The 72,089-nt window shown below is 37.8% G+C and overlaps 1 long non-coding RNA gene across 7 annotated transcripts; it reads right to left on the reverse strand.

The window, feature by feature from the left end:
* Positions 1–28,950: 28,950 nt before the first annotated feature.
* LOC146715342 (uncharacterized) lies at positions 28,951–47,405 on the reverse strand. 7 transcript variants are annotated; one of them, XR_014918954.1, is made up of 5 exons: positions 47,338–47,405; positions 47,025–47,105; positions 45,318–45,499; positions 44,096–45,223; positions 28,951–31,317 (listed from the first exon to the last, which is right to left on the reverse strand). It is a non-coding gene; the product is annotated as an uncharacterized LOC146715342 (long non-coding RNA). The 7 variants fall into 7 exon arrangements; XR_014918956.1 differs by lacking the exon at positions 47,338–47,405 and having other exon boundaries at positions 44,096–44,967; positions 45,122–45,223; positions 47,025–47,324; XR_014918959.1 differs by lacking the exon at positions 47,338–47,405 and having other exon boundaries at positions 28,953–31,317; positions 44,096–44,247; positions 44,807–45,223; positions 47,025–47,319.
* Positions 47,406–72,089: the final 24,684 nt, after the last annotated feature.

Consider the following 72,089-nt stretch of genomic DNA (forward strand, 5'->3'; position numbering starts at 1 on the left):
AGCTCAAACAGTTGCAAAACCTGTTTTCCCAACACGGGGACCTTGAGTTCTACAAGTTAAAGCCATAAACATGTTTGTCTGAGTCTTCTATCAAAAGTTACAGCTATTCATATGAAGTTGTACAAAAACGCTTTCTTTCGGCAAGACAGTGCGTTTCTCACTGTTACATGCATTTGAATGGGGAACTCGCCCGAAACAAAGTATAGGTTTTCATTATGTGAATAAATTGAAAATCTTAGGTCAAACAGTTGCAAAACCCTTTTTCCCAGCACGGGAACCTTGAGTTCTATAAGATAAAGCCATAAACATGTGTATCCGAGTCTCCTATCAAAAGTTACATTGATTTATATGAAGTTGTACAAAAACGCTTTCTTTCGCCAAGACAGTGCGTTTCTCACTGTTACATGCATTTGAATGGGGAACTCGACCAACACAAAGTATAGGTTTTCATTATGTGAATAACTTGGAAATCTTAGCTCAAACAGTTGCAAAACCTGTGTTCCCAGCACGGGGACCTTGAGTTCTATAAGATAAAGCCATAAACATGTGTATCCGAGTCTCCTATCAAAAGTTACATTGATTTATATGAAGTTGTACAAAAACGCTTTCTTTCGCCAAGACAGTGCGTTTCTCACTGTTACATGCATTTGAATGGGGAACTCGACCGAAACAAAGTATAGGTTTTCATTATGTGAATAACTTGGAAATCTTAGCTCAAACAGCTGCAAAACCTGTTTGCCCAGCACGGGGACCTTGAGTTCTATAAGTTAAAGCCATAAACATGTGTATCCGAGTCTCCTATCAAAAGTTACATTGATTTATATGAAGTTGTACAAAAACGCTTTCTTTCGCCAAGACAGTGCGTTTCTCACTGTTACATGCATTTGAATGGGGAACTCGACCGACACAAAGTATAGGTTTTCATTATGTGAATAACTTGGAAATCTTAGCTCAAACAGCTGCAAAACCTATGTTCCCAGCACGGGGACCTTGAGTTCTATAAGATAAAGCCATAAACATGTGTATCCGAGTCTCCTATCAAAAGTTACATTGATTTATATGAAGTTGTACAAAAACGCTTTCTTTCGCCAAGACAGTGCGTTTCTCACTGTTACATGCATTTGAATGGGGAACTCGACCGAAACAAAGTATAGGTTTTCATTATGTGAATAACTTGGAAATCTTAGCTCAAACAGCTGCAAAACCTGTTTTCCCAACACGGGGACCTTGAGTTCTACAAGTTAAAGCCATAAACATGTTTGTCTGAGTCTTCTATCAAAAGTTACAGCTATTCATATGAAGTTGTACAAAAACGCTTTCTTTCGCCAAGACAGTGCGTTTCTCACTGTTACATGCATTTGAATGGGGAACTCGCCCGAAACAAAGTATAGGTTTTCATTATGTGAATAAATTGAAAATCTTAGGTCAAACAGTTGCAAAACCCTTTTTCCCAGCACGGGAACCTTGAGTTCTATAAGATAAAGCCATAAACATGTGTATCCGAGTCTCCTATCAAAAGTTACATTGATTTATATGAAGTTGTACAAAAACGCTTTCTTTCGCCAAGACAGTGCGTTTCTCACTGTTACATGCATTTGAATGGGGAACTCGACCAACACAAAGTATAGGTTTTCATTATGTGAATAACTTGGAAATCTTAGCTCAAACAGTTGCAAAACCTGTGTTCCCAGCACGGGGACCTTGAGTTCTATAAGATAAAGCCATAAACATGTGTATCCGAGTCTCCTATCAAAAGTTACATTGATTTATATGAAGTTGTACAAAAACGCTTTCTTTCGCCAAGACAGTGCGTTTCTCACTGTTACATGCATTTGAATGGGGAACTCGACCGAAACAAAGTATAGGTTTTCATTATGTGAATAACTTGGAAATCTTAGCTCAAACAGCTGCAAAACCTGTTTGCCCAGCACGGGGACCTTGAGTTCTATAAGTTAAAGCCATAAACATGTGTATCCGAGTCTCCTATCAAAAGTTACATTGATTTATATGAAGTTGTACAAAAACGCTTTCTTTCGCCAAGACAGTGCGTTTCTCACTGTTACATGCATTTGAATGGGGAACTCGACCGACACAAAGTATAGGTTTTCATTATGTGAATAACTTTGAAATCTTAGCTCAAACAGCTGCAAAACCTGTTTTCCCAGCACGGGGACCTTGAGTTCTATAAGTTAAAGCCATAAACATGTTTGTCTGAGTCTTCTATCAAAGGTTACAGCTATTCATATGAAGTTGTACAAAAACGCTTTCTTTCGCCAAGACAGTGCGTTTCTCACTGTTACATGCATTTGAATGGGGAACTCGCCCGAAACAAAGTATAGGTTTTCATTATGTGAATAAATTGAAAATCTTAGGTCAAACAGTTGCAAAACCCTTTTTCCCAGCACGGGAACCTTGAGTTCTATAAGATAAAGCCATAAACATGTGTATCCGAGTCTCCTATCAAAAGTTACATTGATTTATATGAAGTTGTACAAAAACGCTTTCTTTCGCCAAGACAGTGCGTTTCTCACTGTTACATGCATTTGAATGGGGAACTCGACCAACACAAAGTATAGGTTTTCATTATGTGAATAACTTGGAAATCTTAGCTCAAACAGTTGCAAAACCTGTTTGCCCAGCACGGGGACCTTGAGTTCTATAAGATAAAGCCATAAACATGTGTATCCGAGTCTCCTATCAAAAGTTACATTGATTTATATGAAGTTGTACAAAAACGCTTTCTTTCGCCAAGACAGTGCGTTTCTCACTGTTACATGCATTTGAATGGGGAACTCGACCGAAACAAAGTATAGGTTTTCATTATGTGAATAACTTGGAAATCTTAGCTCAAACAGTTGCAAAACCTGTGTTCCCAGCACGAGGACCTTGAGTTCTATAAGATAAAGCCACAAACATGTGTATCCGAGTCTCCTATCAAAAGTTACATTGATTTATATGAAGTTGTACAAAAACGCTTTCTTTCGCCAAGACAGTGCGTTTCTCACTGTTACATGCATTTGAATGGGGAACTCGACCGACACAAAGTATAGGTTTTCATTATGTGAATAACTTGAAAATCTTAGCTCAAACAGTTGCAAAACCTGTTTTCCCAACACGGGGACCTTGAGTTCTACAAGTTAAAGCCATAAACATGTTTGTCTGAGTCTTCTATCAAAAGTTACAGCTATTCATATGAAGTTGTACAAAAACGCTTTCTTTCGCCAAGACAGTGCGTTTCTCACTGTTACATGCATTTGAATGGGGAACTCGCCCGAAACAAAGTATAGGTTTTCATTATGTGAATAAATTGAAAATCTTAGGTCAAACAGTTGCAAAACCCTTTTTCCCAGCACGGGAACCTTGAGTTCTATAAGATAAAGCCATAAACATGTGTATCCGAGTCTCCTATCAAAAGTTACATTGATTTATATGAAGTTGTACAAAAACGCTTTCTTTCGCCAAGACAGTGCGTTTCTCACTGTTACATGCATTTGAATGGGGAACTCGACCAACACAAAGTATAGGTTTTCATTATGTGAATAACTTGGAAATCTTAGCTCAAACAGTTGCAAAACCTGTGTTCCCAGCACGGGGACCTTGAGTTCTATAAGATAAAGCCATAAACATGTGTATCCGAGTCTCCTATCAAAAGTTACATTGATTTATATGAAGTTGTACAAAAACGCTTTCTTTCGCCAAGACAGTGCGTTTCTCACTGTTACATGCATTTGAATGGGGAACTCGACCGAAACAAAGTATAGGTTTTCATTATGTGAATAACTTGGAAATCTTAGCTCAAACAGCTGCAAAACCTGTTTGCCCAGCACGGGGACCTTGAGTTCTATAAGTTAAAGCCATAAACATGTGTATCCGAGTCTCCTATCAAAAGTTACATTGATTTATATGAAGTTGTACAAAAACGCTTTCTTTCGCCAAGACAGTGCGTTTCTCACTGTTACATGCATTTGAATGGGGAACTCGACCGACACAAAGTATAGGTTTTCATTATGTGAATAACTTGGAAATCTTAGCTCAAACAGCTGCAAAACCTATGTTCCCAGCACGGGGACCTTGAGTTCTATAAGATAAAGCCATAAACATGTGTATCCGAGTCTCCTATCAAAAGTTACATTGATTTATATGAAGTTGTACAAAAACGCTTTCTTTCGCCAAGACAGTGCGTTTCTCACTGTTACATGCATTTGAATGGGGAACTCGACCGAAACAAAGTATAGGTTTTCATTATGTGAATAACTTGGAAATCTTAGCTCAAACAGCTGCAAAACCTGTTTTCCCAGCACGGGGACCTTGAGTTCTATAAGTTAAAGCCATAAACATGTTTGTCTGAGTCTTCTATCAAAGGTTACAGCTATTCATATGAAGTTGTACAAAAACGCTTTCTTTCGCCAAGACAGTGCATTTCTCACTGTTACATGCATTTGAATGGGGAACTCGACCGAAACAAAGTATAGGTTTTCATTATGTGAATAAATTGAAAATCTTAGCTCAAACAGTTGCAAAACCTGTGTTCCCAGCACGGGGACCTTGAGTTCTATAAGATAAAGCCATAAACATGTGTATCCGAGTCTCCTATCAAAAGTTACATTGATTTATATGAAGTTGTACAAAAACGCTTTCTTTCGCCAAGACAGTGCGTTTCTCACTGTTACATGCATTTGAATGGGGAACTCGACCGACACAAAGTATAGGTTTTCATTATGTGAATAACTTGGAAATCTTAGCTCAAACAGTTGCAAAACCCTTTTTCCCAGCACGGAGATATTGAGTTTTATAAGATAAAGCCATAAACATGTGTATCCGAGTCTTCTAGCAAAAGTTACAGCTATTTATATGAAGTTGTACAAAAACGCTTTCTTTCGCCAAGACAGTGCATTTCTCACTGTTACATGCATTTGAATGGGAAACTCGCCTGAAAAAAAGTATAGGTTTTCATTATGTGAATAATTTTAAAATCTTAGCTCAAATGGCTTCAAAACCTGTTTGCCCAGCACGGAGATATTGAGTTTTATAAGATAAAGCCATAAACATGTGTGTCTGAGTCCTCTATCAAAAGTTACAGCGATTTATATGAAGTTGTTCAAAAACGCTTTATTTCGCCAAGACAGTGTGTTTCTCACGGTTACATGCATTTGAATGGGAAACTCGCCTCAGACAAAGTATAGGTTTTCATTATGTGAATAATTTTAAAATCTTAGCTCAAATGGCTTCAAAACCTGTTTGCCCAGCACGGAGATATTGAGTTTTATAAGATAAAGCCATAAACATGTGTGTCTGAGTCCTCTATCAAAAGTTACAGCGATTTATATGAAGTTGTTCAAAAACGCTTTATTTCGCCAAGACAGTGTGTTTCTCACGGTTACATGCATTTGAATGGGAAACTCGCCTCAGACAAAGTATAGGTTTTCATTATGTGAATAATTTTAAAATCTTAGCTCAAACGGCTGCAAAACCTGTTTGCCCAGCACGGAGATATTGAGTTCTATAAGATAAAGCCATAAGCATGTTTGCCTGAGTCTTCTATCAAAAGTTACAGCGATTTATATGAAGTTGTTCAAAAACGCTTTATTTCGCCAAGACAATGCGTTTCTCACTGTTACATGCATTTGAATGGGAAACTCGCCCGAGACAAAGTATAGGTTTTCATTATGTGAATAATTTTAAAATCTTAGCTCAAACGGCTGCAAAACCTGTTTGCCCAGCACGGAGATATTGAGTTTTATAAGATAAAGCCATAAACATGTGTGTCTGAGTCTTCTATCAAAAGTTACAGCGATTTATATGAAGTTGTTCAAAAACGCTTTCTTTCGCCAAGACAATGCGTTTCTCACTGTTACATGCATTTGAATGGGAAACTCGCCCGAGCCAAAGTATAGGTTTTCATTATGTGAATAATTTTAAAATCTTAGCTTAAATGGCTGCAAAACCTGTTTGCCCAGCACGGAGATATTGAGTTTTATAAGATAAAGCCATGAACATGTGTGTCTGAGTCTTCTATCAAAAGTTACAGCGATTTATCTTAAGTTGTTCAAAAACGCTTTATTTCGCCAAGACAGTGTGTTTCTCACTGTTACATGCATTTGAATGGGAAACTCGCCCGAGACAAAGTATAGGTTTTCATTATGTGAATAATTTTAAAATCTTAGCTCAAACGGCTGCAAAACCTGTTTGCCCAGCACGGAGATATTGAGTTTTATAAGATAAAGCCATAAACATGTGTGTCTGAGTCTTCTATCAAAAGTTACAGCGATTTATATGAAGTTGTTCAAAAACGCTTTATTTCGCCAATACAATGCGTTTCTCACTGTTACATGCATTTGAATGGGAAACTCACCCGAGACAAAGTATAGGTTTTCATTATGTGAATAATTTTAAAATCTTAGCTCAAACGGCTGCAAAACCTGTTTGCCCAGCACGGAGATATTGAGTTTTATAAGATAAAGCCATAAACATGTGTGTCTGAGTCTTCTATCAAAAGTTACAGCGATTTATATGAAGTTGTTCAAAAACGCTTTCTTTCGCCAAGACAATGCGTTTCTCACTGTTACATGCATTTGAATGGGGAACTCAACCGAAACAAAGTATAGGTTTTCATTATGTGTATAACTTGAAAATCTTAGCTCAAACAGCTGCAAATCCTGTTTTCCCAGCACAGGAACCTTGAGTTCTATAAGATAAAGCCATAAACATGTGTTTTTGAGTCCTCTATCAAAAGTTACAGCGATTTATATGAAGTTGTTCAAAAACGCTTTCTTTCGCCAAGACAATGCGTTTCTCACGGTTACATGCATTTGAATGGGAAACTCGCCTCAGACAAAGTATAGGTTTTCATTATGTGAATAATTTTAAAATCTTAGCTCAAATGGCTGCAAAACCTGTTTGCCCAGCACGGAGATATTGAGTTTTATAAGATAAAGCCATAAACATGTGTTTCTGAGTCCTCTATCAAAAGTTACAGCGATTTATATGAAGTTGTACAAAAACGCTTTATTTCGCCAATACAATGCGTTTCTCACTGTTACATGCATTTGAATGGGAAACTCACCCGAGACAAAGTATAGGTTTTCATTATGTGAATAATTTTAAAATCTTAGCTCAAACGGCTGCAAAACCTGTTTGCCCAGCACGGAGATATTGAGTTCTATAAGATAAAGCCATAAACATGTTTGTCTGAGTCTTCTATCAAAAGTTACAGCGATTTATATGAAGTTGTTCAAAAACGCTTTCTTTCGCCAAGACAATGCGTTTCTCACGGTTACATGCATTTGAATGGGAAACTCACCCGAGACAAAGTATAGGTTTTCATTATGTGAATAATTTTAAAATCTTAGCTCAAACGGCTGCAAAACCTGTTTGCCCAGCACGGAGATATTGAGTTTTATAAGATAAAGCCATAAACATGTGTGTCTGAGTCTTCTATCAAAAGTTACAGCGATTTATATGAAGTTGTTCAAAAACGCTTTCTTTCTCCAAGACAATGCGTTTCTCACTGTTACATGCATTTGAATGGGAAACTCGCCCCAGACAAAGTATAGGTTTTCATTATGTGAATAATTTTAAAATCTTAGCTCAAACGGCTGCAAAACCTGTTTGCCCAGCACAGGAACCTTGAGTTTTATAAGATAAAGCCATGAACATGTTTGTCTGAGTCTTCTATCAAAAGTTACAGCGATTTATATGAAGTTGTTCAAAAACGCTTTATTTCGCCAAGACAATGCGTTTCTCACTGTTACATGCATTTGAATGGGGAACTCGACCGAAACAAAGTATAGGTTTTCATTATGTGTATAACTTGAAAATCTTAGCTCAAACAGCTGCAAATCCTGTTTTCCCAGCACAGGAACCTTGAGTTCTATAAGATAAAGCCATAAACATGTGTGTCTGAGTCTTCTATCAAAAGTTACAGCGATTTATATGAAGTTGTTCAAAAACGCTTTCTTTCGCCAAGACAATGCGTTTCTCACGGTTACATGCATTTGAATGGGAAACTCGCCTCAGACAAAGTATAGGTTTTCATTATGTGAATAATTTTAAAATCTTAGCTCAAACGGCTGCAAAACCTGTTTGCCTAGCACGGAGATATTGAGTTTTATAAGATAAAGCCATAAACATGTGTGTCTGAGTCTTCTATCAAAAGTTACAGCGATTTATATGAAGTTGTTCAAAAACGCTTTCTTTCGCCAAGACAATGCGTTTCTCACTGTTACATGCATTTGAATGGGAAACTCGCCCCAGACAAAGTATAGGTTTTCATTATGTGAATAATTTTAAAATCTTAGCTCAAACGGCTGCAAAACCTGTTTGCCCAGCACAGGAACCTTGAGTTTTATAAGATAAAGCCATGAACATGTTTGTCTGAGTCTTCTATCAAAAGTTACAGCGATTTATATGAAGTTGTTCAAAAACGCTTTATTTCGCCAAGACAATGCGTTTCTCACTGTTACATGCATTTGAATGGGGAACTCGACCGAAACAAAGTATAGGTTTTCATTATGTGTATAACTTGAAAATCTTAGCTCAAACAGCTGCAAATCCTGTTTTCCCAGCACAGGAACCTTGAGTTCTATAAGATAAAGCCATAAACATGTGTATCCGAGTCTTCTATCAAAAGTTACAGCTATTTATATGAAGTTGTACAAAAACGCTTTATTTCGCCAAGACAGTGCGTTTCTCACTGTTACATGCATTTGAATGGGGAACTCGACCGAAACAAAGTATAGGTTTTCATTATGTGTATAACTTGAAAATCTTAGCTCAAATGGCTGCAAATCCTGTTTTCCCAGCACAGGGACCTTGAGTTCTTTAAGATAAAGCCATAAACATGTGTATCCGAGTCTTCTATCAAAAGTTACAGCTATTTATATGAAGTTGTACAAAAACGCTTTCTTTCGCCAAGACAGTGCGTTTCTCACTGTTACATGCATTTGAATGGGGAACTCGCCCGAAACAAAGTATAGGTTTTCATTATGTGTATAACTTGAAAAGCTTAGCTCAAACAGCTGCAAAACCTTTTTGCCCAGCACGGGTACCTTGAGTTCTATAAGAAAAAGCCATAAACATGTGTATCCGAGTCTTCTATCAAAAGTTACAGCTATTTATATGAAGTTGTACAAAAACGCTTTATTTCGCCAAGACAGTGCGTTTCTCACTGTTACATGCATTTGAATGGGGAACTCGCCCGAAACAAAGTATAGGTTTTCATTATGTGTATAACTTGAAAATCTTATCTCAAACAGCTGCAAAACCTTTTTGCCCAGCACGGGGACCTTGAGTTCTATAAGAAAAAGCCATAAACATGTGTATCCGAGTCTTCTAGCAAAAGTTACAGCGATTTATATGAAGTTGTTCAAAAACGCTTTCTTTCGCCAAGACAATGCGTTTCTCACTGTTACATGCATTTTGAATGGGAAACTCGCCTGAAAAAAAGTATAGGTTTTCATTATGTGAATAATTTTAAAATCTTAGCTCAAACGGCTGCAAAACCTGTTTGCCCAGCACGGAGATATTGAGTTTTATAAGATAAAGCCATGAACATGTTTGTCTGAGTCTTCTATCAAAAGTTACAGCGATTTATATGAAGTTGTTCAAAAACGCTTTCTTTCGCCAAGACAATGCGTTTCTCACTGTTACATGCATTTGAATGGGAAACTCACCCGAGACAAAGTATAGGTTTTCATTATGTGAATAATTTTAAAATCTTAGCTCAAACGGCTGCAAAACCTCTTTCTTTCGCCAAGACAATGCGTTTCTCACGGTTACATGCATTTGAATGGGAAACTCGCCTCAGACAAAGTATAGGTTTTCATTATGTGAATAATTTTAAAATCTTAGCTCAAACGGCTGCAAAACCTGTTTGCCCAGCACGGAGATATTGAGTTTTATAAGATAAAGCCATAAACATGTTTGTCTGAGTCTTCTATCAAAAGTTACAGCGATTTATATGAAGTTGTTCAAAAACGCTTTCTTTCGCCAAGACAATGCGTTTCTCACTGTTACATGCATTTGAATGGGGAACTCGACCGAAACAAAGTATAGGTTTTCATTATGTGTATAACTTGAAAATCTTAGCTCAAACAGCTGCAAATCCTGTTTTCCCAGCACAGGAACCTTGAGTTCTATAAGATAAAGCCATAAACATGTGTATCCGAGTCTTCTATCAAAAGTTACAGCTATTTATATGAAGTTGTACAAAAACGCTTTATTTCGCCAAGACAGTGCGTTTCTCACTGTTACATGCATTTGAATGGGGAACTCGACCGAAACAAAGTATAGGTTTTCATTATGTGTATAACTTGAAAATCTTAGCTCAAATGGCTGCAAATCCTGTTTTCCCAGCACAGGGACCTTGAGTTCTTTAAGATAAAGCCATAAACATGTGTATCCGAGTCTTCTATCAAAAGTTACAGCTATTTATATGAAGTTGTACAAAAACGCTTTCTTTCGCCAAGACAGTGCGTTTCTCACTGTTACATGCATTTGAATGGGGAACTCGCCCGAAACAAAGTATAGGTTTTCATTATGTGTATAACTTGAAAAGCTTAGCTCAAACAGCTGCAAAACCTTTTTGCCCAGCACGGGGACCGTGAGTTCTATAAGATAAAGCCATAAACATGTGTATCCGAGTCTTCTAGCAAAAGTTACAGCGATTTATATGAAGTTGTTCAAAAACGCTTTCTTTCGCCAAGACAATGCGTTTCTCACTGTTACATGCATTTGAATGGGGAACTCGACCGAAACAAAGTATAGGTTTTCATTATGTGTATAACTTGAAAATCTTAGCTCAAACAGCTGCAAAACCTGTGTTCCCAGCACGGGGACCTTGAGTTCTATAAGATAAAGCCACAAACATGTGTATCCGAGTCTCCTATCAAAAGTTACATTGATTTATATGAAGTTGTACAAAAACGCTTTCTTTCGCCAAGACAGTGCGTTTCTCACTGTTACATGCATTTGAATGGGGAACTCGACCGACACAAAGTATAGGTTTTCATTATGTGAATAACTTGGAAATCTTAGCTCAAACAGCTGCAAAACCTATGTTCCCAGCACGGGGACCTTGAGTTCTATAAGATAAAGCCATAAACATGTGTATCCGAGTCTCCTATCAAAAGTTACATTGATTTATATGAAGTTGTACAAAAACGCTTTCTTTCGCCAAGACAGTGCGTTTCTCACTGTTACATGCATTTGAATGGGGAACTCGACCGAAACAAAGTATAGGTTTTCATTATGTGAATAACTTGGAAATCTTAGCTCAAACAGCTGCAAAACCTGTTTTCCCAGCACGGGGACCTTGAGTTCTATAAGTTAAAGCCATAAACATGTTTGTCTGAGTCTTCTATCAAAGGTTACAGCTATTCATATGAAGTTGTACAAAAACGCTTTCTTTCGCCAAGACAGTGCATTTCTCACTGTTACATGCATTTGAATGGGGAACTCGCCCGAAACAAAGTATAGGTTTTCATTATGTGAATAAATTGAAAATCTTAGCTCAAACAGTTGCAAAACCTGTGTTCCCAGCACGGGGACCTTGAGTTCTATAAGATAAAGCCATAAACATGTGTATCCGAGTCTCCTATCAAAAGTTACATTGATTTATATGAAGTTGTACAAAAACGCTTTCTTTCGCCAAGACAGTGCGTTTCTCACTGTTACATGCATTTGAATGGGGAACTCGACCAACACAAAGTATAGGTTTTCATTATGTGAATAACTTGGAAATCTTAGCTCAAACAGTTGCAAAACCTGTGTTCCCAGCACGAGGACCTTGAGTTCTATAAGATAAAGCCACAAACATGTGTATCCGAGTCTCCTATCAAAAGTTACATTGATTTATATGAAGTTGTACAAAAACGCTTTCTTTCGCCAAGACAGTGCGTTTCTCACTGTTACATGCATTTGAATGGGGAACTCGACCGTCACAAAGTATAGGTTTTCATTATGTGAATAACTTGAAAATCTTAGCTCAAACAGTTGCAAAACCTGTTTTCCCAACACGGGGACCTTGAGTTCTACAAGTTAAAGCCATAAACATGTTTGTCTGAGTCTTCTATCAAAAGTTACAGCTATTCATATGAAGTTGTACAAAAACGCTTTCTTTCGCCAAGACAGTGCGTTTCTCACTGTTACATGCATTTGAATGGGGAACTCGCCCGAAACAAAGTATAGGTTTTCATTATGTGAATAAATTGAAAATCTTAGGTCAAACAGTTGCAAAACCCTTTTTCCCAGCACGGGAACCTTGAGTTCTATAAGATAAAGCCATAAACATGTGTATCCGAGTCTCCTATCAAAAGTTACATTGATTTATATGAAGTTGTACAAAAACGCTTTCTTTCGCCAAGACAGTGCGTTTCTCACTGTTACATGCATTTGAATGGGGAACTCGACCAACACAAAGTATAGGTTTTCATTATGTGAATAACTTGGAAATCTTAGCTCAAACAGTTGCAAAACCTGTGTTCCCAGCACGGGGACCTTGAGTTCTATAAGATAAAGCCATAAACATGTGTATCCGAGTCTCCTATCAAAAGTTACATTGATTTATATGAAGTTGTACAAAAACGCTTTCTTTCGCCAAGACAGTGCGTTTCTCACTGTTACATGCATTTGAATGGGGAACTCGACCGAAACAAAGTATAGGTTTTCATTATGTGAATAACTTGGAAATCTTAGCTCAAACAGCTGCAAAACCTGTTTGCCCAGCACGGGGACCTTGAGTTCTATAAGTTAAAGCCATAAACATGTGTATCCGAGTCTCCTATCAAAAGTTACATTGATTTATATGAAGATGTACAAAAACGCTTTCTTTCGCCAAGACAGTGCGTTTCTCACTGTTACATGCATTTGAATGGGGAACTCGACCGACACAAAGTATAGGTTTTCATTATGTGAATAACTTGGAAATCTTAGCTCAAACAGCTGCAAAACCTATGTTCCCAGCACGGGGACCTTGAGTTCTATAAGATAAAGCCATAAACATGTGTATCCGAGTCTCCTATCAAAAGTTACATTGATTTATATGAAGTTGTACAAAAACGCTTTCTTTCGCCAAGACAGTGCGTTTCTCACTGTTACATGCATTTGAATGGGGAACTCGACCGACACAAAGTATAGGTTTTCATTATGTGAATAACTTGAAAATCTTAGCTCAAACAGTTGCAAAACCTGTTTTCCCAACACGGGGACCTTGAGTTCTACAAGTTAAAGCCATAAACATGTTTGTCTGAGTCTTCTATCAAAAGTTACAGCTATTCATATGAAGTTGTACAAAAACGCTTTCTTTCGCCAAGACAGTGCGTTTCTCACTGTTACATGCATTTGAATGGGGAACTCGCCCGAAACAAAGTATAGGTTTTCATTATGTGAATAAATTGAAAATCTTAGGTCAAACAGTTGCAAAACCCTTTTTCCCAGCACGGGAACCTTGAGTTCTATAAGATAAAGCCATAAACATGTGTATCCGAGTCTCCTATCAAAAGTTACATTGATTTATATGAAGTTGTACAAAAACGCTTTCTTTCGCCAAGACAGTGCGTTTCTCACTGTTACATGCATTTGAATGGGGAACTCGACCAACACAAAGTATAGGTTTTCATTATGTGAATAACTTGGAAATCTTAGCTCAAACAGTTGCAAAACCTGTGTTCCCAGCACGGGGACCTTGAGTTCTATAAGATAAAGCCATAAACATGTGTATCCGAGTCTCCTATCAAAAGTTACATTGATTTATATGAAGTTGTACAAAAACGCTTTCTTTCGCCAAGACAGTGCGTTTCTCACTGTTACATGCATTTGAATGGGGAACTCGACCGAAACAAAGTATAGGTTTTCATTATGTGAATAACTTGGAAATCTTAGCTCAAACAGCTGCAAAACCTGTTTGCCCAGCACGGGGACCTTGAGTTCTATAAGTTAAAGCCATAAACATGTGTATCCGAGTCTCCTATCAAAAGTTACATTGATTTATATGAAGTTGTACAAAAACGCTTTCTTTCGCCAAGACAGTGCGTTTCTCACTGTTACATGCATTTGAATGGGGAACTCGACCGACACAAAGTATAGGTTTTCATTATGTGAATAACTTGAAAATCTTAGCTCAAACAGTTGCAAAACCTGTTTTCCCAACACGGGGACCTTGAGTTCTACAAGTTAAAGCCATAAACATGTTTGTCTGAGTCTTCTATCAAAAGTTACAGCTATTCATATGAAGTTGTACAAAAACGCTTTCTTTCGCCAAGACAGTGCGTTTCTCACTGTTACATGCATTTGAATGGGGAACTCGCCCGAAACAAAGTATAGGTTTTCATTATGTGAATAAATTGAAAATCTTAGGTCAAACAGTTGCAAAACCCTTTTTCCCAGCACGGGAACCTTGAGTTCTATAAGATAAAGCCATAAACATGTGTATCCGAGTCTCCTATCAAAAGTTACATTGATTTATATGAAGTTGTACAAAAACGCTTTCTTTCGCCAAGACAGTGCGTTTCTCACTGTTACATGCATTTGAATGGGGAACTCGGCCAACACAAAGTATAGGTTTTCATTATGTGAATAACTTGGAAATCTTAGCTCACACAGCTGCAAATCCTGTTTTCCCAGCACAGGGACCTTGAGTTCTATAAGATAAAGCCATAAACATGTGTATCTGAGTCTTCTAGCAAAAGTTACAGCTATTTATATGAAGTTGTACAAAAACGCTTTCTTTCGCCAAGACAGTGCATTTCTCACTGTTACATGCATTTGAATGGGAAACTCGCCTGAAAAAAAGTATAGGTTTTCATTATGTGAATAATTTTAAAATCTTAGCTCAAATGGCTTCAAAACCTGTTTGCCCAGCACGGAGATATTGAGTTTTATAAGATAAAGCCATAAACATGTGTGTCTGAGTCCTCTATCAAAAGTTACAGCGATTTATATGAAGTTGTTCAAAAACGCTTTATTTCGCCAAGACAGTGTGTTTCTCACGGTTACATGCATTTGAATGGGAAACTCGCCTCAGACAAAGTATAGGTTTTCATTATGTGAATAATTTTAAAATCTTAGCTCAAACGGCTGCAAAACCTGTTTGCCCAGCACGGAGATATTGAGTTCTATAAGATAAAGCCATAAGCATGTTTGCCTGAGTCTTCTATCAAAAGTTACAGCGATTTATATGAAGTTGTTCAAAAACGCTTTATTTCGCCAAGACAATGCGTTTCTCACTGTTACATGCATTTGAATGGGAAACTCGCCCGAGACAAAGTATAGGTTTTCATTATGTGAATAATTTTAAAATCTTAGCTCAAACGGCTGCAAAACCTGTTTGCCCAGCACGGAGATATTGAGTTTTATAAGATAAAGCCATAAACATGTGTGTCTGAGTCTTCTATCAAAAGTTACAGCGATTTATATGAAGTTGTTCAAAAACGCTTTCTTTCGCCAAGACAATGCGTTTCTCACTGTTACATGCATTTGAATGGGAAACTCGCCCGAGCCAAAGTATAGGTTTTCATTATGTGAATAATTTTAAAATCTTAGCTTAAATGGCTGCAAAACCTGTTTGCCCAGCACGGAGATATTGAGTTTTATAAGATAAAGCCATGAACATGTGTGTCTGAGTCTTCTATCAAAAGTTACAGCGATTTATCTTAAGTTGTTCAAAAACGCTTTATTTCGCCAAGACAGTGTGTTTCTCACTGTTACATGCATTTGAATGGGAAACTCGCCCGAGACAAAGTATAGGTTTTCATTATGTGAATAATTTTAAAATCTTAGCTCAAACGGCTGCAAAACCTGTTTGCCCAGCACGGAGATATTGAGTTTTATAAGATAAAGCCATAAACATGTGTGTCTGAGTCTTCTATCAAAAGTTACAGCGATTTATATGAAGTTGTTCAAAAACGCTTTATTTCGCCAATACAATGCGTTTCTCACTGTTACATGCATTTGAATGGGAAACTCACCCGAGACAAAGTATAGGTTTTCATTATGTGAATAATTTTAAAATCTTAGCTCAAACGGCTGCAAAACCTGTTTGCCCAGCACGGAGATATTGAGTTTTATAAGATAAAGCCATAAACATGTGTGTCTGAGTCTTCTATCAAAAGTTACAGCGATTTATATGAAGTTGTTCAAAAACGCTTTATTTCGCCAAGACAATGCGTTTCTCACTGTTAAATGCATTTGAATGGGAAACTCGCCCCAGACAAAGTATAGGTTTTCATTATGTGAATAATTTTAAAATCTTAGCTCAAACGGCTGCAAAACCTGTTTGCCCAGCACAGGAACCTTGAGTTTTATAAGATAAAGCCATGAACATGTGTGTCTGAGTCTTCTATCAAAAGTTACAGCGATTTATATGAAGTTGTTCAAAAACGCTTTCTTTCGCCAAGACAATGCGTTTCTCACGGTTACATGCATTTGAATGGGAAACTCGCCTCAAAGTATAGGTTTTCATTATGTGAATAATTTTAAAATCTTAGCTCAAACGGCTGCAAAACCTGTTTGCCTAGCACGGAGATATTGAGTTTTATAAGATAAAGCCATAAACATGTGTGTCTGAGTCTTCTATCAAAAGTTACAGCGATTTATATGAAGTTGTTCAAAAACGCTTTCTTTCGCCAAGACAATGCGTTTCTCACTGTTACATGCATTTGAATGGGAAACTCGCCCGAGACAAAGTATAGGTTTTCATTATGTGAATAATTTTAAAATCTTAGCTCAAACGGCTACAAAACCTGTTTGCCCAGCACAGGAACCTTGAGTTTTATAAGATAAAGCCATGAACATGTTTGTCTGAGTCTTCTATCAAAAGTTACAGCGATTTATATGAAGTTGTTCAAAAACGCTTTATTTCGCCAAGACAATGCGTTTCTCACTGTTACATGCATTTGAATGGGGAACTCGACCGAAACAAAGTATAGGTTTTCATTATGTGTATAACTTGAAAATCTTAGCTCAAACAGCTGCAAATCCTATTTTCCCAGCACAGGGACCTTGAGTTCTATAAGATAAAGCCATAAACATGTTTGTCTGAGTCTTCTATCAAAAGTTACAGCTATTTATATGAAGTTGTACAAAAACGCTTTATTTCGCCAAGACAATGCGTTTCTCACTGTTACATGCATTTGAATGGGGAACTCGACCGAAACAAAGTATAGGTTTTCATTATGTGTATAACTTGGAAATCTTAGCTCAAACAGCTGCAAATCCTGTTTTCTCAGCACAGGGACCTTGAGTTCTATAAGATAAAGCCATAAACATGTGTATCTGAGTCTTCTAGCAAAAGTTACAGCTATTTATATGAAGTTGTACAAAAACGCTTTCTTTCGCCAAGACAGTGCATTTCTCACTGTTACATGCATTTGAATGGGAAACTCGCCTGAAAAAAAGTATAGGTTTTCATTATGTGAATAATTTTAAAATCTTAGCTCAAATGGCTTCAAAACCTGTTTGCCCAGCACGGAGATATTGAGTTTTATAAGATAAAGCCATAAACATGTGTGTCTGAGTCCTCTATCAAAAGTTACAGCGATTTATATGAAGTTGTTCAAAAACGCTTTATTTCGCCAAGACAGTGTGTTTCTCACGGTTACATGCATTTGAATGGGAAACTCGCCTCAGACAAAGTATAGGTTTTCATTATGTGAATAATTTTAAAATCTTAGCTCAAACGGCTGCAAAACCTGTTTGCCCAGCACGGAGATATTGAGTTCTATAAGATAAAGCCATAAGCATGTTTGCCTGAGTCTTCTATCAAAAGTTACAGCGATTTATATGAAGTTGTTCAAAAACGCTTTATTTCGCCAAGACAATGCGTTTCTCACTGTTACATGCATTTGAATGGGAAACTCGCCCGAGACAAAGTATAGGTTTTCATTATGTGAATAATTTTAAAATCTTAGCTCAAACGGCTGCAAAACCTGTTTGCCCAGCACGGAGATATTGAGTTTTATAAGATAAAGCCATAAACATGTGTGTCTGAGTCTTCTATCAAAAGTTACAGCGATTTATATGAAGTTGTTCAAAAACGCTTTCTTTCGCCAAGACAATGCGTTTCTCACTGTTACATGCATTTGAATGGGAAACTCGCCCGAGCCAAAGTATAGGTTTTCATTATGTGAATAATTTTAAAATCTTAGCTTAAATGGCTGCAAAACCTGTTTGCCCAGCACGGAGATATTGAGTTTTATAAGATAAAGCCATGAACATGTGTGTCTGAGTCTTCTATCAAAAGTTACAGCGATTTATCTTAAGTTGTTCAAAAACGCTTTATTTCGCCAAGACAGTGTGTTTCTCACTGTTACATGCATTTGAATGGGAAACTCGCCCGAGACAAAGTATAGGTTTTCATTATGTGAATAATTTTAAAATCTTAGCTCAAACGGCTGCAAAACCTGTTTGCCCAGCACGGAGATATTGAGTTTTATAAGATAAAGCCATAAACATGTGTGTCTGAGTCTTCTATCAAAAGTTACAGCGATTTATATGAAGTTGTTCAAAAACGCTTTATTTCGCCAATACAATGCGTTTCTCACTGTTACATGCATTTGAATGGGAAACTCACCCGAGACAAAGTATAGGTTTTCATTATGTGAATAATTTTAAAATCTTAGCTCAAACGGCTGCAAAACCTGTTTGCCCAGCACGGAGATATTGAGTTTTATAAGATAAAGCCATAAACATGTGTGTCTGAGTCTTCTATCAAAAGTTACAGCGATTTATATGAAGTTGTTCAAAAACGCTTTCTTTCGCCAAGACAATGCGTTTCTCACTGTTACATGCATTTGAATGGGGAACTCGACCGAAACAAAGTATAGGTTTTCATTATGTGTATAACTTGAAAATCTTAGCTCAAACAGCTGCAAATCCTGTTTTCCCAGCACAGGAACCTTGAGTTCTATAAGATAAAGCCATAAACATGTGTTTTTGAGTCCTCTATCAAAAGTTACAGCGATTTATATGAAGTTGTTCAAAAACGCTTTCTTTCGCCAAGACAATGCGTTTCTCACGGTTACATGCATTTGAATGGGAAACTCGCCTCAGACAAAGTATAGGTTTTCATTATGTGAATAATTTTAAAATCTTAGCTCAAATGGCTGCAAAACCTGTTTGCCCAGCACGGAGATATTGAGTTTTATAAGATAAAGCCATAAACATGTGTTTCTGAGTCCTCTATCAAAAGTTACAGCGATTTATATGAAGTTGTACAAAAACGCTTTATTTCGCCAATACAATGCGTTTCTCACTGTTACATGCATTTGAATGGGAAACTCACCCGAGACAAAGTATAGGTTTTCATTATGTGAATAATTTTAAAATCTTAGCTCAAACGGCTGCAAAACCTGTTTGCCCAGCACGGAGATATTGAGTTCTATAAGATAAAGCCATAAACATGTTTGTCTGAGTCTTCTATCAAAAGTTACAGCGATTTATATGAAGTTGTTCAAAAACGCTTTCTTTCGCCAAGACAATGCGTTTCTCACGGTTACATGCATTTGAATGGGAAACTCACCCGAGACAAAGTATAGGTTTTCATTATGTGAATAATTTTAAAATCTTAGCTCAAACGGCTGCAAAACCTGTTTGCCCAGCACGGAGATATTGAGTTTTATAAGATAAAGCCATAAACATGTGTGTCTGAGTCTTCTATCAAAAGTTACAGCGATTTATATGAAGTTGTTCAAAAACGCTTTCTTTCTCCAAGACAATGCGTTTCTCACTGTTACATGCATTTGAATGGGAAACTCGCCCCAGACAAAGTATAGGTTTTCATTATGTGAATAATTTTAAAATCTTAGCTCAAACGGCTGCAAAACCTGTTTGCCCAGCACAGGAACCTTGAGTTTTATAAGATAAAGCCATGAACATGTTTGTCTGAGTCTTCTATCAAAAGTTACAGCGATTTATATGAAGTTGTTCAAAAACGCTTTATTTCGCCAAGACAATGCGTTTCTCACTGTTACATGCATTTGAATGGGGAACTCGACCGAAACAAAGTATAGGTTTTCATTATGTGTATAACTTGAAAATCTTAGCTCAAACAGCTACAAATCCTGTTTTCCCAGCACAGGAACCTTGAGTTCTATAAGATAAAGCCATAAACATGTGTGTCTGAGTCTTCTATCAAAAGTTACAGCGATTTATATGAAGTTGTTCAAAAACGCTTTCTTTCGCCAAGACAATGCGTTTCTCACGGTTACATGCATTTGAATGGGAAACTCGCCTCAGACAAAGTATAGGTTTTCATTATGTGAATAATTTTAAAATCTTAGCTCAAACGGCTGCAAAACCTGTTTGCCTAGCACGGAGATATTGAGTTTTATAAGATAAAGCCATAAACATGTGTGTCTGAGTCTTCTATCAAAAGTTACAGCGATTTATATGAAGTTGTTCAAAAACGCTTTCTTTCGCCAAGACAATGCGTTTCTCACTGTTACATGCATTTGAATGGGAAACTCGCCCCAGACAAAGTATAGGTTTTCATTATGTGAATAATTTTAAAATCTTAGCTCAAACGGCTGCAAAACCTGTTTGCCCAGCACAGGAACCTTGAGTTTTATAAGATAAAGCCATGAACATGTTTGTCTGAGTCTTCTATCAAAAGTTACAGCGATTTATATGAAGTTGTTCAAAAACGCTTTATTTCGCCAAGACAGTGCGTTTCTCACTGTTACATGCATTTGAATGGGGAACTCGACCGAAACAAAGTATAGGTTTTCATTATGTGTATAACTTGAAAATCTTAGCTCAAATGGCTGCAAATCCTGTTTTCCCAGCACAGGGACCTTGAGTTCTTTAAGATAAAGCCATAAACATGTGTATCCGAGTCTTCTATCAAAAGTTACAGCTATTTATATGAAGTTGTACAAAAACGCTTTCTTTCGCCAAGACAGTGCGTTTCTCACTGTTACATGCATTTGAATGGGGAACTCGCCCGAAACAAAGTATAGGTTTTCATTATGTGTATAACTTGAAAAGCTTAGCTCAAACAGCTGCAAAACCTTTTTGCCCAGCACGGGGACCTTGAGTTCTATAAGATAAAGCCATAAACATGTGTATCCGAGTCTTCTAGCAAAAGTTACAGCGATTTATATGAAGTTGTTCAAAAACGCTTTCTTTCGCCAAGACAATGCGTTTCTCACTGTTACATGCATTTGAATGGGGAACTCGACCGAAACAAAGTATAGGTTTTCATTATGTGTATAACTTGAAAATCTTAGCTCAAACAGCTGCAAAACCTGTTTTCCCAGCACGGGGACCTTGAGTTCTATAAGAAAAAGCCATAAACATGTGTATCCGAGTCTTCTATCAAAAGTTACAGCTATTTATATGAAGTTGTACAAAAACGCTTTATTTCGCCAAGACAGTGCGTTTCTCACTGTTACATGCATTTGAATGGGGAACTCGCCCGAAACAAAGTATAGGTTTTCATTATGTGTATAACTTGAAAATCTTAGCTCAAACAGCTGCAAAACCTTTTTGCCCAGCACGGGGACCTTGAGTTCTATAAGAAAAAGCCATAAACATGTGTATCCGAGTCTTCTAGCAAAAGTTACAGCGATTTATATGAAGTTGTTCAAAAACGCTTTCTTTCGCCAAGACAATGCGTTTCTCACTGTTACATGCATTTTGAATGGGAAACTCGCCTGAAAAAAAGTATAGGTTTTCATTATGTGAATAATTTTAAAATCTTAGCTCAAACGGCTGCAAAACCTGTTTGCCCAGCACGGAGATATTGAGTTTTATAAGATAAAGCCATGAACATGTTTGTCTGAGTCTTCTATCAAAAGTTACAGCGATTTATATGAAGTTGTTCAAAAACGCTTTCTTTCGCCAAGACAATGCGTTTCTCACTGTTACATGCATTTGAATGGGAAACTCACCCGAGACAAAGTATAGGTTTTCATTATGTGAATAATTTTAAAATCTTAGCTCAAACGGCTGCAAAACCTCTTTCTTTCGCCAAGACAATGCGTTTCTCACTGTTACATGCATTTGAATGGGAAACTCACCCGAGACAAAGTATAGGTTTTCATTATGTGAATAATTTTAAAATCTTAGCTCAAACGGCTGCAAAACCTGTTTGCCCAGCACAGAGATATTTAGTTTTATAAGATAAAGCCATAAACACGTTTGTCTGAGTCTTCTATCAAAAGTTACAGCGATTTATATGAAGAGGTTGAAAAACGCTTTATTTCGCCAAGACAGTGTGTTTCTCACTGTTACATGCATTTGAATGGGGAACTCGACCGAAACAAAGTATAGGTTTTCATTATGTGTATAACTTGAAAATCTTAGCTCAAACAGCTGCAAATCCTGTTTTCCCAGCACGGGGACCTTGAGTTCTATAAGATAAAGCCATAAACATGTGTATACGAGTCTTCTATCAAAAGTTAAAGCGATTTATATGAAGTTGTACAAAAACGCTTTCTTTCGCCAAGACAGTGCGTTTCTCACTGTTACATGCATTTGAATGGGGAACTCGACCGAAACAAAGTATAGGTTTTCATTATGTGTATAACTTGGAAATCTTAGCTCAAACAGCTGCAAATCCTGTTTTCCCAGCACAGGGACCTTGAGTTCTATAAGATAAAGCCATAAACATGTTTGTCTGAGTCTTCTATCAAAAGTTCCAGCTATTTATATGAAGTTGTACAAAAACGCTTTATTTCGCCAAGACAATGCGTTTCTCACTGTTACATGCATTTGAATGGGGAACTCGACCGAAACAAAGTATAGGTTTTCATTATGTGTATAACTTGGAAATCTTAGCTCAAACAGCTGCAAATCCTGTTTTCCCAGCACAGGGACCTTGAGTTCTATAAGATAAAGCCATAAACATGTTTGTCTGAGTCTTCTATCAAAAGTTACAGCTATTTATATGAAGTTGTACAAAAACGCTTTATTTCGCCAAGACAATGCGTTTCTCACTGTTACATGCATTTGAATGGGGAACTCGACCGAAACAAAGTATAGGTTTTCATTATGTGTATAACTTGGAAATCTTAGCTCAAACAGCTGCAAATCCTGTTTTCCCAGCACAGGGACCTTGAGTTCTATAAGATAAAGCCATAAACATGTTTGTCTGAGTCTTCTAGCAAAAGTTACAGCTATTTATATGAAGTTGTACAAAAACGCTTTCTTTCGCCAAGACAGTGCGTTTCTCACTGTTACATGCATTTGAATGGGGAACTCGACCGAAACTAAGTATAGGTTTTCATTATGTGTATAACTTGAAAATCTTAGCTCAAACAGCTGCAAATCCTATTTTCCCAGCACAGGGACCTTGAGTTCTATAAGATAAAGCCATAAACATGTGTATCCGAGTCTTCTAGCAAAAGTTACAGCTATTTATATGAAGTTGTACAAAAACGCTTTATTTCGCCAAGACAATGTGTTTCTCACTGTTACATGCATTTGAATGGGGAACTCGACCGAAACAAAGTATAGGTTTTCATTATGTGTATAACTTGAAAATCTTAGCTCAAACGGCTGCAAATCCTGTTTTCCCAGCACGGGGATCTTGAGTTCTATAAGATAAAGCCATAAACATGTGTATACGAGTCTTCTATCAAAAGTTACAGCGATTTATATGAAGTTGTACAAAAACGCTTTCTTTCGCCAAGACAGTGCGTTTCTCACTGTTACATGCATTTGAATGGGGAACTCGACCAAAACTAAGTATAGGTTTTCATTATGTGTATAACTTGAAAATCTTAGCTCAAACAGCTGCAAATCCTATTTTCCCAGCACAGGGACCTTGAGTTCTATAAGATAAAGCCATAAACATGTTTGTCTGAGTCTTCTATCAAAAGTTACAGCTATTTATATGAAGTTGTACGAAAATGCTTTCTTTCGCCAAGACAGTGTTTCTCACTGTTACATGCATTTGAATGGGAAACTCACCCGAGACAAAGTATAGGTTTTCATTATGTGAATAATTTTAAAATCTTAGCTCAAACGGCTGCAAAACCTGTTTGCCCAGCACGGAGATATTTAGTTTTATAAGATAAAGCCATAAACACGTTTGTCTGAGTCTTCTATCAAAAGTTACAGCGATTTATATGAAGAGGTTGAAAAACGCTTTATTTCGCCAAGACAGTGTGTTTCTCACTGTTACATGCATTTGAATGGGAAACTCGACTGAAACAAAGTATAGGTTTTCTTTATGTGTATAACTTGAAAATCTTAGCTCAAACAGCTGCAAATCCTGTTTTCCCAGCACGGGGACCTTGAGTTCTATAAGATAAAGCCATAAACATGTGTATACGAGTCTTCTATCAAAAGTTACAGCGATTTATATGAAGTTGTACAAAAACGCTTTCTTTCGCCAAGACAGTGCGTTTCTCACTGTTACATGCATTTGAATGGGGAACTCGACCGAAACAAAGTATAGGTTTTCATTATGTGTATAACTTGGAAATCTTAGCTCAAACAGCTGCAAATCCTGTTTTCCCAGCACAGGGACCTTGAGTTCTATAAGATAAAGCCATAAACATGTTTGTCTGAGTCTTCTATCAAAAGTTACAGCTATTTATATGAAGTTGTACAAAAACGCTTTATTTCGCCAAGACAATGCGTTTCTCACTGTTACATGCATTTGAATGGGGAACTCGACCGAAACAAAGTATAGGTTTTCATTATGTGTATAACTTGGAAATCTTAGCTCAAACAGCTGCAAATCCTGTTTTCCCAGCACAGGGACCTTGAGTTCTATAAGATAAAGCCATAAACATGTTTGTCTGAGTCTTCTATCAAAAGTTACAGCTATTTATATGAAGTTGTACAAAAACGCTTTCTTTCGCCAAGACAGTGCGTTTCTCACTGTTACATGCATTTGAATGGGGAACTCGACCGAAACTAAGTATAGGTTTTCATTATGTGTATAACTTGAAAATCTTAGCTCAAACAGCTGCAAATCCTATTTTCCCAGCACAGGGACCTTGAGTTCTATAAGATAAAGCCATAAACATGTGTATCCGAGTGTTCTAGCAAAAGTTACAGCTATTTATATGAAGTTGTACAAAAACGCTTTCTTTCGCCAAGACAGTGCGTTTCTCACTGTTACATGCATTTGAATCGGGAACTCGCCCGAAACAAAGTACAGGTTTTCATTATGTGTATAACTTGGAAATCTTAGCTCAAACAGCTGCAAATCCTGTTTTCCCAGCACAGGGACCTTGAGTTCTATAAGATAAAGCCATAAACATGTTTGTCTGAGTCTTCTATCAAAAGTTACAGCTATTTATATGAAGTTGTACAAAAACGCTTTCTTTCGCCAAGACAGTGCGTTTCTCACTGTTACATGCATTTGAATGGGGAACTCGACCGAAACAAAGTATAGGTTTTCATTATGTGTGTAACTTGGAAATCTTAGCTCAAACAGCTGCAAATCCTGTTTTCCCAGCACAGGGACCTTGAGTTCTATAAGATAAAGCCATAAACATGTTTGTCTGAGTCTTCTATCAAAAGTTACAGCTATTTATATGAAGTTGTACAAAAACGCTTTCTTTCGCCAAGACAGTGCGTTTCTCACTGTTGCATGCATTTGAATCGGGAACTCGCCCGAAACAAAGTACAGGTTTTCATTATGTGTATAACTTGGAAATCTTAGCTCAAACAGCTGCAAATCCTGTTTTCCCAGCACAGGGACCTTGAGTTCTATAAGATAAAGCCATAAACATGTGTATCCGAGTCTTCTAGCAAAAGTTACAGCTATTTATATGAAGTTGTACAAAAACGCTTTCTTTCGCCAAGACAGTGCATTTCTCACTGTTACATGCATTTGAATGGGGAACTCGCCCGAAACAAAGTATAGGTTTTCATTATGTGTATAACTTGGAAATCTTAGCTCAAACAGCTGCAAATCCTGTTTTCCCAGCACAGGGACCTTGAGTTCTATAAGATAAAGCCATAAACATGTTTGTCTGAGTCTTCTATCAAAAGTTACAGCTATTTATATGAAGTTGTACAAAAACGCTTTATTTCGCCAAGACAATGCGTTTCTCACTGTTACATGCATTTGAATGGGGAACTCGACCGAAACTAAGTATAGGTTTTCATTATGTGTATAACTTGGAAATCTTAGCTCAAACAGCTGCAAATCCTGTTTTCCCAGCACAGGGACCTTGAGTTCTATAAGATAAAGCCATAAACATGTGTATCCGAGTCTTCTAGCAAAAGTTACAGCTATTTATATGAAGTTGTACAAAAACGCTTTCTTTCGCCAAGACAGTGCATTTCTCACTGTTACATGCATTTGAATGGGGAACTCGCCCGAAACAAAGTATAGGTTTTCATTATGTGTATAACTTGGAAATCTTAGCTCAAAAAGCTGCAAATCCTGTTTTCCCAGCACAGGGACCTTGAGTTCTATAAGATAAAGCCATAAACATGTGTATCCGAGTCTTCTAGCAAAAGTTACAGCTATTTATATGAAGTTGTACAAAAACGCTTTCTTTCGCCAAGACAGTGCATTTCTCACTGTTACATGCATTTGAATGGGGAACTCGCCCGAAACAAAGTATAGGTTTTCATTATGTGTATAACTTGGAAATCTTAGCTCAAACAGCTGCAAATCCTGTTTTCCCAGCACAGGGACCTTGAGTTCTATAAGATAAAGCCATAAACATGTTTGTCTGAGTCTTCTATCAAAAGTTACAGCTATTTATATGAAGTTGTACAAAAACGCTTTCTTTCGCCAAGACAGTGCGTTTCTCACTGTTACATGCATTTGAATGGGGAACTCGACCGAAACTAAGTATAGGTTTTCATTATGTGTATAACTTGGAAATCTTAGCTCAAACAGCTGCAAATCCTGTTTTCCCAGCACAGGGACCTTGAGTTCTATAAGATAAAGCCATAAACATGTTTGTCTGAGTCTTCTATCAAAAGTTACAGCTATTTATATGAAGTTGTACAAAAACGCTTTCTTTCGCCAAGACAGTGCGTTTCTCACTGTTACATGCATTTGAATGGGGAACTCGACCGAAACTAAGTATAGGTTTTCATTATGTGTATAACTTGGAAATCTTAGCTCAAACAGCTGCAAATCCTGTTTTCCCAGCACAGGGACCTTGAGTTCTATAAGATAAAGCCATAAACATGTTTGTCTGAGTCTTCTATCAAAAGTTCCAGCTATTTATATGAAGTTGTACAAAAACGCTTTATTTCGCCAAGACAATGCGTTTCTCACTGTTACATGCATTTGAATGGGGAACTCGACCGAAACAAAGTATAGGTTTTCATTATGTGTATAACTTGGAAATCTTAGCTCAAACAGCTGCAAATCCTGTTTTCCCAGCACAGGGACCTTGAGTTCTATAAGATAAAGCCATAAACATGTTTGTCTGAGTCTTCTAGCAAAAGTTACAGCTATTTATATGAAGTTGTACAAAAACGCTTTCTTTCGCCAAGACAGTGCGTTTCTCACTGTTACATGCATTTGAATGGGGAACTCGCCCGAAACAAAGTATAGGTTTTCATTATGTGTATAACTTGGAAATCTTAGCTCAAACAGCTGCAAATCCTGTTTTCCCAGCACAGGGACCTTGAGTTCTATAAGATAAAGCCATAAACATGTTTGTCTGAGTCTTCTAGCAAAAGTTACAGCTATTTATATGAAGTTGTACAAAAACGCTTTCTTTCGCCAAGACAGTGCATTTCTCACTGTTACATGCATTTGAATGGGGAACTCGCCCGAAACAAAGTATAGGTTTTCATTATGTGTATAACTTGGAAATCTTAGCTCAAACAGCTGCAAATCCTGTTTTCCCAGCACAGGGACCTTGAGTTCTATAAGATAAAGCCATAAACATGTTTGTCTGAGTCTTCTATCAAAAGTTACAGCTAATTTATATGAAGTTGTACAAAAACGCTTTCTTTCGCCAAGACAGTGCGTTTCTCACTGTTACATGCATTTGAATGGGGAACTCGACCGAAACTAAGTATAGGTTTTCATTATGTGTATAACTTGGAAATCTTAGCTCAAACAGCTGCAAATCCTGTTTTCCCAGCACAGGGACCTTGAGTTCTATAAGATAAAGCCATAAACATGTGTATCCGAGTCTTCTAGCAAAAGTTACAGCTATTTATATGAAGTTGTACAAAAACGCTTTCTTTCGCCAAGACAGTGCGTTTCTCACTGTTGCATGCATTTGAATCGGGAACTCGCCCGAAACAAAGTACAGGTTTTCATTATGTGTATAACTTGGAAATCTTAGCTCAAACAGCTGCAAATCCTGTTTTCCCAGCACAGGGACCTTGAGTTCTATAAGATAAAGCCATAAACATGTTTGTCTGAGTCTTCTATCAAAAGTTACAGCTATTTATATGAAGTTGTACAAAAACGCTTTATTTCGCCAAGACAATGCGTTTCTCACTGTTACATGCATTTGAATGGGGAACTCGACCGAAACAAAGTATAGGTTTTCATTATGTGTATAACTTGGAAATCTTAGCTCAAACAGCTGCAAATCCTGTTTTCCCAGCACAGGGACCTTGAGTTCTATAAGATAAAGCCATAAACATGTGTATCCGAGTCTTCTAGCAAAAGTTACAGCTATTTATATGAAGTTGTACAAAAACGCTTTCTTTCGCCAAGACAGTGCATTTCTCACTGTTACATGCATTTGAATGGGGAACTCGCCCGAAACAAAGTATAGGTTTTCATTATGTGTATAACTTGGAAATCTTAGCTCAAACAGCTGCAAATCCTGTTTTCCCAGCACAGGGACCTTGAGTTCTATAAGATAAAGCCATAAACATGTTTGTCTGAGTCTTCTATCAAAAGTTACAGCTATTTATATGAAGTTGTACAAAAACGCTTTATTTCGCCAAGACAATGCGTTTCTCACTGTTACATGCATTTGAATGGGGAACTCGACCGAAACAAAGTATAGGTTTTCATTATGTGTATAACTTGAAAATCTTAGCTCAAACAGCTGCAAATCCTGTTTTCCCAGCACGGGGACCTTGAGTTCTATAAGATAAAGCCATAAACATGTGTATCCGAGTCTTCTAGCAAAAGTTACAGCTATTTATATGAAGTTGTACAAAAACGCTTTCTTTCGCCAAGACAGTGCATTTCTCACTGTTACATGCATTTGAATGGGGAACTCGCCCGAAACAAAGTATAGGTTTTCATTATGTGTATAACTTGGAAATCTTAGCTCAAACAGCTGCAAAACCTGTTTTCCCAGTGATAGGTTTGTAGCTTGAACCCATCCGCTGGAACGTTGAAGACAATATAATTACACTGCTAAGCAAGACACAAATAGGCAAAGTTCTTCATGTTACTCGTGCGCCGTCCCTTCGCTTGACCCCAGTCGCTCTCGTCCGTCCTCCCGTAACACTGTCCTTTTATTGAGGTTACATGAATATGCATAGGTTCATTAACATACGACGTCTACATACAAACAAAGAGTACCTTGCCTGTGTGTGTGTGTGTGTGTGTGTGTTGCTGATCAAAGGGTCAAACATCCTTGGTCAGGAAGAGGGTAGACTAGACCCCCCCCGGTGAGGAAGTCCAGCAGTTCATCTAAACAGAAAAGCACTTAGACTAGAACAGACGTAGCTACGTTAATCCTACCATAAAACAATTAAGACAAGGTACGAACTTTCCCATGCTCCCAGGATATAGGTGTGCATTCTAGTGTGGAATACACACCAAGCCTCTGTAGCCTGTTAAAGATCACACAACTTATCACTACACAATTGATTATACACCTCTATGCATCTATGGTTAAATATTTCTAAGCATAAATAACAATCAACAATACAAACTCTAACATTCCCCCGTTTTTGACCTTTATGCTAGAAAGTTCCCAGTTATGCATACCTCATGTCTGACAGTTTCAATGCAAACATTTTTTTTACTCAGCATATGTCAAATCACCCTAAATTACTGTAAAAGTTACACAGTTTAATAAATGTATTAGCAGTTACCCCATTCATTGAGCTCATCTCATGGCAAACTGCATCTTACGAGCAACCAAAGAAATTGTTAATTTAATAGTGAAACTAAGAAAGTAACATTTTCAAAAACATCTCAGCTTGGTGATGCTTCCTCCGGGTGTGCAAATCACATGTCTCTCTGCAGAGTGGTTTGAGTTCTGCAGGGCGTCATGAATGTCTCTTCTAGTTGTTTCGTTGTCCATAGGACCAGAGTCCAAATGTATGTAGAATAAACATTCAAACATACCAGTTAGTTTTGTTGTTTGTCAACATGGGTCTCAGCTATTTCCAAAGCTGCAGACCTCTCAGCACTCTAGTTTTATGGCCTCCCATCACCTCACTTCAGGCCTTCATCCTGCGAGGGGGATATTTATGACTCCTTCATTGTCCACGCTCTGCAGAGAAACACCTCTGTGGAAAGGGTGCAGGGTTCAGTTGTCTTACAGCAGCCTTCAGAGTGTCATCGTATGCACAGTATAGTGGCACAGCATTAGGTGATGTTCATAGGAAACTGCTGTCATCACCACCATAGCTTCTGGTTCCTGTGCTTTCACAGAATCATGATGTCATCCTCGAACTCCTTCTGCGCTGTCGATGGAGCTTGGCACGCTCCCCTCATCCCACGAGTTTTCATGTTCCAACGCTGCTGAAGGTTTAAGGCAGAGCACGTCGTACACCTTAGTTGTCTTCCTCAGCGTCAATATTGAATCTTTCATTTTATTTAAAATCTCCTGGAAACTCAGTAGCACAGCTCTCTGTGTGATGTCTGCTGTGCTGAAGATGATCTCTGATCCTCCTGAAGCCTCTCTCCTGGCCTCAGCTCCCATCTTGTGGACGATCCTCTCCTCTATTTTGCAGGCAGTTTCATGGTCCTTGCTGTGGCTCCAAGGTCTGATCTCATGATGGGCCCCAACCAGCTTGACCTTTGACCTCAACCACTGCCTGGCTGTCAGCTATGCCTGGAATGGTTCACGCTTCTCACTGGGCCTCTGAAGATTTCTCAGGAGATTACTGCTGCACCTGTATTTCCTTGCTAAGAAGAAAAACTTCTATTTGGAGAGCATGTCAACAATCATCAAACCACATTCTTTAGTTCAGTGAACTTCACTTATAGGCCATCAAAGCCTCATCTGAACATGGGTGCACCACTTGCATAGGTTTAATACTTGTAAATAAACGGCTAATCACACAAATCACTGCAACAATAATAGTAAACATTGTTTAATGTTAATCCTTGCACTCCACCTCTTGACGCATGGACATTCCCATGCGTCAACTCACCAAACCTGGATCCCTGTCTTAAAGAAAAAGATCACGTCCCAGGCAACATCAGGGCATCTCCTCTGGAGTAGCTCCGTAACCCTGCAATAAAAGATGTTAGCGTGTGTTGCATATTAAGTTTGCTTAACACCTGGCTCTCCCAGGAGTTGTACAAAAACGCTTTATTTCGCCAAGACAATGCGTTTCTCACTGTTACATGCATTTGAATGGGGAACTCGACCGAAACAAAGTATAGGTTTTCATTATGTGTATAACTTGAAAATCTTAGCTCAAACAGCTGCAAATCCTGTTTTCCCAGCACGGGGACCTTGAGTTCTATAAGAAAAAGCCATAAACATGTGTATCCGAGTCTTCTATCAAAAGTTACAGCTATTTATATGAAGTTGTACAAAAACGCTTTCTTTCGCCAAGACAGTGCGTTTCTCACTGTTACATGCATTTGAATGGGAAACTCGACCGAGACAAAGTATAGGTTTTCATTATGTGTATAACTTGGAAATCTTAGCTCAAACAGCTGCAAATCCTGTTTTCCCAGCACGGGGACCTTGAGTTCTATAAGAAAAAGCCATAAACATGTGTATCCGAGTCTTCTATCAAAAGTTACAGCTATTTATATGAAGTTGTACAAAAACGCTTTCTTTCGCCAAGACAGTGCGTTTCTCACTGTTACATGCATTTGAATGGGGAACTCGCCTCAGACAAAGTATAGGTTTTCATTATGTGAATAATTTTAAAATCTTAGCTCAAACGGCTGCAAAACCTGTTTGCCCAGCACGGAGATATTGAGTTTTATAAGATAAAGCCATAAACATGTTTGTCTGAGTCTTCTATCAAAAGTTACAGCGATTTATATGAAGTTGTACGAAAATGCTTTCTTTCGCCAAGACAGTGTTTCTCACTGTTACATGCATTTGAATGGGAAACTCACCCGAGACAAAGTATAGGTTTTCATTATGTGAATAATTTTAAAATCTTAGCTCAAACGGCTGCAAAACCTGTTTGCCCAGCACGGAGATATTGAGTTTTATAAGATAAAGCCATGAACATGTTTGTCTGAGTCTTCTATCAAAAGTTACAGCGATTTATATGAAGTTGTTCAAAAACGCTTTCTTTCGCCAAGACAGTGCGTTTCTCACTGTTACATGCATTTGAATGGGAAACTCGCCTGAAACAAAGTATAGGTTTTCATTATGTGAATAATTTTAAAATCTTAGCTCAAACGGCTGCAAAACCTGTTTGCCCAGCACGGAGATATTGAGTTTTATAAGATAAAGCCATGAACATGTTTGTCTGAGTCTTCTATCAAAAGTTACAGCGATTTATATGAAGTTGTTCAAAAACGCTTTCTTTCGCCAAGACAGTGCGTTTCTCACTGTTACATGCATTTGAATGGGAAACTCGCCTCAGACAAAGTATAGGTTTTCATTATGTGAATAATTTTAAAATCTTAGCTCAAACGGCTGCAAAACCTGTTTGCCCAGCACGGAGATATTGAGTTTTATAAGATAAAGCCATAAACATGTTTGTCTGAGTCTTCTATCAAAAGTTACAGCGATTTATATGAAGTTGTACGAAAATGCTTTCTTTCGCCAAGACAGTGTTTCTCACTGTTACATGCATTTGAATGGGAAACTCACCCGAGACAAAGTATAGGTTTTCATTATGTGAATAATTTTAAAATCTTAGCTCAAACGGCTGCAAAACCTGTTTGCCCAGCACGGAGATATTGAGTTTTATAAGATAAAGCCATGAACATGTTTGTCTGAGTCTTCTATCAAAAGTTACAGCGATTTATATGAAGTTGTTCAAAAACGCTTTCTTTCGCCAAGACAATGCGTTTCTCACTGTTACATGCATTTGAATGGGAAACTCACCCGAGACAAAGTATAGGTTTTCATTATGTGAATAATTTTAAAATCTTAGCTCAAACGGCTGCAAAACCTCTTTCTTTCGCCAAGACAATGCGTTTCTCACTGTTACATGCATTTGAATGGGAAACTCGCCCCAGACAAAGTATAGGTTTTCATTATGTGAATAATTTTAAAATCTTAGCTCAAACGGCTGCAAAACCTCTTTCTTTCGCCAAGACAATGCGTTTCTCACTGTTACATGCATTTGAATGGGAAACTCGCCCGAGACAAAGTATAGGTTTTCATTATGTGAATAATTTTAAAATCTTAGCTCAAACGGCTGCAAAACCTGTTTGCCCAGCACGGAGATATTGAGTTTTATAAGATAAAGCCATAAACATGTGTGTCTGAGTCTTCTATCAAAAGTTACAGCGATTTATATGAAGTTGTTCAAAAACGCTTTCTTTCGCCAAGACAATGCGTTTCTCACTGTTACATGCATTTGAATGGGAAACTCACCCGAGACAAAGTATAGGTTTTCATTATGTGAATAATTTTAAAATCTTAGCTCAAATGGCTTCAAAACCTGTTTGCCCAGCACGGGGATATTGAGTTTTATAAGATAAAGCCATAAACATGTGTTTCTGAGTCCTCTATCAAAAGTTACAGCAATTTATATGAAGTTGTTCAAAAACGCTTTATTTCGCCAAGACAATGCGTTTCTCACTGTTACATGCATTTGAATGGGAAACTCGCCCGAGACAAAGTATAGGTTTTCATTATGTGAATAATTTTAAAATCTTAGCTCAAACGGCTGCAAAACCTGTTTGCCCAGCACGGAGATATTGAGTTTTATAAGATAAAGCCATAAACATGTTTGTCTGAGTCTTCTATCAAAAGTTACAGCGATTTATATGAAGTTGTTCAAAAACGCTTTCTTTCGCCAAGACAATGCGTTTCTCACTGTTACATGCATTTGAATGGGAAACTCACCCGAGACAAAGTATAGGTTTTCATTATGTGAATAATTTTAAAATCTTAGCTCAAACGGCTGCAAAACCTGTTTGCCCAGCACGGAGATATTGAGTTTTATAAGATAAAGCCATAAACATGTGTGTCTGAGTCTTCTATCAAAAGTTACAGCGATTTATATGAAGTTGTTCAAAAACGCTTTCTTTCGCCAAGACAATGCGTTTCTCACTGTTACATGCATTTGAATGGGAAACTCGCCTGAAAAAAAGTATAGGTTTTCATTATGTGAATAATTTTAAAATCTTAGCTCAAACGGCTGCAAAACCTGTTTGCCCAGCACGGAGATGTTGAGTTTTATAAGATAAAGCCATGAACATGTTTGTCTGAGTCTTCTATCAAAAGTTACAGCGATTTATATGAAGTTGTTCAAAAACGCTTTCTTTCGCCAAGACAATGCGTTTCTCACTGTTACATGCATTTGAATGGGAAACTCACCCGAGACAAAGTATAGGTTTTCATTATGTGAATAATTTTAAAATCTTAGCTCAAACGGCTGCAAAACCTCTTTCTTTCGCCAAGACAATGCGTTTCTCACTGTTACATGCATTTGAATGGGAAACTCGCCCCAGACAAAGTATAGGTTTTCATTATGTGAATAATTTTAAAATCTTAGCTCAAACGGCTGCAAAACCTCTTTCTTTCGCCAAGACAATGCGTTTCTCACTGTTACATGCATTTGAATGGGAAACTCGCCCGAGACAAAGTATAGGTTTTCATTATGTGAATAATTTTAAAATCTTAGCTCAAACGGCTGCAAAACCTGTTTGCCCAGCACGGAGATATTGAGTTTTATAAGATAAAGCCATAAACATGTGTTTCTGAGTCCTCTATCAAAAGTTACAGCAATTTATATGAAGTTGTTCAAAAACGCTTTATTTCGCCAAGACAATGCGTTTCTCACTGTTACATGCATTTGAATGGGAAACTCGCCCGAGACAAAGTATAGGTTTTCATTATGTGAATAATTTTAAAATCTTAGCTCAAACGGCTGCAAAACCTGTTTGCCCAGCACGGAGATATTGAGTTTTATAAGATAAAGCCATAAACATGTTTGTCTGAGTCTTCTATCAAAAGTTACAGCGATTTATATGAAGTTGTTCAAAAACGCTTTCTTTCGCCAAGACAATGCGTTTCTCACTGTTACATGCATTTGAATGGGAAACTCACCCGAGACAAAGTATAGGTTTTCATTATGTGAATAATTTTAAAATCTTAGCTCAAACGGCTGCAAAACCTGTTTGCCCAGCACGGAGATATTGAGTTTTATAAGATAAAGCCATAAACATGTGTGTCTGAGTCTTCTATCAAAAGTTACAGCGATTTATATGAAGTTGTTCAAAAACGCTTTCTTTCGCCAAGACAATGCGTTTCTCACTGTTACATGCATTTGAATGGGAAACTCGCCTGAAAAAAAGTATAGGTTTTCATTATGTGAATAATTTTAAAATCTTAGCTCAAACGGCTGCAAAACCTGTTTGCCCAGCACGGAGATATTGAGTTTTATAAGATAAAGCCATGAACATGTTTGTCTGAGTCTTCTATCAAAAGTTACAGCGATTTATATGAAGTTGTTCAAAAACGCTTTATTTCGCCAAGACAATGCGTTTCTCACTGTTACATGCATTTGAATGGGAAACTCACCCGAGACAAAGTATAGGTTTTCATTATGTGAATAATTTTAAAATCTTAGCTCAAACGGCTGCAAAACCTCTTTCTTTCGCCAAGACAATGCGTTTCTCACTGTTACATGCATTTGAATGGGAAACTCGCCCCAGACAAAGTATAGGTTTTCATTATGTGAATAATTTTAAAATCTTAGCTCAAACGGCTGCAAAACCTCTTTCTTTCGCCAAGACAATGCGTTTCTCACTGTTACATGCATTTGAATGGGAAACTCGCCCGAGACAAAGTATAGGTTTTCATTATGTGAATAATTTTAAAATCTTAGCTCAAACGGCTGCAAAACCTGTTTGCCCAGCACGGAGATATTGAGTTTTATAAGATAAAGCCATAAACATGTGTGTCTGAGTCTTCTATCAAAAGTTACAGCGATTTATATGAAGTTGTTCAAAAACGCTTTCTTTCGCCAAGACAATGCGTTTCTCACTGTTACATGCATTTGAATGGGAAACTCACCTCAGACAAAGTATAGGTTTTCATTATGTGAATAATTTTAAAATCTTAGCTCAAATGGCTTCAAAACCTGTTTGCCCAGCACGGGGATATTGAGTTTTATAAGATAAAGCCATAAACATGTGTTTCTGAGTCCTCTATCAAAAGTTACAGCAATTTATATGAAGTTGTTCAAAAACGCTTTATTTCGCCAAGACAATGCGTTTCTCACTGTTACATGCATTTGAATGGGAAACTCGCCCGAGACAAAGTATAGGTTTTCATTATGTGAATAATTTTAAAATCTTAGCTCAAACGGCTGCAAAACCTGTTTGCCCAGCACGGAGATATTGAGTTTTATAAGATAAAGCCATAAACATGTTTGTCTGAGTCTTCTATCAAAAGTTACAGCGATTTATATGAAGTTGTTCAAAAACGCTTTCTTTCGCCAAGACAATGCGTTTCTCACTGTTACATGCATTTGAATGGGAAACTCACCCGAGACAAAGTATAGGTTTTCATTATGTGAATAATTTTAAAATCTTAGCTCAAACGGCTGCAAAACCTGTTTGCCCAGCACGGAGATATTGAGTTTTATAAGATAAAGCCATAAACATGTGTGTCTGAGTCTTCTATCAAAAGTTACAGCGATTTATATGAAGTTGTTCAAAAACGCTTTCTTTCGCCAAGACAATGCGTTTCTCACTGTTACATGCATTTGAATGGGAAACTCGCCTGAAAAAAAGTATAGGTTTTCATTATGTGAATAATTTTAAAATCTTAGCTCAAACGGCTGCAAAACCTGTTTGCCCAGCACGGAGATATTGAGTTTTATAAGATAAAGCCATGAACATGTTTGTCTGAGTCTTCTATCAAAAGTTACAGCGATTTATATGAAGTTGTTCAAAAACGCTTTCTTTCGCCAAGACAATGCGTTTCTCACTGTTACATGCATTTGAATGGGAAACTCACCCGAGACAAAGTATAGGTTTTCATTATGTGAATAATTTTAAAATCTTAGCTCAAACGGCTGCAAAACCTCTTTCTTTCGCCAAGACAATGCGTTTCTCACTGTTACATGCATTTGAATGGGAAACTCGCCCCAGACAAAGTATAGGTTTTCATTATGTGAATAATTTTAAAATCTTAGCTCAAACGGCTGCAAAACCTCTTTCTTTCGCCAAGACAATGCGTTTCTCACTGTTACATGCATTTGAATGGGAAACTCGCCCGAGACAAAGTATAGGTTTTCATTATGTGAATAATTTTAAAATCTTAGCTCAAACGGCTGCAAAACCTGTTTGCCCAGCACGGAGATATTGAGTTTTATAAGATAAAGCCATAAACATGTGTGTCTGAGTCTTCTATCAAAAGTTACAGCGATTTATATGAAGTTGTTCAAAAACGCTTTCTTTCGCCAAGACAATGCGTTTCTCACTGTTACATGCATTTGAATGGGAAACTCGCCCGAGACAAAGTATAGGTTTTCATTATGTGAATAATTTTAAAATCCTAGCTTAATCGGCTGCAAAACCTGTTTGCCCAGCACGGAGATATTGAGTTCTATAAGATAAAGCCATAAACATGTTTGTCTGAGTCCTCTATCAAAAGTTACAGCGATTTATATGAAGTTGTTCAAAAACGCTTTATTTCGCCAAGACAATGCATTTCTCACTGTTACATGCATTTGAATGGGAAACTCGCCCGAGACAAAGTATAGGTTTTCATTATGTGAATAATTTTAAAATCTTAGCTCAAACGGCTGCAAAACCTGTTTGCCCAGCACGGGGATATTGAGTTCTATAAGATAAAGCCATAAACATGTTTGTCTGAGTCCTCTATCAAAAGTTACAGCGATTTATATGAAGTTGTTCAAAAACGCTTTCTTTCGCCAAGACAATGCGTTTCTCACGGTTACATGCATTTGAATGGGAAACTCGCCTCAGACAAAGTATAGGTTTTCATTATGTGAATAATTTTAAAATCTTAGCTCAAACGGCTGCAAAACCTGTTTGCCCAGCACGGAGATATTGAGTTTTATAAGATAAAGCCATAAACATGTTTGTCTGAGTCTTCTATCAAAAGTTACAGCGATTTATATGAAGTTGTTCAAAAACGCTTTCTTTCGCCAAGACAATGCGTTTCTCACTGTTACATGCATTTGAATGGGAAACTCGCCTGAAAAAAAGTATAGGTTTTCATTATGTGAATAATTTTAAAATCTTAGCTCAAACGGCTGCAAAACCTGTTTGCCCAGCACGGAGATATTGAGTTTTATAAGATAAAGCCATGAACATGTTTGTCTGAGTCTTCTATCAAAAGTTACAGCGATTTATATGAAGTTGTTCAAAAACGCTTTATTTCGCCAAGACAATGCGTTTCTCACTGTTACATGCATTTGAATGGGAAACTCACCCGAGACAAAGTATAGGTTTTCATTATGTGAATAATTTTAAAATCTTAGCTCAAACGGCTGCAAAACCTCTTTCTTTCGCCAAGACAATGCGTTTCTCACTGTTACATGCATTTGAATGGGAAACTCGCCCCAGACAAAGTATAGGTTTTCATTATGTGAATAATTTTAAAATCTTAGCTCAAACGGCTGCAAAACCTGTTTGCCCAGCACGGAGATATTGAGTTCTATAAGATAAAGCCATAAACATGTTTGTCTGAGTCCTCTATCAAAAGTTACAGCGATTTATATGAAGTTGTTCAAAAACGCTTTCTTTCGCCAAGACAATGCGTTTCTCACTGTTACATGCATTTGAATGGGAAACTCACCCGAGACAAAGTATAGGTTTTCATTATGTGAATAATTTTAAAATCTTAGCTCAAACGGCTGCAAAACCTGTTTGCCCAGCACGGAGATATTGAGTTTTATAAGATAAAGCCATAAACACGTGTGTCTGAGTCTTCTATCAAAAGTTACAGCGATTTATATGAAGTTGTTCAAAAACGCTTTCTTTCGCCAAGACAATGCGTTTCTCACTGTTACATGCATTTGAATGGGAAACTCACCCGAGACAAAGTATAGGTTTTCATTATGTGAATAATTTTAAAATCTTAGCTCAAACGGCTGCAAAACCTCTTTCTTTCGCCAAGACAATGCGTTTCTCACTGTTACATGCATTTGAATGGGAAACTCGCCCCAGACAAAGTATAGGTTTTCATTATGTGAATAATTTTAAAATCTTAGCTCAAACGGCTGCAAAACCTCTTTCTTTCGCCAAGACAATGCGTTTCTCACTGTTACATGCATTTGAATGGGAAACTTGCCCGAGACAAAGTATAGGTTTTCATTATGTGAATAATTTTAAAATCTTAGCTCAAACGGCTGCAAAACCTGTTTGCCCAGCACGGAGATATTGAGTTTTATAAGATAAAGCCATAAACATGTGTGTCTGAGTCTTCTATCAAAAGTTACAGCGATTTATATGAAGTTGTTCAAAAACGCTTTCTTTCGCCAAGACAATGCGTTTCTCACTGTTACATGCATTTGAATGGGAAACTCGCCCGAGACAAAGTATAGGTTTTCATTATGTGAATAATTTTAAAATCCTAGCTCAATCGGCTGCAAAACCTGTTTGCCCAGCACGGAGATATTGAGTTCTATAAGATAAAGCCATAAACATGTTTGTCTGAGTCTTCTATCAAAAGTTACAGTGATTTATATGAAGTTGTTCAAAAACGCTTTCTTTCGCCAAGACAATGCGTTTCTCACTGTTACATGCATTTGAATGGGAAACTCACCCGAGACAAAGTATAGGTTTTCATTATGTGAATAATTTTAAAATCTTAGCTCAAACGGCTGCAAAACCTGTTTGCCCAGCACGGAGATATTGAGTTTTATAAGATAAAGCCATGAACATGTTTGTCTGAGTCTTCTATCAAAAGTTACAGCGATTTATATGAAGTTGTTCAAAAACGCTTTCTTTCGCCAAGACAATGCGTTTCTCACTGTTACATGCATTTGAATGGGAAACTCACCCGAGACAAAGTATAGGTTTTCATTATGTGAATAATTTTAAAATCTTAGCTCAAACGGCTGCAAAACCTGTTTGCCCAGCACGGAGATATTGAGTTTTATAAGATAAAGCCATAAACATGTGTGTCTGAGTCTTCTATCAAAAGTTACAGCGATTTATATGAAGTTGTTCAAAAACGCTTTCTTTCGCCAAGACAATGCGTTTCTCACTGTTACATGCATTTGAATGGGAAACTCGCCTGAAAAAAAGTATAGGTTTTCATTATGTGAATAATTTTAAAATCTTAGCTCAAACGGCTGCAAAACCTGTTTGCCCAGCACGGAGATATTGAGTTTTATAAGATAAAGCCATGAACATGTTTGTCTGAGTCTTCTATCAAAAGTTACAGCGATTTATATGAAGTTGTTCAAAAACGCTTTCTTTCGCCAAGACAATGCGTTTCTCACTGTTACATGCATTTGAATGGGAAACTCACCCGAGACAAAGTATAGGTTTTCATTATGTGAATAATTTTAAAATCTTAGCTCAAACGGCTGCAAAACCTGTTTGCCCAGCACGGAGATATTGAGTTTTATAAGATAAAGCCATAAACATGTTTGTCTGAGTCTTCTATCAAAAGTTACAGCGATTTATATGAAGTTGTTCAAAAACGCTTTCTTTCGCCAAGACAATGCGTTTCTCACTGTTACATGCATTTGAATGGGAAACTCGCCTGAAAAAAAGTATAGGTTTTCATTATGTGAATAATTTTAAAATCTTAACTCAAACGGCTGCAAAACCTGTTTGCCCAGCACGGAGATATTGAATTTTATAAGATAAAGCCATGAACATGTTTGTCTGAGTCTTCTATCAAAAGTTACAGCGATTTATATGAAGTTGTTCAAAAACACTTTCTTTCGCCAAGACAATGCGTTTCTCACTGTTACATGCATTTGAATGGGAAACTCACCCGAGACAAAGTATAGGTTTTCATTATGTGAATAATTTTAAAATCTTAGCTCAAACGGCTGCAAAACCTGTTTGCCCAGCACGGAGATATTGAGTTTTATAAGATAAAGCCATGAACATGTTTGTCTGAGTCTTCTATCAAAAGTTACAGCGATTTATATGAAGTTGTTCAAAAACGCTTTATTTCGCCAAGACAATGCGTTTCTCACTGTTACATGCATTTGAATGGGAAACTCACCAGAGACAAAGTATAGGTTTTCATTATGTGAATAATTTTAAAATCTTAGCTCAAACGGCTGCAAAACCTGTTTGCCCAGCACGGAGATATTGAGTTTTATAAGATAAAGCCATAAACATGTTTGTCTGAGTCTTCTATCAAAAGTTACAGCGATTTATATGAAGTTGTTCAAAAACGCTTTCTTTCGCCAAGACAATGCGTTTCTCACTGTTACATGCATTTGAATGGGAAACTCGCCCGAGACAAAGTATAGGTTTTCATTATGTGAATAATTTTTAAATCTTAGCTCAATCGGCTGCAAAACCTGTTTGCCCAGCACGGAGATATTGAGTTTTATAAGATAAAGCCATGAACATGTTTGTCTGAGACCTCTATCAAAAGTTACAGCGATTTATATGAAGTTGTTCAAAAACGCTTTCTTTCGCCAAGACAGTGTGTTTCTCACTGTTACATGCATTTGAATGGGAAACTCGCCTGAAACAAAGTATAGGTTTTCATTATGTGAATAATTTTAAAATCTTAGCTCAAACGGCTGCAAAACCTGTTTGCCCAGCACGGAGATATTGAGTTTTATAAGATAAAGCCATGAACATGTTTGTCTGAGTCTTCTATCAAAAGTTACAGCGATTTATATGAAGTTGTTCAAAAACGCTTTCTTTCGCCAAGACAATGCGTTTCTCACTGTTACATGCATTTGAATGGGAAACTCGCCTGAAACAAAGTATAGGTTTTCATTATGTGAATAAATTTAAAATCTTAGCTCAAACGGCTGCAAAACCTGTTTGCCCAGCACGGAGATATTGAGTTTTATAAGATAAAGCCATGAACATGTTTGTCTGAGTCTTCTATCAAAAGTTACAGCGATTTATATGAAGTTGTTCAAAAACGCTTTCTTTCGCCAAGACAATGCGTTTCTCACTGTTACATGCATTTGAATGGGAAACTCACCCGAGACAAAGTATAGGTTTTCATTATGTGAATAATTTTAAAATCTTAGCTCAAACGGCTGCAAAACCTGTTTGCCCAGCACGGGGATATTGAGTTCTATAAGATAAAGCCATAAACATGTTTGTCTGAGTCTTCTATCAAAAGTTACAGCGATTTATATGAAGTTGTTCAAAAACGCTTTCTTTCGCCAAGACAATGCGTTTCTCACGGTTACATGCATTTGAATGGGAAACTCGCCTCAGACAAAGTATAGGTTTTCATTATGTGAATAATTTTAAAATCTTAGCTCAAACGGCTGCAAAACCTGTTTGCCCAGCACGGAGATATTGAGTTTTATAAGATAAAGCCATAAACATGTTTGTCTGAGTCTTCTATCAAAAGTTACAGCGATTTATATGAAGTTGTTCAAAAACGCTTTCTTTCGCCAAGACAATGCGTTTCTCACTGTTACATGCATTTGAATGGGAAACTCGCCTGAAACAAAGTATAGGTTTTCATTATGTGAATAATTTTTAAATCTTAGCTCAAACGGCTGCAAAACCTGTTTGCCCAGCACGGAGATATTGAGTTTTATAAGATAAAGCCATAAACATGTGTGTCTGAGTCTTCTATCAAAAGTTACAGCGATTTATATGAAGTTGTTCAAAAACGCTTTCTTTCGCCAAGACAATGCGTTTCTCACTGTTACATGCATTTGAATGGGAAACTCGCCTGAAAAAAAGTATAGGTTTTCATTATGTGAATAATTTTAAAATCTTAGCTCAAACGGCTGCAAAACCTGTTTGCCCAGCACGGAGATATTGAGTTTTATAAGATAAAGCCATGAACATGTTTGTCTGAGTCTTCTATCAAAAGTTACAGCGATTTATATGAAGTTGTTCAAAAACGCTTTCTTTCGCCAAGACAATGCGTTTCTCACTGTTACATGCATTTGAATGGGAAACTCGCCTGAAACAAAGTATAGGTTTTCATTATGTGAATAATTTTAAAATCTTAACTCAAACGGCTGCAAAACCTGTTTGCACAGCACGGGGATATTGAGTTCTATAAGATAAAGCCATAAACATGTTTGTCTGAGACCTCTATCAAAAGTTACAGCGATTTATATGAAGTTGTTCAAAAACGCTTTATTTCGCCAAGACAGTGTGTTTCTCACTGTTACATGCATTTGAATGGGAAACTCGCCTGAAACAAAGTATAGGTTTTCATTATGTGAATAATTTTAAAATCTTAGCTCAAACGGCTGCAAAACCTGTTTGCCCAGCACGGAGATATTGAGTTTTATAAGATAAAGCCATAAACATGTGTGTCTGAGACCTCTATCAAAAGTTACAGCGATTTATATGAAGTTGTTCAAAAACGCTTTATTTCGCCAAGACAATGCGTTTCTCACTGTTACATGCATTTGAATGGGAAACTCGCCTGAAAAAAAGTATAGGTTTTCATTATGTGAATAATTTTAAAATCTTAGCTCAAACGGCTGCAAAACCTGTTTGCCCAGCACGGAGATATTGAGTTTTATAAGATAAAGCCATAAACATGTGTGTCTGAGTCTTCTATCAAAAGTTACAGCGATTTATATGAATTTGTTCAAAAACGCTTTCTTTCGCCAAGACAATGCGTTTCTCACTGTTACAAGCACATATTTTCTCTGCTTTGTCTAACCTCTGCAGAGCCTCTGTCAAGAAAAACATATCTGTAAGCATAAAACAAATATACATTTCATAACACGTCACTGGACAAACCTCGGTCAGTTGATTTCCTCTGTGCAGTGCAGACGAACATCAGTCAGCAAGTCAAGGCTGTGAGATGGACTGGTGTCCTTTGTGACTCTGCTGGTTCTTCTGAGGAAACACCACCGTCTCTCCACACCGTCACCATCTGTGAGCACAAACTGCTGCTCTGCCAGCATGTAGGAATCACATATCACACACACAGGGGTGAAGAAACATTAGAGCTCAACTTTGGATACTTTAGATCTAAACAGATCAAACTAGCTCTTAGTTTCAACAATCAGTGAGCAGACAAACAATGATACCATACTGATTCTATATGAATACAATATGGTATTTTCAATACAGGTGTCAAATTAATTTATTAAAACTAATACAGATATATGTATATATTTTTTTTTTGATAAATTCGTTTGCTAAATTATAAGAATATATATATTTTTTTTTTCATTTAACTATTGCAACTGAAAGAAATTAAATATTGAACAAAAATATATTGTCACATTCTGAGCATGCTCAGCATGCTGAAAGACTTGAAGTTGCTACAGATTTTAAGAAGTGATAATTATAGGGAAAAAACTTCTCTTTTTCTTCTGTTTAATCAAACATTTGATGCCTTAGATGTCTCAGTCCTATAGCATTCTGCAACTACAACTAAGCTGAAGCTTGGATTTGGCTGCAGGTGCCCCTGTACATCCTTCTCAGCAGCACACATGTGGGTACCATTTAATCACACTTCTTCCTGAGCTTTGCTTCATCACAAGACCAAAGGTGGCATCCCGTGTCACAGTCTTATCATCATCCAGAAGAAACATTTGAAGAAACATCATGGAGAAGAAACATTTACGTGCCTCCTGGTTTTGCTTTCTGATCCTGCAAAAAGACTGAGGACAACAAAGCCCAGAGAACACGAGATACACAACATCCAACATTCAGACTCAACAGCCTCCATAAATGAAGAGCACCAGGTTGGTTCAGTTATAGTAGATATGAGCATACTTCACATTACTGGGTATGAATAATAATCAAGAGACAAACTTTGAAGATGCAGAGCATGATGTCCCATCATCAGACTGTAAACAAACATCCACCAGGCTTCTTTGTTGGATCTCCTATCAGGGATCAGTAGCGTGTATTAACCTGTGGATCAGCAGTCACTGAAATATTACTGTTTCAGATAAGAAATCTAGCACATAAAAGCCAGGGTAGGAGGGATCTCTGCAAACTGACTTACCTCTGCAAGTGTGAAGCTCAACAAAAATCTGACTCTCCAGTCACTGACAAACAAAAACCTCCAGCTGGGAGATAGAAAACGCTGTCTGGGTCTTGCTGGATGTTGCTGGTCAGAGTCCACACATTAGCAGAGTGCTTCTTGGTCCCACTGACCCATGTGGACAGTGACTGTGGAGAACTGTTCTGGAAAACATAAAAGAGAATTAAAATAACAAAAAGCCAAAGAGGATTTCCACAAAGACTATCTTGGAATCAGCAATCAAAAAAAACACTGGTTCATATTTCAATTAAATATGAACAGATTCCTTAAATGTACGCAGTTCAGATCTGATTTAATTTAATTTCCTTCACACAGCACATTCGTCCAGGCTGACAGGTAAACATAGAATTAATCTCAGGTAACATGACTCATAGTAGAGATTCAGTAAGAAAGATTGCAGGCTCTAATATTATTACCACACAATCCAAGGACACACCAACAGCTCAGATTTCTAGAACTATTTAAACAAATGTCTTTTGAATATTCAATTCAGTGGGGTGGGGGGTGTCGTGGAATTTTTTAAATAAAGTCTGCAACACAGAAAGAGCTGTGATCAAGCTATTTATTACTGCGCACAGGAGAGCAAACACACATCAAACATTACAGTTCAGTCATGTCAGCTCTGCCACAGAAGTTGTGCTCCTACTCCTTTATGCATTCCAAGGAAGAGGGAGGAAGTTACAAACTGATCCTACCACACTTCACGTGTCTCGCTATGAAACCTAACGGATCAGTGGTTATGCTGTTTTGTGCCCTTGGCCTTATCAGCACCTGTAAAGGGAGTTGTTTTCTCAAACTGCTGAAGTAAGTTCATCTAGTTTTAGAACCTTTCACTGAACAGTCTATAACAGTGTCATAAGCACTTAAATACTTTAAATGAGAATAACAGAAAATTTCTATTACAGGAGCTAGAGCCTGTCCCAGTAGTCATAGGTAGAGCACACCTGGACAGGTCACCAGTCTGTCAGAGGACTAACACGGATGCAGCCTGACTCAATCCTAAATGTTCAGCACACAGAGACACAGAGGTGCTGTTTAAAGTTTAGTGTTAACTTGAGTCACTGATCATTTGCAGTATTACAGAGTCTGGCAGTCTTTGCATGATGTCCACGTCACTGTACGTTTCTAGCTGACTCTCAGGTGTGACAGGTGTGCCAGCAGGAAAGAGTAATAATAGCCTGCATCCTGAGGTTTTTCATGCAGGATTAAAGGAGCCAGGCTTTGTTCACACAGCTAGGATTGTATTTTACATTGACCCTGGGTCAGTATAAGTATCATACAGTTTAAACGAAGCACTGAAACTTGCACATATTTATTACAGATGCACTGAAGCTAATCGAGATATTTGCTGTCAATCTGTGGCTGCGATTAAACAGTTTACTGGAAACTTTATTAACTAGTAACTTCGTCAGTCATAACAGAAGCTAATATTTCTGTGCTAACATCGTTTAAACAGTAACAGCTTTACTCCAATATAAGCTAACGTTTACACCGTAACTTTAAGCTAGCACCATAAAGACGGTAAAACACGTAATAACATCTACAAATGCATCTTAAAGCTGTTATATTAGCACTCGGTGTATTACTAACATAAGCACATTAACATTATTGACACTCGCTGACTTTTAATAGTCGTTCTATAAATGCTGTCCGTTTAAACGGTCTTACCTGTAAACACTGCTGTATCCACCGGATTCCAGCCAGAGTGAATTCTGGAGTCTTCCCACGCTCCTGTTAGTGATCCTCCATCTGGATGGATGATAACAACCTTCTGAACAATCTAGCAGGAGCTGGTCCATATCTATGGGACTGATTTGTGCTAATAACGCCCAATTGTATGGACTGATAACAGCCGAAGCGGGTGAATAAAGTCACCCAGTCGCTAGCTGTGCCATTACCCAACATACACCAGCACAATATTAGGCACAGCACCACGATAGACATTTTCAGTGGTTTTGAATGCAGGACATGGTTATCTTACCTTGTAAAATGCATGACAATAAAACAGCTAACCACCATAAAATGGTATTGTGTGTGTATGTGCATGTGTGTGCGTGTGTGTGTGTGTGAGAGAGAGAGGGGGGGGGGAGAGATCAAAGGCGTGCGTTTATGTTTTTTCTTGATCAAGAGTGTGCCTCCTCTCTCTTATTGGATATGGTGTAGCATGTTTATTCAGGTGCACCTTTGAAGTCTATGAGAATACTTTGCAGCCTGGTCTGAGTGGTCATTTCTGCACAGACACAATGAAGCGTGCACTCAGTTTAGAGGAGGCTGTTGCTGCAGTTTTGCACTCTCCACAAGCAGTGGAGATACTTCTGACAGCGAAGAAGAATTTTTGCCAGGCACCGAGGAGCTTTGCAGCTCATGTGCGGAGGAGGAGAAGGAGAAGGAGGAAGAAGAGCAGGAGGAAGAGACAAGACTGGAGGATGGCCAGTGGAGATCTAAAAATGGAGAAATCATGTGGCAACCCACACATGAAGAGGTCCTGCCATTTTTTCCTCCTCCCATTTTAACCCCAGGACCAACCCATTATGCAATTCATAGGATCAGCAGCCCTGTGTGCACTTTCCATCTTTTTTTTGCAGAGGACATTATGCAGCTAATCCTGCATTTCACCAACCTGCAGGGCAACAGGTCAGTAAAAGACTGGAAGGACATAGATGAGGAGGAGTTGCAGGCTTACATGGGGCTTGTGATGCTGGCTGGCCTGTACAGGTCTCACATGAAACGACAACAAGCCTGTGGGATGGGGAGACAGGGCTCTTCTGTTTCCTGCTACCATGTCAAAAAAAAAGATTTGAGCAAATTAATCGGGCAGTAAGATTCGATAATCGTCTCTCCCGTCCAGGTCGCTACAAGGGGGATATGGCTGTGGTTTCCTACATCCCCAAGCAAAGAAAAAATGTTGTCTTATTGGGCACCAGGCACCGTGAGCTACAAGTCCAGGACTCTGGGAAGAGAAAGCCCCACATCATCCTGGATTATAACAAATCCAAAGGGGCTGTGGATCATCTGGACCAGGTAAGAACAATTATAAGTCATTTATTTGCCAAATTGTTTATCGTTTCTCATTGTCATAACTGATAAAGTCAGATAATGTGATTATGATAGTTTTGATATGAGATGATAGTTTTAGAATATGAGAGTTTTGATAGTTACAGATAGGAGGGGGGCCCACAGGCGGAAGGATCTATGAAGTTAATGAAAAAACTCTTTATTTCACCATGTTAGTGCGTTACTCGCTATTACATGCATTTGAATGGAGTTCTCGCCAGACGCAAAGTATAAGTTTTCATTATGTGAATAACTTGAAAATCTTAGCTCAAACAGCTTTAAAACCTGTTTCCCCGGAACGGGGATATTGAGTTCTATAAGATAAAGCCATAAACATGCGCGAAAGAAAGCGTTTTTCATCAACTTCATAGATCTTGCTGTAACTTTTGATAGAAGACTCACAAACACATATTTATGGCTTTATCTTATACACTTCAATATCCCCATGCTGGGAAAAAGGGTTTTGCAACTGTTTGACCTAAGATTTTCAATTTATTCACATAATGAAAACCTATACTTTGTTTCGGTCGCATTCCCCATTCAAATGCATGTAACAGTGAGAAACGCATTGTCTTGGCGAAAGAAAGCGTTTTTGGACAACTTCATATAAATAGCTGTAACTTTTGATAGAAGACTCGGATACACATGTTTATGGCTTTAACTTATACAACTCAAGGTCCCCGTGCTGGGAAAAAAGGTTTTGCAGCTGTTTGAGCTAAGATTTCCAAGTTATTCACATAATGAAAACCTATACTTTGTGTCGGTCGAGTTCCCCATTCAAATGCATGTAACAGTGAGAAACGCATTGTCTTGGCGAAAGAAAGCGTTTTTGGACAACTTCATATAAATAGCTGTAACTTTTGATAGAAGACTTGGATACACATGTTTATGGCTTTAACTTATAGAACTCAAGGTCCCCGTGCTGGGAAAAATGGTTTTGCAGCTGTTTGAGCTAAGATTTCCAAGTTATTCACATAATGAAAACCTATACTTTGTTTCGGTCGAGTTCCCCATTCAAATGCATGTAACAGTGAGAAACGCACTGTCTTGGCGAAAGAAAGCGTTTTTGTACAACTTCATATAAATAGCTGTAACTTTTGATAGAAGACTCGGATACACATGTTTATGGCTTTAACTTATAGAACTCAAGGTCCCCGTGCTGGGAAAACAGGTTTTGCAGCTGTTTGACCTAAGATTTCCAAGTTATTCACATAATGAAAACCTATACTTTGTTTCGGTCGAGTTCACAATTCAAATGCATGTAACAGTGAGAAACGCATTGTCTTGGCAAAAGAAAGCGTTTTGGTACAACTTCATATAAATCAATGTAACTTTTGATCGAAGACTCGGATACACGTGTTTATGGCTTTATCTTATAGAACTCAATGTCCCCGTGCTGTTTGAGCTAAGATTTCCAAGTTATTCACATAATGAAAACCTATACTTTGTTTCAGGCGAGTTTCCCATTCAAATGCATGTAACTGTGAGAAACACACTGTCTTGGCGAAATAAAGCGTTTTTGTACAACTTCATAGATCTTGCTGTAACTTTTGATAGAAGACTCAGACAAACATGTTTATGGCTTTATCTTATAGAACTCAATATCCCCGTGCTGGGCAAACAGGTTTTGCAGCCGTTTGAGCTAAGATTTTCAACTAATTCACATAATGAAAACCTATACTTTGTTTCGGGCGAGTTCCCCATTCAAATGCATGTAACAGTGAGAAACGCACTGTCTTGGCGAAAGAAAGCGTTTTGGTACAACTTCATATAAATCAATGTAACTTTTGATCGAAGACTCGGATACACGTGTTTATGGCTTTATCTTATAGAACTCAATGTCCCCGTGCTGTTTGAGCTAAGATTTCCAAGTTATTCACATAATGAAAACCTATACTTTGTTTCAGGCGAGTTTCCCATTCAAATGCATGTAACTGTGAGAAACACACTGTCTTGGCGAAATAAAGCGTTTTTGTACAACTTCATAGATCTTGCTGTAACTTTTGATAGAAGACTCAGACAAACATGTTTATGGCTTTATCTTATAGAACTCAATATCCCCGTGCTGGGCAAACAGGTTTTGCAGCCGTTTGAGCTAAGATTTTCAACTTATTCACATAATGAAAACCTATACTTTGTTTCGGGCGAGTTCCCCATTCAAATGCATGTAACAGTGAGAAACGCATTGTCTTGGCAAAAGAAAGCGTTTTTGTACAACTTCATATAAATAGCTGTAACTTTTGATACACATGTTTATGGCTTTAAGGTATAGAACTCAAGGTCCCCGAGCTGGGAAAACAGGTTTTGCAGCTGTTTGAGCTAAGATTTCCAAGTTATTCACATAATGAAAACCTATACTTTGTTTCGGTCGAGTTCCCCATTCAAATGCATGTAACAGTGAGAAACGCACTGTCTTGGCGAAAGAAAGCGTTTTTGTACAACTTCATATAAATCAATGTAACTTTTGATAGGAGACTCGGATACACATGTTTATGGCTTTATCTTATAGAACTCAAGATCCCCGTGCTGGGAAAAAGGGTTTTGCAACTGTTTGACCTAAGATTTTCAATTTATTCACATAATGAAAACCTATACTTTGTTTCGGTCGCATTCCCCATTCAAATGCATGTAACAGTGAGAAACGCATTGTCTTGGCGAAAGAAAGCGTTTTTGGACAACTTCATATAAATAGCTGTAACTTTTGATAGGAGACTCGGATACACATGTTTATGGCTTTATCTTATAGAACTCAAGGTCCCCGTGCTGGGCAAACAGGTTTTGCAGCTGTTTGAGCTAAGATTTCCAAGTTATTCACATAATGAAAACCTATACTTTGTTTCGGTCGAGTTCCCCATTCAAATGCATGTAACAGTGAGAAACGCACTGTCTTGGCGAAAGAAAGCGTTTTTGTACAACTTCATATAAATAGCTGTAACTTTTGATAGAAGACTCGGATACACATGTTTATGGCTTTATCTTATAGAACTCAAGGTCCCCGTGCTGGGAACACAGGTTTTGCAACTGTTTGAGCTAAGATTTTCAATTTATTCACATAATGAAAACCTATACTTTGTTTCGGGCGAGTTCCCCATTCAAATGCATGTAACAGTGAGAAATGCACTGTCTTGGCGAAAGAAAGCGTTTTTGTACAACTTCATATGAATAGCTGTAACCTTTGATAGAAGACTCAGACAAACATGTTTATGGCTTTAACTTATAGAACTCAAGGTCCCCGTGCTGGGAAAACAGGTTTTGCAGCTGTTTGAGCTAAGATTTCCAAGTTATTCACATAATGAAAACCTATACTTTGTTTCGGTCGAGTTCCCCATTCAAATGCATGTAACAGTGAGAAACGCACTGTCTTGGCGAAAGAAAGCGTTTTTGTACAACTTCATATGAATAGCTGTAACCTTTGATAGAAGACTCAGACAAACATGTTTATGGCTTTAACTTATAGAACTCAAGGTCCCCGTGCTGGGAAAACAGGTTTTGCAGCTGTTTGAGCTAAGATTTCCAAGTTATTCACATAATGAAAACCTATACTTTGTTTCGGTCGAGTTCCCCATTCAAATGCATGTAACAGTGAGAAACGCACTGTCTTGGCGAAAGAAAGCGTTTTTGTACAACTTCATATAAATCAATGTAACTTTTGATAGGAGACTCGGATACACATGTTTATGGCTTTAACTTATAGAACTCAAGGTCCCCGTGCTGGGCAAACAGGTTTTGCAACTGTTTGAGCTAAGATTTCCAAGTTATTCACATAATGAAAACCTATACTTTGTTTCGGTCGAGTTCCCCATTCAAATGCATGTAACAGTGAGAAACACACTGTCTTGGCGAAAGAAAGCGTTTTTGTACAACTTCATATAAATCAATGTAACTTTTGATAGGAGACTCGGATACACATGTTTATGGCTTTAACTTATAGAACTCAAGGTCCCCGTGCTGGGCAAACAGGTTTTGCAGCTGTTTGAGCTAAGATTTCCAAGTTATTCACATAATGAAAACCTATACTTTGTTTCGGGCGAGTTCCCCATTCAAATGCATGTAACAGTGAGAAACGCACTGTCTTGGCGAAAGAAAGCGTTTTTGTACAACTTCATATAAATCAATGTAACTTTTGATAGGAGACTCGGATACACATGTTTATGGCTTTATCTTATAGAACTCAAGGTCCCCGTGCTGGGAACACAGGTTTTGCAACTGTTTGAGCTAAGATTTCCAAGTTATTCACATAATGAAAACCTATACTTTGTGTTGGTCGAGTTCCCCATTCAAATGCATGTAACAGTGAGAAACGCACTGTCTTGGCGAAAGAAAGCGTTTTTGTACAACTTCATATAAATCAATGTAACTTTTGATAGGAGACTCGGATACACATGTTTATGGCTTTATCTTATAGAACTCAAGGTTCCCGTGCTGGGAAAAAGGGTTTTGCAACTGTTTGACCTAAGATTTTCAATTTATTCACATAATGAAAACCTATACTTTGTTTCGGGCGAGTTCCCCATTCAAATGCATGTAACAGTGAGAAACGCACTGTCTTGGCGAAAGAAAGCGTTTTTGTACAACTTCATATGAATAGCTGTAACTTTTGATAGAAGACTCAGACAAACATGTTTATGGCTTTAACTTGTAGAACTCAAGGTTCCCGTGCTGGGAAAAAGGGTTTTGCAACTGTTTGAGCTAAGATTTTCAAGTTATTCACATAATGAAAACCTATACTTTGTGTCGGTCGAGTTCCCCATTCAAATGCATGTAACAGTGAGAAACGCACTGTCTTGGCGAAAGAAAGCGTTTTTGTACAACTTCATATAAATCAATGTAACTTTTGATAGGAGACTCGGATACACATGTTTATGGCTTTATCTTATAGAACTCAAGGTCCCCGTGCTGGGAAAAAGGGTTTTGCAACTGTTTGAGCTAAGATTTTCAATTTATTCACATAATGAAAACCTATACTTTGTTTCGGGCGAGTTCCCCATTCAAATGCATGTAACAGTGAGAAACGCACTGTCTTGGCGAAAGAAAGCGTTTTTGTACAACTTCATATAAATCAATGTAACTTTTGATAGGAGACTCGGATACACATGTTTATGGCTTTATCTTATAGAACTCAAGGTCCCCGTGCTGGGAACATAGGTTTTGCAACTGTTTGAGCTAAGATTTCCAAGTTATTCACATAATGAAAACCTATACTTTGTGTCGGTCGAGTTCCCCATTCAAATGCATGTAACAGTGAGAAACGCACTGTCTTGGCGAAAGAAAGCGTTTTTGTACAACTTCATATAAATCAATGTAACTTTTGATAGGAGACTCGGATACACATGTTTATGGCTTTATCTTATAGAACTCAAGGTTCCCGTGCTGGGAAAAAGGGTTTTGCAACTGTTTGACCTAAGATTTTCAATTTATTCACATAATGAAAACCTATACTTTGTTTCGGGCGAGTTCCCCATTCAAATGCATGTAACAGTGAGAAACGCATTGTCTTGGCGAAAGAAAGCGTTTTTGTACAACTTCATATGAATAGCTGTAACCTTTGATAGAAGACTCAGACAAACATGTTTATGGCTTTAACTTATAGAACTCAAGGTCCCCGTGCTGGGAAAACAGGTTTTGCAGCTGTTTGAGCTAAGATTTCCAAGTTATTCACATAATGAAAACCTATACTTTGTTTCGGTCGAGTTCCCCATTCAAATGCATGTAACAGTGAGAAACGCACTGTCTTGGCGAAAGAAAGCGTTTTTGTACAACTTCATATAAATCAATGTAACTTTTGATAGGAGACTCGGATACACATGTTTATGGCTTTAACTTATAGAACTTAAGGTCCCCGTGCTGGGCAAACAGGTTTTGCAGCTGTTTGAGCTAAGATTTCCAAGTTATTCACATAATGAAAACCTATACTTTGTTTCGGTCGAGTTCCCCATTCAAATGCATGTAACAGTGAGAAACGCACTGTCTTGGCGAAAGAAAGCGTTTTTGTACAACTTCATATAAATCAATGTAACTTTTGATAGGAGACTCGGATACACATGTTTATGGCTTTATCTTATAGAACTCAAGGTTCCCGTGCTGGGAAAAAGGGTTTTGCAACTGTTTGACCTAAGATTTTCAATTTATTCACATAATGAAAACCTATACTTTGTTTCGGGCGAGTTCCCCATTCAAATGCATGTAACAGTGAGAAACGCACTGTCTTGGCGAAAGAAAGCGTTTTTGTACAACTTCATATGAATAGCTGTAACTTTTGATAGAAGACTCAGACAAACATGTTTATGGCTTTAACTTGTAGAACTCAAGGTCCCCGTGTTGGGAAAACAGGTTTTGCAACTGTTTGAGCTAAGATTTTCAAGTTATTCACATAATGAAAACCTATACTTTGTGTCGGTCGAGTTCCCCATTCAAATGCATGTAACAGTGAGAAACGCACTGTCTTGGCGAAAGAAAGCGTTTTTGTACAACTTCATATAAATCAATGTAACTTTTGATAGGAGACTCGGATACACATGTTTATGGCTTTATCTTATCGAACTCAAGGTCCCCGTGCTGGGGAAACAGGTTTTGCAGCTGTTTGAGCTAAGATTTCCAAGTTATTCACATAATGAAAACCTATACTTTGTTTCGGTCGAGTTCCCCATTCAAATGCATGTAACAGTGAGAAACGCACTGTCTTGGCGAAAGAAAGCGTTTTTGTACAACTTCATATAAATCAATGTAACTTTTGATAGGAGACTCGGATACACATGTTTATGGCTTTATCTTATAGAACTCAAGGTCCCCGTGCTGGGAACACAGGTTTTGCAACTGTTTGAGCTAAGATTTCCAAGTTATTCACATAATGAAAACCTATACTTTGTTTCGGGCGAGTTCCCCATTCAAATGCATGTAACAGTGAGAAACGCACTGTCTTGGCGAAAGAAAGCGTTTTTGTACAACTTCATATAAATCAATGTAACTTTTGATAGGAGACTCGGATACACATGTTTATGGCTTTATCTTATAGAACTCAAGGTTCCCGTGCTGGGAAAAAGGGTTTTGCAACTGTTTGACCTAAGATTTTCAATTTATTCACATAATGAAAACCTATACTTTGTTTCGGGCGAGTTCCCCATTCAAATGCATGTAACAGTGAGAAACGCACTGTCTTGGCGAAAGAAAGCGTTTTTGTACAACTTCATATGAATAGCTGTAACTTTTGATAGAAGACTCAGACAAACATGTTTATGGCTTTAACTTATAGAACTCAAGGTCCCCGTGTTGGGAAAAAGGGTTTTGCAACTGTTTGAGCTAAGTTTTCCAAGTTATTCACATAATGAAAACCTATACTTTGTTTCGGTGGAGTTCCCCATTCAAATGCATGTAACAGTGAGAAACGCACTGTCTTGGCGAAAGAAAGCGTTTTTGTACAACTTCATATGAATAGCTGTAACCTTTGATAGAAGACTCAGACAAACATGTTTATGGCTTTAACTTATAGAACTCAAGGTCCCCGTGCTGGGAAAACAGGTTTTGCAGCTGTTTGAGCTAAGATTTCCAAGTTATTCACATAATGAAAACCTATACTTTGTTTCGGTCGAGTTTCCCATTCAAATGCATGTAACAGTGAGAAACGCACTGTCTTGGCGAAAGAAAGCGTTTTTGTACAACTTCATATAAATCAATGTAACTTTTGATAGGAGACTCGGATACACATGTTTATGGCTTTAACTTATAGAACTCAAGGTCCCCGTGCTGGGCAAACAGGTTTTGCAGCTGTTTGAGCTAAGATTTCCAAGTTATTCACATAATGAAAACCTATACTTTGTTTCGGTCGAGTTCCCCATTCAAATGCATGTAACAGTGAGAAACGCACTGTCTTGGCGAAAGAAAGCGTTTTTGTACAACTTCATATAAATCAATGTAACTTTTGATAGGAGACTCGGATACACATGTTTATGGCTTTATCTTATAGAACTCAAGGTTCCCGTGCTGGGAAAAAGGGTTTTGCAACTGTTTGACCTAAGATTTTCAATTTATTCACATAATGAAAACCTATACTTTGTTTCGGGCGAGTTCCCCATTCAAATGCATGTAACAGTGAGAAACGCACTGTCTTGGCGAAAGAAAGCGTTTTTGTACAACTTCATATGAATAGCTGTAACTTTTGATAGAAGACTCAGACAAACATGTTTATGGCTTTAACTTGTAGAACTCAAGGTCCCCGTGTTGGGAAAACAGGTTTTGCAACTGTTTGAGCTAAGATTTTCAAGTTATTCACATAATGAAAACCTATACTTTGTGTCGGTCGAGTTCCCCATTCAAATGCATGTAACAGTGAGAAACGCACTGTCTTGGCGAAAGAAAGCGTTTTTGTACAACTTCATATAAATCAATGTAACTTTTGATAGGAGACTCGGATACACATGTTTATGGCTTTATCTTATCGAACTCAAGGTCCCCGTGCTGGGGAAACAGGTTTTGCAGCTGTTTGAGCTAAGATTTCCAAGTTATTCACATAATGAAAACCTATACTTTGTTTCGGTCGAGTTCCCCATTCAAATGCATGTAACAGTGAGAAACGCACTGTCTTGGCGAAAGAAAGCGTTTTTGTACAACTTCATATAAATCAATGTAACTTTTGATAGGAGACTCGGATACACATGTTTATGGCTTTATCTTATAGAACTCAAGGTCCCCGTGCTGGGAACACAGGTTTTGCAACTGTTTGAGCTAAGATTTCCAAGTTATTCACATAATGAAAACCTATACTTTGTTTCGGGCGAGTTCCCCATTCAAATGCATGTAACAGTGAGAAACGCACTGTCTTGGCGAAAGAAAGCGTTTTTGTACAACTTCATATAAATCAATGTAACTTTTGATAGGAGACTCGGATACACATGTTTATGGCTTTATCTTATAGAACTCAAGGTTCCCGTGCTGGGAAAAAGGGTTTTGCAACTGTTTGACCTAAGATTTTCAATTTATTCACATAATGAAAACCTATACTTTGTTTCGGGCGAGTTCCCCATTCAAATGCATGTAACAGTGAGAAACGCACTGTCTTGGCGAAAGAAAGCGTTTTTGTACAACTTCATATGAATAGCTGTAACTTTTGATAGAAGACTCAGACAAACATGTTTATGGCTTTAACTTATAGAACTCAAGGTCCCCGTGTTGGGAAAAAGGGTTTTGCAACTGTTTGAGCTAAGTTTTCCAAGTTATTCACATAATGAAAACCTATACTTTGTTTCGGTGGAGTTCCCCATTCAAATGCATGTAACAGTGAGAAACGCACTGTCTTGGCGAAAGAAAGCGTTTTTGTACAACTTCATATGAATAGCTGTAACCTTTGATAGAAGACTCAGACAAACATGTTTATGGCTTTAACTTATAGAACTCAAGGTCCCCGTGCTGGGAAAACAGGTTTTGCAGCTGTTTGAGCTAAGATTTCCAAGTTATTCACATAATGAAAACCTATACTTTGTTTCGGTCGAGTTTCCCATTCAAATGCATGTAACAGTGAGAAACGCACTGTCTTGGCGAAAGAAAGCGTTTTTGTACAACTTCATATAAATCAATGTAACTTTTGATAGGAGACTCGGATACACATGTTTATGGCTTTAACTTATAGAACTCAAGGTCCCCGTGCTGGGCAAACAGGTTTTGCAGCTGTTTGAGCTAAGATTTCCAAGTTATTCACATAATGAAAACCTATACTTTGTTTCGGGCGAGTTCCCCATTCAAATGCATGTAACAGTGAGAAACGCACTGTCTTGGCGAAAGAAAGCGTTTTTGTACAACTTCATATAAATCAATGTAACTTTTGATAGGAGACTCGGATACACATGTTTATGGCTTTAACTTATAGAACTCAAGGTCCCCGTGCTGGGCAAACAGGTTTTGCAGCTGTTTGAGCTAAGATTTCCAAGTTATTCACATAATGAAAACCTATACTTTGTGTTGGTCGAGTTCCCCATTCAAATGCATGTAACAGTGAGAAACGCACTGTCTTGGCGAAAGAAAGCGTTTTTGTACAACTTCATATAAATCAATGTAACTTTTGATAGGAGACTCGGATACACATGTTTATGGCTTTATCTTATAGAACTCAAGGTCCCCGTGCTGGGAACACAGGTTTTGCAACTGTTTGAGCTAAGATTTCCAAGTTATTCACATAATGAAAACCTATACTTTGTGTTGGTCGAGTTCCCCATTCAAATGCATGTAACAGTGAGAAACGCACTGTCTTGGCGAAAGAAAGCGTTTTTGTACAACTTCATATAAATCAATGTAACTTTTGATAGGAGACTCGGATACACATGTTTATGGCTTTATCTTATAGAACTCAAGGTTCCCGTGCTGGGAAAAAGGGTTTTGCAACTGTTTGACCTAAGATTTTCAATTTATTCACATAATGAAAACCTATACTTTGTTTCGGGCGAGTTCCCCATTCAAATGCATGTAACAGTGAGAAACGCACTGTCTTGGCGAAAGAAAGCGTTTTTGTACAACTTCATATGAATAGCTGTAACTTTTGATAGAAGACTCAGACAAACATGTTTATGGCTTTAACTTGTAGAACTCAAGGTCCCCGTGTTGGGAAAACAGGTTTTGCAACTGTTTGAGCTAAGATTTTCAAGTTATTCACATAATGAAAACCTATACTTTGTGTCGGTCGAGTTCCCCATTCAAATGCATGTAACAGTGAGAAACGCACTGTCTTGGCGAAAGAAAGCGTTTTTGTACAACTTCATATAAATCAATGTAACTTTTGATAGGAGACTCGGATACACATGTTTATGGCTTTATCTTATAGAACTCAAGGTCCCCGTGCTGGGAAAAAGGGTCTTGCAACTGTTTGAGCTAAGATTTTCAATTTATTCACATAATGAAAACCTATACTTTGTTTCGGGCGAGTTCCCCATTCAAATGCATGTAACAGTGAGAAACGCACTGTCTTGGCGAAAGAAAGCGTTTTTGTACAACTTCATATAAATCAATGTAACTTTTGATAGGAGACTCGGATACACATGTTTATGGCTTTATCTTATAGAACTCAAGGTCCCCGTGCTGGGAACATAGGTTTTGCAACTGTTTGAGCTAAGATTTCCAAGTTATTCACATAATGAAAACCTATACTTTGTGTCGGTCGAGTTCCCCATTCAAATGCATGTAACAGTGAGAAACGCACTGTCTTGGCGAAAGAAAGCGTTTTTGTACAACTTCATATAAATCAATGTAACTTTTGATAGGAGACTCGGATACACATGTTTATGGCTTTATCTTATAGAACTCAAGGTTCCCGTGCTGGGAAAAAGGGTTTTGCAACTGTTTGACCTAAGATTTTCAATTTATTCACATAATGAAAACCTATACTTTGTTTCGGGCGAGTTCCCCATTCAAATGCATGTAACAGTGAGAAACGCATTGTCTTGGCGAAAGAAAGCGTTTTTGTACAACTTCATATGAATAGCTGTAACCTTTGATAGAAGACTCAGACAAACATGTTTATGGCTTTAACTTATAGAACTCAAGGTCCCCGTGCTGGGAAAACAGGTTTTGCAGCTGTTTGAGCTAAGATTTCCAAGTTATTCACATAATGAAAACCTATACTTTGTTTCGGTCGAGTTCCCCATTCAAATGCATGTAACAGTGAGAAACGCACTGTCTTGGCGAAAGAAAGCGTTTTTGTACAACTTCATATAAATCAATGTAACTTTTGATAGGAGACTCGGATACACATGTTTATGGCTTTATCTTATAGAACTCAAAGTCCCCGTGCTGGGAACACAGGTTTTGCAACTGTTTGAGCTAAGATTTCCAAGTTATTCACATAATGAAAACCTATACTTTGTTTCGGTCGAGTTCCCCATTCAAATGCATGTAACAGTGAGAAACGCACTGTCTTGGCGAAAGAAAGCGTTTTTGTACAACTTCATATAAATCAATGTAACTTTTGATAGGAGACTCGGATACACATGTTTATGGCTTTATCTTATAGAACTCAAGGTCCCCGTGCTGGGAACACAGGTTTTGCAACTGTTTGAGCTAAGATTTCCAAGTTATTCACATAATGAAAACCTATACTTTGTTTCGGTCGAGTTCCCCATTCAAATGCATGTAACAGTGAGAAACGCACTGTCTTGGCGAAAGAAAGCGTTTTTGTACAACTTCATATAAATCAATGTAACTTTTGATAGGAGACTCGGATACACATGTTTATGGCTTTATCTTATAGAACTCAAAGTCCCCGTGCTGGGAACACAGGTTTTGCAACTGTTTGAGCTAAGATTTCCAAGTTATTCACATAATGAAAACCTATACTTTGTTTCGGTCGAGTTCCCCATTCAAATGCATGTAACAGTGAGAAACGCACTGTCTTGGCGAAAGAAAGCGTTTTTGTACAACTTCATATAAATCAATGTAACTTTTGATAGGAGACTCGGATACACATGTTTATGGCTTTATCTTATAGAACTCAAGGTCCCCGTGCTGGGAACACAGGTTTTGCAACTGTTTGAGCTAAGATTTCCAAGTTATTCACATAATGAAAACCTATACTTTGTGTCGGTCGAGTTCCCCATTCAAATGCATGTAACAGTGAGAAACGCACTATCTTGGCGAAAGAAAGCGTTTTTGTACAACTTCATATAAATCAATGTAACTTTTGATAGGAGACTCGGATACACATGTTTATGGCTTTATCTTATAGAACTCAAGGTCCCCGTGCTGGGAACACAGGTTTTGCAACTGTTTGAGCTAAGATTTCCAAGTTATTCACATAATGAAAACCTATACTTTGTGTCGGTCGAGTTCCCCATTCAAATGCATGTAACAGTGAGAAACGCACTGTCTTGGCGAAAGAAAGCGTTTTTGTACAACTTCATATAAATCAATGTAACTTTTGATAGGAGACTCGGATACACATGTTTATGGCTTTATCTTATAGAACTCAAGGTTCCCGTGCTGGGAAAAAGGGTTTTGCAACTGTTTGACCTAAGATTTTCAATTTATTCACATAATGAAAACCTATACTTTGTTTCGGGCGAGTTCCCCATTCAAATGCATGTAACAGTGAGAAACGCACTGTCTTGGCGAAAGAAAGCGTTTTTGTACAACTTCATATAAATCAATGTAACTTTTGATAGGAGACTCGGATACACATGTTTATGGCTTTATCTTATAGAACTCAAGGTTCCCGTGCTGGGAAAAAGGGTTTTGCAACTGTTTGAGCTAAGATTTTCAAGTTATTCACATAATGAAAACCTATACTTTGTGTCGGTCGAGTTCCCCATTCAAATGCATGTAACAGTGAGAAACGCACTGTCTTGGCGAAAGAAAGCGTTTTTGTACAACTTCATATAAATCAATGTAACTTTTGATAGGAGACTCGGATACACATGTTTATGGCTTTATCTTATAGAACTCAAGGTCCCCGTGCTGGGAAAAAGGGTTTTGCAACTGTTTGAGCTAAGATTTTCAATTTATTCACATAATGAAAACCTATACTTTGTTTCGGGCGAGTTCCCCATTCAAATGCATGTAACAGTGAGAAACGCACTGTCTTGGCGAAAGAAAGCGTTTTTGTACAACTTCATATAAATCAATGTAACTTTTGATAGGAGACTCGGATACACATGTTTATGGCTTTATCTTATAGAACTCAAGGTCCCCGTGCTGGGAACATAGGTTTTGCAACTGTTTGAGCTAAGATTTCCAAGTTATTCACATAATGAAAACCTATACTTTGTGTCGGTCGAGTTCCCCATTCAAATGCATGTAACAGTGAGAAACGCACTGTCTTGGCGAAAGAAAGCGTTTTTGTACAACTTCATATAAATCAATGTAACTTTTGATAGGAGACTCGGATACACATGTTTATGGCTTTATCTTATAGAACTCAAGGTTCCCGTGCTGGGAAAAAGGGTTTTGCAACTGTTTGACCTAAGATTTTCAATTTATTCACATAATGAAAACCTATACTTTGTTTCGGGCGAGTTCCCCATTCAAATGCATGTAACAGTGAGAAACGCATTGTCTTGGCGAAAGAAAGCGTTTTTGTACAACTTCATATGAATAGCTGTAACCTTTGATAGAAGACTCAGACAAACATGTTTATGGCTTTAACTTATAGAACTCAAGGTCCCCGTGCTGGGAAAACAGGTTTTGCAGCTGTTTGAGCTAAGATTTCCAAGTTATTCACATAATGAAAACCTATACTTTGTTTCGGTCGAGTTCCCCATTCAAATGCATGTAACAGTGAGAAACGCACTGTCTTGGCGAAAGAAAGCGTTTTTGTACAACTTCATATAAATCAATGTAACTTTTGATAGGAGACTCGGATACACATGTTTATGGCTTTAACTTATAGAACTTAAGGTCCCCGTGCTGGGCAAACAGGTTTTGCAGCTGTTTGAGCTAAGATTTCCAAGTTATTCACATAATGAAAACCTATACTTTGTTTCGGTCGAGTTCCCCATTCAAATGCATGTAACAGTGAGAAACGCACTGTCTTGGCGAAAGAAAGCGTTTTTGTACAACTTCATATAAATCAATGTAACTTTTGATAGGAGACTCGGATACACATGTTTATGGCTTTATCTTATAGAACTCAAGGTTCCCGTGCTGGGAAAAAGGGTTTTGCAACTGTTTGACCTAAGATTTTCAATTTATTCACATAATGAAAACCTATACTTTGTTTCGGGCGAGTTCCCCATTCAAATGCATGTAACAGTGAGAAACGCACTGTCTTGGCGAAAGAAAGCGTTTTTGTACAACTTCATATGAATAGCTGTAACTTTTGATAGAAGACTCAGACAAACATGTTTATGGCTTTAACTTGTAGAACTCAAGGTCCCCGTGTTGGGAAAACAGGTTTTGCAACTGTTTGAGCTAAGATTTTCAAGTTATTCACATAATGAAAACCTATACTTTGTGTCGGTCGAGTTTCCCATTCAAATGCATGTAACAGTGAGAAACGCACTGTCTTGGCGAAAGAAAGCGTTTTTGTACAACTTCATATAAATCAATGTAACTTTTGATAGGAGACTCGGATACACATGTTTATGGCTTTAACTTATAGAACTCAAGGTCCCCGTGCTGGGCAAACAGGTTTTGCAGCTGTTTGAGCTAAGATTTCCAAGTTATTCACATAATGAAAACCTATACTTTGTTTCGGGCGAGTTCCCCATTCAAATGCATGTAACAGTGAGAAACGCACTGTCTTGGCGAAAGAAAGCGTTTTTGTACAACTTCATATAAATCAATGTAACTTTTGATAGGAGACTCGGATACACATGTTTATGGCTTTATCTTATAGAACTCAAGGTTCCCGTGCTGGGAAAAAGGGTTTTGCAACTGTTTGACCTAAGATTTTCAATTTATTCACATAATGAAAACCTATACTTTGTTTCGGGCGAGTTCCCCATTCAAATGCATGTAACAGTGAGAAACGCACTGTCTTGGCGAAAGAAAGCGTTTTTGTACAACTTCATATGAATAGCTGTAACCTTTGATAGGAGACTCGGATACACATGTTTATGGCTTTATCTTATAGAACTCAAGGTTCCCGTGCTGGGAAAAAGGGTTTTGCAACTGTTTGACCTAAGATTTTCAATTTATTCACATAATGAAAACCTATACTTTGTTTCGGGCGAGTTCCCCATTCAAATGCATGTAACAGTGAGAAACGCACTGTCTTGGCGAAAGAAAGCGTTTTTGTACAACTTCATATGAATAGCTGTAACTTTTGATAGAAGCCTCAGACAAACATGTTTATGGCTTTAACTTATAGAACTCAAGGTCCCCGTGTTGGGAAAAAGGGTTTTGCAACTGTTTGAGCTAAGTTTTCCAAGTTATTCACATAATGAAAACCTATACTTTGTTTCGGTGGAGTTCCCCATTCAAATGCATGTAACAGTGAGAAACGCACTGTCTTGGCGAAAGAAAGCGTTTTTGTACAACTTCATATAAATCAATGTAACTTTTGATAGGAGACTCGGATACACATGTTTATGGCTTTATCTTATAGAACTCAAGGTTCCCGTGCTGGGAAAAAGGGTTTTGCAGCTGTTTGAGCTAAGATTTCCAAGTTATTCACATAATGAAAACCTATACTTTGTGTCGGTCGAGTTCCCCATTCAAATGCATGTAACAGTGAGAAACGCACTGTCTTGGCGAAAGAAAGCGTTTTTGTACAACTTCATATAAATCGCTGTAACTTTTGATAGGAGACTCGGATACACATGTTTATGGCTTTAACTTATAGAACTCAAGGTCCCCGTGTTGGGAAAACAGGTTTTGCAACTGTTTGAGCTAAGATTTCCAAGTTATTCACATAATGAAAACCTATACTTTGTTTCGGTGGAGTTCCCCATTCAAATGCATGTAACAGTGAGAAACGCACTGTCTTGGCGAAAGAAAGCGTTTTTGTACAACTTCATATAAATAGCTGTAACTTTTGATAGAAGACTCGGATACACATGTTTATGGCTTTATCTTATAGAACTCAAGGTTCCCGTGCTGGGAAAAAGGGTTTTGCAACTGTTTGACCTAAGATTTTCAATTTATTCACATAATGAAAACCTATACTTTGTTTCGGGCGAGTTCCCCATTCAAATGCATGTAACAGTGAGAAACGCACTGTCTTGGCGAAAGAAAGCGTTTTTGTACAACTTCATATAAATCAATGTAACTTTTGATAGGAGACTCGGATACACATGTTTATGGCTTTATCTTATAGAACTCAAGGTCCCCGTGCTGGGAACACAGGTTTTGAAACTGTTTGAGCTAAGATTTCCAAGTTATTCACATAATGAAAACCTATACTTTGTTTCGGTCGAGTTCCCCATTCAAATGCATGTAACAGTGAGAAACGCACTGTCTTGGCGAAAGAAAGCGTTTTTGTACAACTTCATATAAATCAATGTAACTTTTGATAGGAGACTCGGATACACATGTTTGTGGCTTTATCTTATAGAACTCAAGGTCCCCGTGCTGGGAACACAGGTTTTGCAGCTGTTTGAGCTAAGATTTCCAAGTTATTCACATAATGAAAACCTATACTTTGTGTCGGTCGAGTTCCCCATTCAAATGCATGTAACAGTGAGAAACGCACTGTCTTGGCGAAAGAAAGCGTTTTTGTACAACTTCATATAAATCAATGTAACTTTTGATAGGAGACTCGGATACACATGTTTATGGCTTTAACTTATAGAACTCAAGGTCCCCGTGCTGGGCAAACAGGTTTTGCAACTGTTTGAGCTAAGATTTCCAAGTTATTCACATAATGAAAACCTATACTTTGTTTCGGTCGAGTTCCCCATTCAAATGCATGTAACAGTGAGAAACGCACTGTCTTGGCGAAAGAAAGCGTTTTTGTACAACTTCATATGAATAGCTGTAACTTTTGATAGAAGACTCAGACAAACATGTTTATGGCTTTAACTTATAGAACTCTAGGTCCCCGTGCTGGGAAAACAGGTTTTGCAGCTGTTTGAGCTAAGATTTCCAAGTTATTCACATAATGAAAACCTATACTTTGTTTCGGTCGAGTTCCCCATTCAAATGCATGTAACAGTGAGAAACGCACTGTCTTGGCGAAAGAAAGCGTTTTTGTACAACTTCATATAAATCAATGTAACTTTTGATAGGAGACTCGGATACACATGTTTATGGCTTTAACTTATAGAACTCAAGGTCCCCGTGCTGGGCAAACAGGTTTTGCAACTGTTTGAGCTAAGATTTCCAAGTTATTCACATAATGAAAACCTATACTTTGTTTCGGTCGAGTTCCCCATTCAAATGCATGTAACAGTGAGAAACGCACTGTCTTGGCGAAAGAAAGCGTTTTTGTACAACTTCATATGAATAGCTGTAACTTTTGATAGAAGACTCGGATACACATGTTTATGGCTTTATCTTATAGAACTCAAGGTTCCCGTGCTGGGAAAAAGGGTTTTGCAACTGTTTGACCTAAGATTTTCAATTTATTCACATAATGAAAACCTATACTTTGTTTCGGGCGAGTTCCCCATTCAAATGCATGTAACAGTGAGAAACGCACTGTCTTGGCGAAAGAAAGCGTTTTTGTACAACTTCATATAAATCAATGTAACTTTTGATAGGAGACTCGGATACACATGTTTATGGCTTTATCTTATAGAACTCAAGGTTCCCGTGCTGGGAAAAAGGGTTTTGCAACTGTTTGACCTAAGATTTTCAATTTATTCACATAATGAAAACCTATACTTTGTTTCGGGCGAGTTCCCCATTCAAATGCATGTAACAGTGAGAAACGCACTGTCTTGGCGAAAGAAAGCGTTTTTGTACAACTTCATATGAATAGCTGTAACTTTTGATAGAAGCCTCAGACAAACATGTTTATGGCTTTAACTTATAGAACTCAAGGTCCCCGTGTTGGGAAAAAGGGTTTTGCAACTGTTTGAGCTAAGTTTTCCAAGTTATTCACATAATGAAAACCTATACTTTGTTTCGGTGGAGTTCCCCATTCAAATGCATGTAACAGTGAGAAACGCACTGTCTTGGCGAAAGAAAGCGTTTTTGTACAACTTCATATAAATCAATGTAACTTTTGATAGGAGACTCGGATACACATGTTTATGGCTTTGTCTTATAGAACTCAAGGTTCCCGTGCTGGGAAAAAGGGTTTTGCAGCTGTTTGAGCTAAGATTTCCAAGTTATTCACATAATGAAAACCTATACTTTGTTTCAGGCGAGTTTCCCATTCAAATGCATGTAACAGTGAGAAACGCACTGTCTTGGCGAAAGAAAGCGTTTTTGTACAACTTCATATAAATCAATGTAACTTTTGATAGGAGACTCGGATACACATGTTTATGGCTTTAACTTATAGAACTCAAGGTCCCCGTGTTGGGCAAACAGGTTTTGCAGCTGTTTGAGCTAAGATTTCCAAGTTATTCACATAATGAAAACCTATACTTTGTGTCGGTCGAGTTCCCCATTCAAATGCATGTAACAGTGAGAAACGCACTGTCTTGGCGAAAGAAAGCGTTTTTGTACAACTTCATATAAATCGCTGTAACTTTTGATAGGAGACTCGGATACACATGTTTATGGCTTTAACTTATAGAACTCAAGGTCCCCGTGTTGGGAAAACAGGTTTTGCAACTGTTTGAGCTAAGATTTCCAAGTTATTCACATAATGAAAACCTATACTTTGTTTCGGTGGAGTTCCCCATTCAAATGCATGTAACAGTGAGAAACGCACTGTCTTGGCGAAAGAAAGCGTTTTTGTACAACTTCATATAAATAGCTGTAACTTTTGATAGAAGACTCGGATACACATGTTTATGGCTTTATCTTATAGAACTCAAGGTTCCCGTGCTGGGAAAAAGGGTTTTGCAACTGTTTGACCTAAGATTTTCAATTTATTCACATAATGAAAACCTATACTTTGTTTCGGGCGAGTTCCCCATTCAAATGCATGTAACAGTGAGAAACGCACTGTCTTGGCGAAAGAAAGCGTTTTTGTACAACTTCATATAAATCAATGTAACTTTTGATAGGAGACTCGGATACACATGTTTATGGCTTTATCTTATAGAACTCAAGGTCCCCGTGCTGGGAAAAAAGGTTTTGAAACTGTTTGAGCTAAGATTTCCAAGTTATTCACATAATGAAAACCTATACTTTGTTTCGGTCGAGTTCCCCATTCAAATGCATGTAACAGTGAGAAACGCACTGTCTTGGCGAAAGAAAGCGTTTTTGTACAACTTCATATAAATCAATGTAACTTTTGATAGGAGACTCGGATACACATGTTTATGGCTTTATCTTATAGAACTCAAGGTCCCCGTGCTGGGAAAAAAGGTTTTGCAACTGTTTGAGCTAAGATTTCCAAGTTATTCACATAATGAAAACCTATACTTTGTTTCGGTCGAGTTCCCCATTCAAATGCATGTAACAGTGAGAAACGCACTGTCTTGGCGAAAGAAAGCGTTTTTGTACAACTTCATATAAATCAATGTAACTTTTGATAGGAGACTCGGATACACATGTTTATGGCTTTATCTTATAGAACTCAAGGTCCCCGTGCTGGGAACACAGGTTTTGCAACTGTTTGAGCTAAGATTTCCAAGTTATTCACATAATGAAAACCTATACTTTGTGTCGGTCGAGTTCCCCATTCAAATGCATGTAACAGTGAGAAACGCACTGTCTTGGCGAAAGAAAGCGTTTTTGTACAACTTCATATAAATCAATGTAACTTTTGATAGGAGACTCGGATACACATGTTTGTGGCTTTATCTTATAGAACTCAAGGTCCCCGTGCTGGGAACACAGGTTTTGCAGCTGTTTGAGCTAAGATTTCCAAGTTATTCACATAATGAAAACCTATACTTTGTGTCGGTCGAGTTCCCCATTCAAATGCATGTAACAGTGAGAAACGCACTGTCTTGGCGAAAGAAAGCGTTTTTGTACAACTTCATATGAATAGCTGTAACTTTTGATAGAAGACTCAGACAAACATGTTTATGGCTTTAACTTATAGAACTCTAGGTCCCCGTGCTGGGAAAACAGGTTTTGCAGCTGTTTGAGCTAAGATTTCCAAGTTATTCACATAATGAAAACCTATACTTTGTTTCGGTCGAGTTCCCCATTCAAATGCATGTAACAGTGAGAAACGCACTGTCTTGGCGAAAGAAAGCGTTTTTGTACAACTTCATATAAATCAATGTAACTTTTGATAGGAGACTCGGATACACATGTTTATGGCTTTATCTTATAGAACTCAAGGTCCCCGTGCTGGGAACACAGGTTTTGCAACTGTTTGAGCTAAGATTTCCAAGTTATTCACATAATGAAAACCTATACTTCGTGTCGGTCGAGTTCCCCATTCAAATGCATGTAACAGTGAGAAACGCACTGTCTTGGCGAAAGAAAGCGTTTTTGTACAACTTCATATAAATCAATGTAACTTTTGATAGGAGACTCGGATACACATGTTTGTGGCTTTATCTTATAGAACTCAAGGTCCCCGTGCTGGGAACACAGGTTTTGCAGCTGTTTGAGCTAAGATTTCCAAGTTATTCACATAATGAAAACCTATACTTTGTGTCGGTCGAGTTCCCCATTCAAATGCATGTAACAGTGAGAAACGCACTGTCTTGGCGAAAGAAAGCGTTTTTGTACAACTTCATATGAATAGCTGTAACTTTTGATAGAAGACTCAGACAAACATGTTTATGGCTTTAACTTATAGAACTCTAGGTCCCCGTGCTGGGAAAACAGGTTTTGCAGCTGTTTGAGCTAAGATTTCCAAGTTATTCACATAATGAAAACCTATACTTTGTTTCGGTCGAGTTCCCCATTCAAATGCATGTAACAGTGAGAAACGCACTGTCTTGGCGAAAGAAAGCGTTTTTGTACAACTTCATATAAATCAATGTAACTTTTGATAGGAGACTCGGATACACATGTTTATGGATTTAACTTATAGAACTCAAGGTCCCCGTGCTGGGCAAACAGGTTTTGCAGCTGTTTGAGCTAAGATTTCCAAGTTATTCACATAATGAAAACCTATACTTTGTTTCGGTCGAGTTCCCCATTCAAATGCATGTAACAGTGAGAAACGCACTGTCTTGGCGAAAGAAAGCGTTTTTGTACAACTTCATATAAATCAATGTAACTTTTGATAGGAGACTCGGATACACATGTTTATGGCTTTATCTTATAGAACTCAAGGTCCCCGTGCTGGGAACACAGGTTTTGAAACTGTTTGAGCTAAGATTTCCAAGTTATTCACATAATGAAAACCTATACTTTGTTTCGGTCGAGTTCCCCATTCAAATGCATGTAACAGTGAGAAACGCACTGTCTTGGCGAAAGAAAGCGTTTTTGTACAACTTCATATAAATCAATGTAACTTTTGATAGGAGACTCGGATACACATGTTTATGGCTTTATCTTATAGAACTCAAGGTTCCCGTGCTGGGAAAAAGGGTTTTGCAACTGACCTAAGATTTTCAATTTATTCACATAATGAAAACCTATACTTTGTTTCGGGCGAGTTCCCCATTCAAATGCATGTAACAGTGAGAAACGCACTGTCTTGGCGAAAGAAAGCGTTTTTGTACAACTTCATATGAATAGCTGTAACTTTTGATAGAAGACTCAGACAAACATGTTTATGGCTTTAACTTATAGAACTCAAGGTCCCCGTGTTGGGAAAAAGGGTTTTGCAACTGTTTGAGCTAAGTTTTCCAAGTTATTCACATAATGAAAACCTATACTTTGTTTCGGTGGAGTTCCCCATTCAAATGCATGTAACAGTGAGAAACGCACTGTCTTGGCGAAAGAAAGCGTTTTTGTACAACTTCATATAAATCAATGTAACTTTTGATAGGAGACTCGGATACACATGTTTATGGCTTTGTCTTATAGAACTCAAGGTTCCCGTGCTGGGAAAAAGGGTTTTGCAGCTGTTTGAGCTAAGATTTCCAAGTTATTCACATAATGAAAACCTATACTTTGTTTCAGGCGAGTTTCCCATTCAAATGCATGTAACAGTGAGAAACGCACTGTCTTGGCGAAAGAAAGCGTTTTTGTACAACTTCATATGAATAGCTGTAACCTTTGATAGAAGACTCAGACAAACATGTTTATGGCTTTAACTTATAGAACTCAAGGTCCCCGTGCTGGGAAAACAGGTTTTGCAGCTGTTTGAGCTAAGATTTCCAAGTTATTCACATAATGAAAACCTATACTTTGTTTCGGTCGAGTTTCCCATTCAAATGCATGTAACAGTGAGAAACGCACTGTCTTGGCGAAAGAAAGCGTTTTTGTACAACTTCATATAAATCAATGTAACTTTTGATAGGAGACTCGGATACACATGTTTATGGCTTTAACTTATAGAACTCAAGGTCCCCGTGCTGGGCAAACAGGTTTTGCAGCTGTTTGAGCTAAGATTTCCAAGTTATTCACATAATGAAAACCTATACTTTGTTTCGGGCGAGTTCCCCATTCAAATGCATGTAACAGTGAGAAACGCACTGTCTTGGCGAAAGAAAGCGTTTTTGTACAACTTCATATAAATCAATGTAACTTTTGATAGGAGACTCGGATACACATGTTTATGGCTTTATCTTATAGAACTCAAGGTTCCCGTGCTGGGAAAAAGGGTTTTGCAACAGTTTGACCTAAGATTTTCAATTTATTCACATAATGAAAACCTATACTTTGTTTCGGGCGAGTTCCCCATTCAAATGCATGTAACAGTGAGAAACGCACTGTCTTGGCGAAAGAAAGCGTTTTTGTACAACTTCATATAAATTAGCTGTAACTTTTGATAGAAGACTCGGATACACATGTTTATGGCTTTATCTTATAGAACTCAAGGTTCCCGTGCTGGGAACACAGGTTTTGCAGCTGTTTGAGCTAAGATTTCCAAGTTATTCACATAATGAAAACCTATACTTTGTGTCGGTCGAGTTCCCCATTCAAATGCATGTAACAGTGAGAAACGCACTGTCTTGGCGAAAGAAAGCGTTTTTGTACAACTTCATATGAATAGCTGTAACTTTTGATAGAAGACTCAGACAAACATGTTTATGGCTTTAACTTATAGAACTCTAGGTCCCCGTGCTGGGAAAACAGGTTTTGCAGCTGTTTGAGCTAAGATTTCCAAGTTATTCACATAATGAAAAC

This window comes from Copadichromis virginalis, linkage group LG3 (genome assembly GCF_057382275.1).
Source record: "Copadichromis virginalis isolate Kocher_CV1m ecotype Utaka linkage group LG3, C_Virginalis_male_GT1.1, whole genome shotgun sequence".
Taxonomy (NCBI): Eukaryota; Metazoa; Chordata; class Actinopteri; order Cichliformes; family Cichlidae; genus Copadichromis; species Copadichromis virginalis.